Consider the following 72,089-nt stretch of genomic DNA (forward strand, 5'->3'; position numbering starts at 1 on the left):
TTTCAGAGTACACCCCTTTGGTTAGGTTTATTCATAGGTATCTTATTTTGGATACAATTATAAAAGGGATTGTTTTCTTAATTTTATGTCTACTGCTTCATTACTGATGTATAGAAATGCAACAGATTTCTCTATATCAATTTTGTATTCTGAAATTTTACTGAATTTGTTTGTAAGTTCTAGTAGTTTTTTGGTTGAGTCTTTCAAGTTTTTCTACATAGAATATCATGTCATCTTCAAAGAATGAAAGTTGCACTTCTTACTGATTTGAATTCCTTTAACTGCTTTTTGTTGTCTGACTGCTGTGGCTAGGACTTGCAGAAATATGTTGAATAAAAGTGGTGAGAGTGGACATCCTTGCCTTGTTCCTGATCTTAGGGGAAAATCTCTCGGTCCCCCCCCCCCTCCCAGTTAAGGATGATGTTAGCCGTGGGGTTTTCATAGATGGCCTTTATTATGTTGAGGTATGTTCCTTCTAAACTGATTTTGTTGAAGGCTTTTATCATAAACAGATGTTGTACTTTGTCAAATGCTTTTTCTGCGTCTATTGCAATGATCATATGGTCCTTATCCTTTCTCCTATTGATGTGATGTATCACATTGATTGATTTGTGAATATTAAACCACCCTTGCGACCCAGGATTAAAGCCCATTTGATTGTGGTGAATGGTCAAAAGACCATTATTTGGTCAAAAGACCAAATATCTTATTTGATATGGTTTGCTAGTATTTTATTGAGAATCTTTTCACTTCTGTTCATCAGGGCTATTGGCCTGTAGTTCTCTTTTTTAGTGCTATCTTTATCTGGTTTTGTTATCAGCATAATACTAGCCTCCTGAATGAAACTGGGAATTTTCCTTTTCTATTTTTTGGAATAGTTTGAGAAGAATAAATATTAACTCTAAATGTTTGGTAGCTTTGCCTGTGAAGCCATCTGGTCAGAGACTTGTGTTTGTTGGGAGTTTTGGGATTACTGAATTAATTTCTTTGCTGGTTATTGGTCTGTTCAATTTTTTTTATTTCCTCCTATTTCAGTTTTGGGAGTTTACATGTTTCTAAGAATTTATCCATTTCTCTAGATTGTCCAATTTGTTGGCATATAGTTTTTCATAATATTCTTTTGTGACTGTTTCTATTCCTGCTGCATTGGTTGTTATTCCTCCTCTCTCATTTGTGATTTCATTTATTTCAGTCCTTTCTCATTTTTTTCTTGATAAGCCTGGCTAGACGTTTATTAATTTTATAGATTTTTCAGAGTACCAGCTCCTGGTTTTACTGATCTCTTCTGGCTTTGTTTTGTTTTGCTTTGTAGTTTCTGTATCATTTATTTCTGCTCTAATCTTCACTATTTCTTTCCTTCTGCTGTTTTTAGATTTTGTTTGTTGTTCTTTTTCTAGCTCATTTAGGTGCAAAGTTATGTTGTTTATCTGAGATTATTCTTGCTTCCTGAGGTAGACTTGTATTGCTATAAAATTCCCTCTTAGAACTGCTTTTGTTGCATCCCAGAGGTTTTGGACCATGTGTTTTCATTTGCATTTGTTTCCATGCACTTTTTATTTCTTCTATTATTTCCTGGTTGATCCATGCATTATTCAGTAGCATGTTGTTTAACCTCCACGTATTTGTGAGTTTTCCCATTTTTTCTTGATGTTGACCTCCATTTTCATAGTGCTGTGGTTCAGAAAATGTACATGGTATGATTTCAATCTTCTTAAATTTGTTGAGTTTTGCTTTGTGAGCTAATATGTGATCTATTCGGGAGGATGTTCCATGTGCACTTAAGAAGTGTATTATGTTGTTTAAGGATGGAATATTCTGAATAGATCTGTTAAATCCATCTGTCCCAGTTTATCACTAAAAGCCACTGTTTACTTATTGATTTCCTGTTTGGATTATCTGTCCATTGATGTAAGAGGGGGTGTTAAAGTCCCTACAATTATTGTATTATCAATTAGTTATTTTATATTTGTTATTAACTGTTTTATGTATTCAGATGCTCCTATGCTGCATGCATAAATATTTACAGTTGTTATATTTTCTTGTTGGATTTCCCCTTTATTTTTTTTACACAATTTAGTTATATTTAATATATTCACAGAATTGTGCAACTATTTTTAAATTTATTCTTTATTTTCAGCATAACAGTATTCATTATTTTTGCACCACACCCAGTGCTCCATGCAGTCTGTGCCCTCTATAATACCCATCACCTGGTACCCCGACCTCCCACCCCCTGCCCCTTCAAAACCTCAGATTGTTTTTTCAGAGTCCATAGTCTCTCATGGTTCACCTCCCCTTCCAATTTCCCCCAACTCCCTTCTCCTCTCTATCTCCCCATGTCCTCCATGCTATTTGTTATGCTCCACAAATAAGTGAAACCATATGATAATTGACTCTCTCCGCTTGACTTATGTCACTCAGCATAATCTCTTCCAGTCCCGTCCATGTTGCTACAAAAGTTGGTTATTCATCCTTTCTGATGGAGGCATAATACTCCATAGTGTATATGGACCACATCTTCCTTATCTATTTATTCATTGAAGGGCATTTTGGTTCTTTCCACAGTTTGGCGACTGTGGCCATTGCTGCTATAAACATTGGGGTACAGATGGCCCTTCTTTTCACTACATCTGTATCTTTGGGGTAAATACCCAGGAGTGCAATTGCAGGGTCATAGGGAAGTTCTATTTTTAATTTATTGAGGAATCTCCACACTGTTCTTCAAAGAGGCTGCACCAACTTGCATTCCCAACAACAGTGTAAGAGGGTTCCCCTTTCTCCACATTCCCTCCAACACATGTTGTTTCCTGTCTTGCTAATTTTGGCCATTCTAACTGGGGTAAGGTGATATCTCAATGTAGTTTTAATTTGAATCTCTCTGATGGCTAGTGATGATGAACATTTTTTCATGTGTCTGATAGCCATTTGTATGTCTTCATTGGAGAAGTGTCTGTTCATATCTTCTGCCCATTTTTTGATATGATTGTCTGTTTTGTGTGTGTTGAGTTTAAGGAGTTCATTAGAGGTCCTGGATATCAGTCTTTTGTCTGTACTGTCATTTGCAAATATCTTCTCCCATTCCGAGGGTTGCCTCTTTGTTTTCTTGACTGTTTCCTTTGCTGTGCAGAAAGAAGCTTTTGATTTTGATGAAGTCCCAAAAGTTCATTTTCACTTTTGTTTCCTTTGCCTTTGGAGATATAACTTGAAAGAAATTGCTGTGGCTGATATCAAAGAGATTACTGCCTATGTTCTCCTCTAGGATTCTGATGGATTCCTGCCTCACATTGAGGTCTTTTATCCATTTTGAGTTTATCTTTGTGTACGGTGTAAGAGAATGGTCCAGTTTCATTCCTCTACATATAGCTGCCCAGTTTTCCCAGCACCATTTATTGAAGAGACTGTCTTTTTTCCACTGTAGATTTTTTCCTGTTTTGTCGAAGATTATTTGACTATAGAGTTGAGGGTCCATATCTGGGCTCTCTACTCTGTTCCACTGGTCTATGTGTCTGTTTTTATGCCAGTACCATGCTGTCTTGGTGATCACAGCTTTGTGATAAAGTTTGAAATCAGGTAACGTGATGCCCCCGTTTTATTTTTGTTTTTCAACATTTCCTTAGCCATTTGGGCTCTCTTCTGATTCCATACAAATTTTAGGATTATTTGCTCCAGCTCTTTGAAGTATACCGGTCGAATTTTGATCGGAATAGCATTAAAAGTATAGATTGCTCTAGGCAGTATAGACATTTTAACAATGTTTATTCTTCCGATCCAAGAGCAATGGAATGGTCTTCCATCTTTTTGTGTCTTCTTCAATTTCTTTCATGAGTGTTCTGTAGTTCCTCAAGTACAGATCCTTTACCTCTTTGGTTAGGTTTATTCCCAGGTATCTTATGGTTCTTGGTGCTATAGTAAATGGAATTAATTCTCTAATTTCCCTTTCTGTATTTTCATTATTAGTGTATAAGAAAGCCACTGATTTCTGCACATTGACTTTGTATCCTGCCACGTTGCTGAATTGGTGTATGAGTTCTAGTAGTTTGGGAGTGGAGTCTTTTGGGTTTTTTATATAAAGAATCATGTCATCTGCAAAGAGAGAGAGTTTGACTTCTTCATTACCAATTTGGATACATTTTATTTCTCTTTGTTGTCTGATTGTTGTTGCTAGGACTTCTAATACTATGTTGAACAAGAGTGGTGAGAGTGGGCATCCTTGTCGTGTTCCTGATCTCAACGGGAAGGCTGCAAGCTTTTTCCCATTGAGGATGATATTTGCTGTGGGTCTTTCATAGATAGATTTAATGAAGTTCAGGAATGTTCCCTCTATCCCTATACTTTGAAGCGTTTTAATCAGGAACTGATGCTGGATTTTGTCAAATGCTTTTTCTGCATCAATTGAGAGGACCATGTGGTTCTTCTCTCTTCTCATATTAATTTGTTGTATCACATTGATTGATTTGCAAATGTTGAACCATCCTTGTAACCCAGGGATGAATCCCACCTGGTCATGGTGGATAATCTTTTTAATGTACTGTTGGATCCTGTTTGCTAGAATCTTGTTGAGAATCTTAGCATCTATATTCATCAGTGATATTGGTCTGAAATTCTCCTTTTTGGTAGGGTCTTTGCCTGGTTTGGGGATCAGGGTAATGCTGGCTTCATAGAAAGAGTCAGGAAGTTTTCCTTCTGCTTCAATTTTTTGAGACAGCTTTAGGAGAATAGGTGTTATTTCTTCTTTAAAAGTTTGGTAGAATTCCCCAGGGAATCCATCAGGTCCTGGGCTCTTGTTTTTTGGGAGGTTTTTGATCACTGCTTCAATCTTGTTACTAGATATTGGTCTGTTCAGGTTGTCAATCTCTTCCTGGTTCAATTTTGGTACTTTATAGTTTTCCAGTAATGCATCCATTTCATCTAGGTTGCTTAGCTTATTGGCATATAACTGTTGATAATAACTTCTGATGATTGTTTCTTACTTCCTTGGTGTTCATTGTGATCTGTCCCTTTTCATTCATAATTTTATGAATTTGAGCTTTCTCTCTTTTCTTTTGGATTAGTGTGGCCAATGGTTTATCGATCTTATTGATTCTTTCAAAAAACCAGCTTCTAGTTTCATTGATACCCCTTTATTATTTTTGTCTCTTTGTAACAGTTTTTGTTTTAAAGTCTAGCTTGATATAAGTATTGGTATTCTGGCTTTCTTTTGACATCCATTTGCATGATACATGTTTCTACATCCTCTCACTTTTCATCTGCAGGTGTCTTTAGATATAAAAGGTCTCTTATATGCAGCATATAGATAGGTCTTGGTTTTTTTTTTTTTTAAATCCAAACTCTGTCACCCTATATCTTCTCACTGGAACATTTAGTCCATTGACATTCAGAGTAATTATTGATAGATATGTATTTATTGCTATTTCATTACTTGTTCTGTGGTTGTTTCTAAAGATTTCCTCTGATCCTTCCCTTTCTCTTTCATGTTGTGTTGATTTTCTTAATAATATACTTGGATTTCTTTCTCTTTTTTCCTTTTACATTTACTAATGGTTTTAGATAAATGGTTACCATTAGGTTTGGATATAATCTCTTCTGCATATAGCAGTCTATACTTAGTTGATGGTCATTTAACTTTGAACCCATTCTTTTTTCCTCTCCTCCCCACATTTAGGTATATGATATTATATTTTATAACTTCTTCTTGTCAGATACTTGACTGATTTTTATAGAAATATTCATTTTTACCACTTTTATGTTTTTCCTACATTTATGCTGTCACTTTTGGTCTCTCTCTATCATTCAAAAAGTCTACTTTAATATTTCCTGCAGTGCTAGTTTAGTTGTCATAAGCTCCTTTTGTTTTTGTCAGGGAAACACTTTTTTTAAAAAACATTTTATTTATTTGACAGATAGATATCACAAATAGGCAGAGAGGCAGGCAGAGAGAAGAGGGGAAGTAGGCTCCCCACTGAGCAGAGAGCCCAATGTGGGGCTTGATCCCAAGACCCTGGGATCATGACCTGAGGGGAAGGCAGACTCTTAATGACTGAGCCACCAAGGCAACACTTCCCTTCTATTCTTAATGATAGTCTTGCTGGGTAGAGTATTCTTGGCTGGAGATTTTTCCCATTCAGCACTTTGAATCTATCATGCTGCTTTCTTCTGACTTGCCAAGTTTCTGTTGAAAAATTTCCTGCTAGCCTTATGGGCTTCCTCTTGTGAGCTGCTGACTTTTTTGTCTTGTTGCTTTTAAGATTTTTTTCTTTTCTTTTTTTTTTTTAAGATTTTATGTATTTATTTGGCAGAGAGAGAGAGAGAGAGAGAACGCACACAAGCTGAGGGAGCAGCAACAGAGAGAGGGGGGAGAAGCAGGCTCCCCACTGAGCAGGGAGCCTGATGTAGAACTCAGTCCTAGGACCCTAGGATCATGACCTGAGCTGAAGGCAGCTGCTTAACCAACTGAGCCATTCAGGTGTCCCTAAGATTTTTTCTCTATTACTATATTTGCAAATTTAACTATCATATGTCTTGGTGTTTATTTGCTTTTGTTGACTCTGTTGGGGTTTTCTGTGCCTCCTGGATCTGGGTATCTTTTTCCTTCCCAAGATTACAGAAGTTTTTAGATATTATTTCTTCAAATAAATAATCTTCCTCATTTTCTCTCTCTTTTTCTTCTGGAATTCCTATAATACAAATATTTTTACCTTTGATGGAGTCACTGAATTCTCTGTATATTCTCATTTTGCATTTTTCTTTTCTCTCTCTTTTACTTCGGCTTGATTACTTTCCATTACTGTCTACTAGGCCACTGTTCCTTCCTCTGCTTCTTCCAATGTACGGTCCATTCCATCAAGTGTGTGTGTTTTTTTTTTATTTCATTTATTGATCTCTTTATCTCTCCCATGTTATTCCTTTTCTCTGTAGTGGGTCTCTCATGTTTTCCACTGTTTTCTCAAGTAAGGCAAGTATCCTTATGATCATTGCTTTAAATCCTTTATGAGGCATTTTACTTATATTTAGTTCACTTAGACCTCTGGCTCTGGCCTTGTCTGTTCTTTAATTTGGGATAAATTTCTCTATTTTCTTGTTTTGTTGGCCTCATTGTATCTATTTCAGTGTATTAAAGTCACTTGTGTCTTCTATTCTTGAAAGTAGCAACTTTGAAGAAGTAGTTCCGGAATACCCTCTGTTCACCAGAATCTGGCACTTCAGGAAAGTATCCTATGTGTGTTGCTTATGTCCTATTTTTGTGTCTATGTCGCTTTTCCTTTCAGTGCAGTTTTGGCACTTATTCTGTGTCTGCTGTGGACTGTGTTTGCTCTCTGTAGTATTCATGGGATCCAGGCAGGCCAGCTCTGGAGCAGGGAGGGTAAGCCGACCAGGGAACTTGAAAGTAAGATGGCAGTGTTACAAGATGTGTGCTCGGCCATTAGTCCTATGCTAGATCCTTTGAGGTACTACAGTGCCTAGGGATTCATGCTGGGATTGCCAGTTGTGTATGTCTGGGGGCAGTGCACAGCAGTGGCAGGGGCATGCAGCTGGGCATGGTGTGGTGTTTTGGCTCAGTGTGTTGGCTGGGCAAATCACACAAGTGTGGCTGGGGGTAGGTGACTTGGTGCATTGTGCAAGGGCATCTGTGGGTGCCTGGCTGGGCATAGTGCATGATGGCAGCCAGGAGTGTGTAGCTGGGTAAGACACAAGGGTGTCTGGGGGCATACAACTAAGCCAGGTGTGGTGGATGTGTGTGGTGCTCAGTGGCAGCTGTGCACCCAGCAGCTGTGCAGGGCACTTGCTAGGCTTTAACCAAATTTTCCCTGAGCCCAGGGCCAAGGTCAATAGATTTGGTGTGAATGAGTCCTCAGAACTCTTAGGGGGCACACTGTCAGGGGGTTAGGTAGCAAGTTTCTGTGCAGTCCTGCCTTCTGCAGATATCTCTGTGCTTATGCTGGAGGATGGGGGAAGATAATGACACCTACCAGCTCCTTGCTTTTTGGAGAGGTTCCCCAATGTGCTCCGAAATCAGTATGAACAGATTTGTCTCCCATTTATCCTGGAACGGTTATATTAACTGCCATTTTTATGTTGCCTGTCTCTTTAAGGGTGGCAACCCAGGTATCACGTGTTTTCTGAGTGCACCCATTGCTGAGTCAGGTGACCTCCAAAGCTCCAGGTTCCAGGGCCCACTGGTTTTTACAGACTCATGGAATTCAGGCTCTCTGCTAAAGCCAAAGGCTACAGGGATCAGTCTTCCTAGTGTGAGCTCCCTGATGCAAGTGCTCATTTCTCTGTTTTTTCCTCACACACAGCTCCCTTTCTCCTGTAGGCACTCTTACTCCATCTTTCTGACCTTCTTAACCATTCAGATGTAGCTTCTTCTCTGTAGTTAGCTGTGGAGTTTGTTCTGCCAGTCTGGATGATGTTACCTAGTTGCAAATGTGGGACAGGGTGAGCTCATAGTCCTCCTACTCCACTATATCTCAAGCCCCTATTTGTGTTAATAATTTAAAGGTTTGGTACAATTCACTACTGAAGTCATCTGGTCCTGGGTTTTTCCTTTGGGGATGTTTTTGATTAGCACTTAAATCTTTTTTGCTTATTACAGGTCTGTTTAGATTTTCTATTTCTCAAGTCAGTTTTGGTAGTTTCTAGGAATATGTATATTTCACCTAAATTGTCTGGCTGGCATACATTCTTTCATAGGGTTTTCTTTAAAGATTGTATTTATTTGTATGACAGAGAGAGAGAGAGAGAACACAAGCATAGGGAGTATAAGAAGCAGGCTCCCCAGTGAGCAGGGAGCCTGATGTGGGACTGGATTACAGGACCCTGGGATCCTGACCTGAGCCAAAGGCAGATTACTTAATGACTGAGCCACCCAGGAGCCCCTCATGGTGTTTTCTAATAATCATTTTTATTTCTGTAAGGTCAGTAGTGATGCTTTGCTTTCATTTCTGATTTTAGTTATTTGCATCTTTTCTCTCTTTTTAAAATTGCTCATTCTAGCTAAAGGTTTGTCAATTTTTTTGAGCATTTCAAAGAACCAACTTTTTTTCCATTGACCTCCTCTACCATTTTTCTATTATTTTATCTATTTCTGGTCTAATCTTTATTATTTCCTTCCTACTACTAGCTATGGCTTCAATTTGCCTTTTTTAGTTCCTCAAGGTGTAAAATTAGGTTATTGATTGGAGATATTTCTTCTTTTTTAGTGTGGTTGTTTACAGCTATAAATTTCCTGCTGAGAACTGCCTTTGCAGTCTCTGCTAGGTGTTCATATGTTGTCTTTTCTTTTCCATTTATCTCTAAGTATTATCCATCTTCTCTTGTGGTTTCTTCTCTCATCCATTAGTTGTTTAGGTGTGTGTTAATTAATTGCAACATATTTGTCAACTTTCCATTTTCTTTTTGTTATTTCTACTTTCATTCTATTGTAGCTGGAGGAGATGTTTTGTGCAATTTCAGTCTTTTAAAATTTATTGACATTTGTTTTGTGGACTAAAATATGGTCTATTGTGGAGAATATTCCATATGTATTTGAAAAGAATAAGTATTTGGCTGCTTTTGGGTAGAATGCTCTGTATACATTGTTCTGTATACATGTATACAGAACATATAATGTTCTGTATATAAGTGGGTCCACTTATACACAGAATATTTTAAATAAATGAACTATAGTACCGAAAATGTATTCTCCTTATGATTTTGTTAATAACATTTTCTTTTCTCTGTTTATTGTAAGAATACAGTGTACTATACATATTACATACAAAATATGTGTTAATCAACTGTCTATGTTATTGGTAAGGCTTCCAGTCAATAGTAGGCTATTAATAAATAAGTTTGGGGAAAGTCAAAAGTTTTGTTTGGGTTTTCAACTGTGTGGATGATCAGCACCCCAACCCCTGCATCCTTCAAAGGTCAACTGTATCTCTGTTAGGTCTAGTTGATTCATAATGTTGTTCAAATTCTCTATTTCCTTCTTCACCTACTCTCTAGGTGTTCCACCCATAATTAAAAGTGTGGTATTGAAGTATCCAACTACATATTATTCTACAACTATTTTTATTTGTTTATTTGTTTTATTTTTTAACATATAATGTATTATTTGCTTCAGGGGTACAGGTCTGTCAATCATCAATCTTATACAATTCACAGCCCTCACCATAGCATATACCCTCCCCAATGTCCATAATCCAGCCACCCTATCTCTAGAACTATTTTTAAGTGAGCATATAATTTTAGTATCTTTTTGGTGGATTAACCCTTTATTCAATATATAATGTCTTCATCTCTTATAGCAATTTTTGATGTAATCTATTTTATCTGATATTATTATAGCCAGCTCTCTAAACCTTCTCACTTTTAATTTATTTTTTCCTTTGAATTTAAAGTGTATCTTTTGTAGACAATACATAGTAGGATTCATGTTTCTTGTATCCATCCTGCCCATCTCTGCCTTTAATTCAAAAGTGTAATGCATTTTACTTTTAAAGTAATCACTGGCAAGGAAGTGCTTACTTCTACCATTTTGTTATTTATTTTCTGTATATCCTACACTTTTTGTTCATCATTCCCTCAATTACTGCCTTCTTTTGTGTTTTTTTTAATATACAGTTTTATCCCCTTCTCACTTATTTTCCTGCATAATTTAAGGTTATTTTTTTAGTTAGCCTAGAAATTGCAATTAACATCTTAAATTTATAACAATCTAATTTACATTAATATCAGCATAGCTTCATTATTACACAAGAGCCTTGTTCCTATATAACTCTGTTCTTACCCCATTATGTTGTTATTGTTACATATTACATCTTTATATATTGCATCCCCATCAACAGACTTATAGTTATCATTTTATACATTTATCTTTTGAATAATATAGAAAAACTAGGAGTTACAAACCAAAGATACAATAGTACTAGCTTTTATATTTATCTGCTGTATTAGATTCCTAGGGCTTCCATAAACAAATTACCAGAAACTTAAATTTGTGTGACTTAAAACAACAGAAATTTATTCTCTCACAGTACTGGTGGCTGGAAGTTTGAAACCTGGGGCAAAGAGCTATAGTGCTTAATAAGGCTCTTTCTTCATCTGACACTCACCTTCAGCTGGATTCCACAGACAATTTTAGACTACTAGACTTGAAGGACACAGTAAGGGGTACAGAAGTCACACACGGGTTTTCTTCCCAATCATTTACCCATTCCTGGCTTACAAGGGAATATGGAGAATAAGACAGCAGTGTGTGTATACTCTAGGAGGGGAAAATACACTCATCTCATTGGGAGATATAAAATCTGAAAAACAGAGAAATATGGAGTATGATGGAGAGTTCTGCATTCCTGTGGATTGAGGAAATTTGTGAGCTAATGTTAAATGCATAGATCCAGAGAATTTCCATAGAACCACAGCCCTTCTTCCTCTCTGTGCTACCCAGCTACTGACAGATATAACAGACATGTGTATGCATTGGGTGGAGAGGTGGGATAGACAAAAATATCTCTTCCACCTGGTTACACTAAACTATTCAAATTCAGAGCCATCTTCTGTTTATTGCAATGTTGTTTTGATAGGATCCTACTGCAACTAAGACATAATCACGGTGGTCCTGGGGTACAATGGACACAGACTGATAGAGACTAGGGGTTTTATCTTTTACTTATTTCCATATAATTCCTAGGCATACCTAACCTGATACAAAACATATAACATTCAAGTAAATTGTAATAAAATATGCTGTAGTCAAAAAAATCAGTAATTCCAGGAATTATTTAGGTCCATTGGTGCAAAAATTTTAAAAGACACCAAAGGAATTGCTCTGCACAAGTGGCTGTATCTCTTCTCATGCTTTTATGTCTACTTTTTCCATGGTCTCAATACCAAAGTTTTTGACTACACAGTATCCATTCCTAAAAAGACAAAACTGGAGTCATCTGAACCCTGGGAATCCTGGAGTTAGTCACTTTAGCCATGAATAGGCAGAGACTGAAACAAAACTCTTACCTGCAGTATTTGGTTACACATTCCAAGTGCAGGTAATCCCAATAGGTTTGCAATGAAAGCTTCTCTAGGAATCATCCTAATCACCTGGAGATGACTGGCAGACCCATGCTATCTAATGATTTTGCCACAACCTCACTGACAGTTTCAGAAACAACAGTATCTTCAGCTGGGTAGGTAAGGGTCTAAAAAAAGGGGGGGAAAGAAATTAGACTCAATTTAATGTTCATTTCCCATCTCACTTATCCCCCAGGCATTAGCACTGTGAAGTTCTATCTGACTTACCAACTGAGGTGCCAGTAGCAGTAACATCAGCAAAACATAGCATGATTCCACTAAGGTACAATATGTAGGTAGTGCCAGAAAAGAATCCTGGCAGATATCAGCTGAACTGTCATTTTGGTGAAAAGTGGTAGAGGTAATAAGCCTCCTTATACTCTGTAGCCATTTTTGAGATTACTCCTTCTAACAGACATTAAGGATTTGATACATTTCTGGTGTGTGGGAATCCATTTCCCTCTACCTCTCTGACCAAAACCCCCTGTCGTCTCGTTTTCTTTACCATCTTTCTGTCGACACTCCCAGGGTGAGATAAAAGCACTAGGTTCAAGGTCAGTTTTCTGCTTACTGAACATAAAAGCACTCAAATCCACAAAGATGAGAAAGTGATAAAAAGCATTTAATGAGGCAACAACCCATTGTGTAGGGACACCATCTTTTTCCTCCACATTAACTCTAGTTGCCAAAAAAAATCTACTTACAAATGAAATTGCATGTGGAATAGATGGAGGATAGATTGAGATGTATATACATTGAGGGTGGGGTGCATGTGTAAATACACACACACTCATACATACATACATACTCTGGTTCTAGGTCTGTTTAAAACTTTATAGGGTAGTGAGAAATAGTCTATTATCTCTGGAACTCCATTTATATCTGTTGAACAAAAGAATGAGCAGAGAAGGCATGGAGCTATGAATCTCTGGGACAAGTCATAGTAAAATGAAGCTTAATAGAGGAGCATTTCGGCTGAGGGGACGGGGTCTGGCTCAGAAATGGCGGCCTCCATGTTCTACAGCCGATTATTGGCTACCACCGCCCTTAGGAGCCGCGGGTCCCGGCCTGCGCTGCGGTCCACCGCCCAGGTTCTGGGAACTTCTGGATTTTTTAACAACCATGGACTCCAAATACAGCAGCAGCAACAAAGGAATCTCTCACTACATGAATACATGAGTATGGAATTGTTGCAAGAAGGTGGTGTCTCCATTCCCAAAGGACATGTGGCAAAATCACCAGATGAAGCTTATGCAGTTGCCAAAAAATTAGGTTCAAAAGATGTTGTGATAAAGGCACAGGTTTTAGCTGGTGGTAGAGGAAAAGGAACATTTGAGAGTGGCCTCAAAGGAGGAGTGAAGATAGTTTTCTCTTCAGAAGAAGCAAAAGCTGTTTCCTCACAAATTATTGGGAAAAAGTTGTTTACCAAGCAAACAGGAGAAAAAGGCAGAATATGCAATCAAGTATTGGTTTGTGAGAGAAGATGTCCTCGGAGAGAATACTACTTTGCAATAACAATGGAAAGGTCATTTCAAGGTCCTGTATTAATAGGAAGTTCTCAAGGTGGTGTCAACATTGAAGATGTTGCTGCTGAGACTCCTGAGGCCATATTTAAAGAACCTATTGATATTGTAGAAGGCATCAAGAAGGAACAAGCTGTCCGGCTTGCACAGAAGATGGGATTTCCACCTAATATTGTGGATTCTGCGGCAGAAAATATGGTCAAGCTTTACAACCTTTTTCTGAAATACGATGCAACTATGGTAGAAATAAAACCAATGGTAGAGGATTCAGATGGATCTGTGCTGTGCATGGATGCAAAGATCAACTTTGATTCTAATTCAGCTTATCGCCAGAAGAAAATCTTTGACTTACAGGATTGGACCCAGGAAGATGAAAGGGAGGAAGGTGCAGCTAAGGCAGATCTCAACTACATTGGCCTTGATGGAAATATAGGCTGTATAGTAAATGGTGCTGGTTTGGCGATGGCCACAATGGATATAATAAAACTTCACGGAGGGACTCCAGCGAACTTTCTTGATGTTGGTGGTGGTGCCACAGTCCATCAAGTAACAGAAGCATTTAAGCTTATCACTTCAGATAAAAAGGTACTGGCTATTCTGGTCAACATTTTTGGAGTCATAAGGTGTGATGTTATTGCACAGGGTATAGTGATGGCAGTAAAGGATTTGGAAATTAAAATACCTATTGTGGTTCGGTTACAAGGTACAAGAGTTGATGATGCTAAGGCACTGATAGCAGACAGTGGACTTAAAATTCTTGCATGTGATGACTTGGATGAAGCTGCTAAAATGGTTGTAAAGCTCTCTGAAATAGTGACCTTAGCCAAGCAAGCCCAAGTGGATGTGAAATTTCAGTTGCCAATCTGATTGGAGAACCCAGTAGATGGCTGAAGGTGTTAAATGTGCAATAATCGTTAAAAATACTGTGTTCTGTATTATTATTGTTCCTTTTCTCTTTAGTGTATGGAGATTATAATTGCCAGCTAGGCACAAAAACTTTTAAAAGCATTTGGTCTGCATTTAATTCTACTGTTCAGAGTGGGCTGTTTGTATAAAGAATGTATAATGCAGTGATCTAGTTTCTTTTATTGCAGCTTTCTTTTTCACTTCTATAGAATGTCACTCGCAATATGCCAGTTTATTGATAAAGTTTATTTTAAAGATTCAACATTCTTCATTGATGAGAGTCCTATGAATAAAATAAATATGAAGATAAAGCTTTATTCTTTAGTGTTAGAAATATATTATATCTGATAACTAGTCTCATTAGCAGAGCAATGTGTTAAAACAATGTTTTATATTAGAAGTGTTTATCTTCAACATCAAATACCTATCTAAATATATCAATTACTATTTATAAAAAGAGCTTTAAAACACTCCCCAAAATATTCTTTTAAGTAGGTCAGTGAAATAAATTGTTATTTGAACATTGTTCTAAGCATTATAAAACACTGATTACTGTAAGTCTTCATGTTCCTGTGGTATTGATAAGAATGGGTAGGTTTGTATCAAATAAAGGTATATTCAGTAAGGACTTGGCAGACAAAATTAACAATGTCAATTTAAGTTAATAAAAATCTCCCAATGTGACTTGGAAAAAAAAAATAGAGGAGCATTTCCGGAATGGTGGAGCAAGGACCACCAAAAATCAACTCCTCAATAAAATCAGTGAGGACAGCAAAAAAAAAAAAAAAAAAACAAACAAGAAAAAAAAAAAACACTTTTTCAGAACTCAAGAATTAAAAGCTTGCACCAATTCAAGGAGGATTTATTCAAGAAAAATGGCTGAACATCTATGACAAGAGTGAGCTTTGGGACGTTTTAGCTTGCCTTATTCCAATCTCTTCAGATCCACAGTAGCCTTGAAAAATAAGAGCCTGACAACACTGGTAGTTGTGAAAATCAGTAGTCTAACAGCCCCTGGAGGGCAAAGACCAGGTTTGACAGTTTGAGGTTCCCCAAAAGTTCCATTTCTAAAGAATTGTCACTGACTTGTATGGCAATTCTTGGAAACACCCACACTCATGACTCATCTTTATTTGACCTGCCTCAAAGTCACCCCATGCAAAAAGCCCTTTTTGTTTTGACAGACCTTATTATTTTAGAGCAGTTTTGGGTTTAGAGAAATACTGAAGAGTTAAGTACAGACAGTTCCCATATACTGCCATTCTTTCCTCTGCCCACTCCACAGTTTTCCTCTATTATTACATCTTGCATTAGTGTTGTGCATTCTTACGATCAAGGAACAATACTGATATGTTATTATTAAAATCCATAGTTTATAAAGGGTTCTCTCTTTCAATTGAAAGAGAACATTCTGTGGGTTTTGAAAAATACATGTCATGTATCTACCTCTTCAGTATCATACAGAAAAATTTCACTGCTCTAAAATTCCCATGTGCTCTATATATTCATCCCCCATTCTTTTCTTCTGATCTGATGACAATCACTGCTCTTTTTACTATCTGTGTAATTTTGCCTTTACCTGAACGTCATATGAATGGAATCCTACAGTATGTAGCTTTTTTAGATCAGCTTCTTCTCTTAGTGTTTGTTTCCTTCATGTCTTTCATGATTTGATAGATTCTTTTATTGAAGAATAATATTCCATTGTATACATCTAACAAAGTTTATCCATTTAACTATTGAAGGACATCTTGGCTGTTTTCAAGTTTGGGCAACTATGAATAAAGCTGCTATAAACACGAACATGCAGGGTTTTGTGCAGACATTATTTTCCAACTCATTTAAATAAATAAGAAGTGTGATTGCTGGATTGTATGGTGAGACTATATTTAGCTTTGTAAGAAATTGTTAGGTGGTCTTCCAAAGTGGCTGTACTGTTTTGCATTCCCTTTCTGAACCAAGAAACTGTCTATCCCCAGACCCATCTAAGCAGACACATACCCTCTTCCACTAGCAAGTTATCTCCTTCCTTCCAGAAGAATGTGTGAGGTGTGTGTGTGTGTGTGTGTGTGTATAATCTTACTTCAGACTTGAGAAAGAATGCTGAGATGAACATAGTATTTCAAAAGAAAAGAGAACCCATAACATACCATCAGCCACAAATGACTCCATCCTGCCAGTGTTTTCCTTGGGTATTCTGACAACTCAAGGCTTAGTTGTCAGGGGAGGGGGGATAGGATACTTGGATGCGTATAGCCATAAGGCAGGATTCTACCAGTATAAGCTAGGAAGAGGAAGACTGTAGTGGAGAAAATTCAGAATCAAGGGTCACATGACTACAGGGACCAGCTCAGATGCATGCGTGTGTACCTCTAGTCATATATCTTACTTATTTTTTAATTGGGCTGTTTTCTTACTGTTGAATCTTAATAGTTCTTTGAGTGCTTTGGATAAAAGTCCTTTATCTAATATGTATTTGGCAAATATTTCCTTCTACTCTGTGGCTTGTCTTTACATTCTCTTAACAGTGTCTTTTGCAGAGCAGAAGTTTTAATTTTAATAAAATCCAACTTAGCAATTTTTTCTTTCTTAGACCATGCTTGTGATATTATATCAAAGAAGTCATCGCCACAGCATCAGACAGATTTTGATTAGGATCTGAATATCTACTCACTTGCTATGCTTTGTGACCCTAGGTAAGTCCAGAAACCTTTCCACAAATGTAAAATGAGATACTTGTTCAAGCCAAGATGAAATCTTTTTTTTTTTTTATTTCTTTTCAGCGTAACAGTATTCATTGTTTTTGCACCACACACAGTGCTCCATGCAATCCATGCCCTAATACCCACCACCTGGCTCCCCCAACCTCCCACCCCCCACCCCTTCAAAACCCTCAGATTGTTTTTCAGAGTCCATAGTCTCTCATGATTCACCTCCCCTTCCAATTTCCCCCAACTCCCTTCTCCTCTCCTTCTCCCCTTGTCCTTCATGCTATTTGTTATGCTCCACAAATAAGTGAAACCATATGATAACTGACTCTCTCTGCTTGACTTATTTCACTCAGCATAATCTCTTCCAGTCCCATCCATGTTGCTACAGAAGTTGGGTATGCATCCTTTCTGATGGAGGCATAATACTCCATAGTGTATATGGACCACATATTCCTTATCCATTTGTCCACTGAAGGGCATTTTGGTTCTTTCCACAGTTTGGCGACCGCGGCCATTGCACTACTGGGTATTTACCCCCAAGATACAGATGTAGTGAAAAGAAGGGCCATCTGTACCCCAATGTTTATAGCCAAGATGAAATCTTATATGAAAATCCCTAAAATGTAAAACAAAATATATGGGGCAGGGTCATCACTAAGCCAAAAGCTACCTAGATTTTCTATATTATATTCTTAAAATGTTTTAGTTTGCATTTATATGATCCATTTTCAGTTAATTGTTGTGATGGGTATAAGGTCTTTGTCCAGATTTCTTTGCATGTGGTTGTACAGTTATTCCAGCATAATTTGTTGAGCGATTATCCTCTATCAATTGAATTAGCTTTGCATCTTAGTCAAAGATCAGTTGACTATATTTGTGTGGGTCTACTTTGGGGCTATTCTGTTCCAATGATCTGTTCATTTTTTTTTTTTTAACAATACCACACTGTGTTGATTACTGTAGCTTTAGAGTAAGTATTGAAGTTGGGCATCTATGAAAAATCATAGCTACCATCAAACTTGCTGCTAAAAGACTGAATATTTTCCTCCTAATATTGGGAACAAGAATGTCTGTTCTCACTACTTCTATTATCTTTGGAGGTTCTAACCAAAGTAAAGAAAAAAAAGGCACCCAGAAAGAAAGAAAGAAGTAAAACTATATTCAACAGATAACAAACTTGTATATAGAAAATTCTAAGAAATCCACCCAAACTGTTGAAGCTAGTAAAGGAGTTCAACAAAGTTGCAAGGTACAAGTTCAATGTACAAAAATCTATTTTAATTCTATATACTAACAATTAATGGTCTGATAATGAAATTTAGAAAAATTCCTTTTATAATAACATCAAAAAGAATTAAAAACTTAGAAATAAATTTAAAGTGTAAGACATATACTGAAAAATGACAAAATGTTATTGGAAAAAATTAAAGAAGGTCTAAATAAATGAAAAGACATCCTGTGTTTACAGAGTAGAAGACTTAATACTACCCAAATACTACCCAAAATTATCTACATATTCAATGCAATCCCTAATCAAAAAAGAGGTGGTATCTTTTCAGAAATTGAAAAGCTGATCTTAAAAATCACATGGAAATACAAGTGACCCAGAATAGCCTAAACAATCTTGGTGAAGAAGAAACATTTGGAAGAATTACATTTCCCAGTTTCAAACCTTACACAAAGGTACAAGTCAGGTATCAAGACAGTATTATATTCTGTTGTAAGAATAGACATGTGGATCAATGAAACAAAATTTAGAGTCTAGAAATAAACCCTTATATTTATGGTCCATTTTCAACCAGAGTCCCAAGACAATTCAACGGGGGAAGATTAGTTTTTTCAACAAATGATGCTGCAGCAACTGGATATTCAGGAGCAAATGAATGAAGTTAGACTTTCCCCCTCACACTATATTTATAATTAACTAAAATGGATTAAATGCTACAGCTCAAATTATCACAAACTTAGAAAAAGACATCAGTGTTCATCTTCAGGGCCTTGATTATTCAATATTTTTAGATGACACCAAAAGCACAAGCAACAAAAGATGAAAATAGTTGATTTGTTTTCCAAATTAAAAACTTTTGTCTTTCAAAGGGTACCATTTAAAAAGTTAAAATAAAATCTGCAGAATTAGAGAAAATGTTTGCAAGTCATACTTCTGATAAGGGACTAACATCTAGAATATTTAAAAAAAGCCTTTTACAATTCAATAATAAGAGATAACTCAATTAAAAACTGGGCAAATGACTTGAATGCACATTTACTGAAAGAAGATGTGCAAGTCTCAAATAATAAGTACATGAAAAGATTCTCAACATCATTAGTTATCAATGCAATGAAAACCACAATGAAATACCACTTCACTTCCACTAGCACAGCTAAAATTAAAAAAAAAATCAATAAGAAGTATTGGTGAAGATGTAGAGAAATTGAGACCTTCATATATTGCTGGATTATAAAATGGTATGGCCAATTTGGAAAACAGTTTAGCAGTTACTCAAAATGTTAAAAAGAGTTACCATAGGACTCAGCATTACTACTATATATTATATATATATACATATATATATATATGTATATATATGAAGATTGAAAATATAGGTCCACACAAAAACTTGCACAAGAACATTCATGACAGCATTATTCCCTTTTTGTTTTTCTTCCAAGTTTTTAATTCCAGTTAGGTAACATACAGTGTAATATTAGTTTCAGGTATAGAATCTAGTGATTCAACACTACATACAACACCTGGTGCTCATCACAACAATATAGCATCATTATTCATAATAGCCAAGAAGTAGAAACAACTCAAATGCCTATCAACTGTTGAATGGATAAAGAAGATGTAGTATATTCTACAGTAGAATTTTATTTATCAATTACAAGGAGTGAACAACACAAATGAACCTTGAATGCATTATGTGAAATTGAAGTCAGTCACCAAAAGCCAAATATTGTATTATTTGACTTATATAAATATCTACAATCCATAGACAAAGAAAGTAGATTAGTGCTTACCAGGGCCTAGGGTTGGGGTAGAGGGATAGAGATTAATGGCTACTGGGCAAGGGTTTTTTAATGTGGTAAAGTTGATTGTAGTGAATTTTACCCAACTTTGAATATACTAAAACCCACTGAATTAAACACTAAAATGGTAGCTTTAATGGTATGCAAATTATATCTCAATAAAACATTTCTATTGTTTTTTTCCTTTTTAAATGGGGTGAATACCTCCTGTTTCACAGTGCTGGGAGAACTAACTGAAGATATATAACCTTCTTTTACAAAATGAAGTACCCAAGTATTTGGTGGAACTGAAGATAAATTTCATGTGCTTCCAGCTTGGCCCATTGGATACAACATACTACCAAGGTAAATGCAACAGACCTCCAGATCAGAATTGAGCTTAAATGCCTGCTCCTTTTACAACCATACATTGAATGAAGTTCTGATCTATTCATAGGGAAAGCTGGGACAAGGTGGGCTTTACTCCCTGCTTTCCCTCTCTGGCCCAAGTAACCATTTCTCCCCACCCACCTGGGCTGAAATACTCCTACATACCCTCCTCCACTAGTAAGTTATTTCCTTCCTTCTGAGAGAATGTTTGAGACTATATATACATACATATATATATATATGTATGTATATATATATATGTATATATTTTATATATGTATATATTTTACTTCAGACTTGAGAAAAAAATGCTGAGTTGAAAGCAGTGTTTCAAAGGAAAAGAGAATCCATAACACCAGCCACAAATGACTCCATCCTGCCAGTATTTTCCTTGGGTATCCTGACAACTCAAGACTTAATGGATAATGTGGCCAGTTAACCCTGAGCCTTCTGTAAAAATATTAAGTTTCAGATGTATTTAGGACTCATAAAGCTAGCGGACCATGATTTTCTGGAAATTCTGAGCACTGAAATGCTGAATTCAGAATCTGGTCCTGAGAACAAGGTCTGTCTTCAGGCCTGTTAGGTATTTGTGTCTACCCCAAGCAGGCTAGGGAAATATCTAGACTGGAAGCGCACATTTATTCTGTCAACTTGCCACATATTACAATGATTCTGAAACTGCCTCATTCAGGAACATAGCTGTCACATTCTATTGCAACTTGGTTGATGGTTTTGAAATAGTGGGGTACAAAAATAATCTTTATGTACAAGGGATATCATATTACATTTATTCCAATGGAAAATGAATGAAATGTGAGCATTAAAAGGTTTGTTAGGAAGAGTGTATCACAGAAAGAGTCACTGTTTTGTGTTTATATTCCTTGAAGACCTACTATGTGCTGGGATCCAGTAATATGGAAATGGGTAAAACAGTTGAAAATCCCAAAAGCACTTCACCTTTGGCAACAAATACAGTTACACTAGAATGTGTTAAAAGAAAGCAAATAGTACTTATGTGAGTACAGAGGTAGGGCACGTACCCAAGTCTGAAGTGTCATGAGGGACATTCAGGAAATAAAAAACATCTGTACTGATTCCTAAAGATATGATAGATGGATAAAAGGATGTTTAAAAAACAGCTCCTCCAGAAGAATAAAATTTCTATATTTATAGATGTGTAAGATATTTTATCTAGCCAGAACCAATTATTGAGAAGGGAATGGTAAGATGAGTTAATCTGATAGATAAATGAAAAAAATGGTGATGGTGGGGAAGGGGTTTACATTTGGCAAAGATATGCACCTACCCTAAATCAGTCCCATCCCACTGTGAATGGTCATAAGACTAGTCAAGGAAAAGTTGGGCAGGGCAGATGCCTTACTGGGCTTCCTCAAAGAGACCCCTTGGGAAGGGCTGATCACTAGCAGTTTTGCCTTTAAGGAGAACCTCATAGGAGTCTGCAGCCCTACCCTTGGAGATTAGGATCGAGCTCCAGACCATAGTTAAAGGGAACAAAGGAAATAAATTCCTTCCACCCACTCCCAATCCTTCAAACATTCAAGATTCTCTTCAACAACAAAAAAATGATTTATTTGTAACACAGCCCAGTCTCCATCACTTAAGCACAGTACAGGAGTAGAAAAGAGTCACACTGCAAGCATCATTTAGTCTAAAGCAGGACTTCATGCCTCCCCAAACAGCAAGCCCATCTCCCCACAGAGACCCAACCCAGAGTCAGATTGAACTCACAAACAGGCAAGGCTAGAATGAAGTTGGTCTCAGGCTTCAGAACATCTCACCCTTCCCCCAAAGCCCTTCAAGCTTCTGGGATGAAACCTTCTACTCCTCCACCCCGACCAGGCCAACTCCTAGCCTCTGAGCCACCAGGGAGATTTTTTTAAATGATAATTAACAGAGATTTAAGTATTATATAAAACAATGCACTGTGAACTCCATTGTTCCCTAGAAAGCTTAAAATGACTCCCCCATACATAATCCTAAATGACAGCTCTTCCTCTCACCATAGATGCAGGTGGTTTTGAAGTGATTATCCTCAGGTCCTTATTCAAGTTCTCCTATCAGTCTTATCAAAGGCTGTTCTCCTTACCCCAGAAAAGGGATCCCATATACTTTCCCCAGGTTCAGAGGCTGAGAGAAAAATCCCTGATATTTTAGAAACACTGTTTCCTGCCAAATATTTCAATGGAGATTATTACCTAAACATTTTTTAATCCACCTGAGAAAAGTTAGTTTTAGATTCAGAGGGCAATGCAAACACAGATGCAGGCAGTCTTTCTGATGACATACTAGTTTTGAGGATACAGGAGGCAACATAAAGGAGTAAAATCTCAAGTGGCTTTCTTAACCCATGGTCTTTTAGAAAGCCTCAAAAAGATGGCTACTAGGAAGATTTCATCTTTGCAGGCCTTGGTAGGACAATTCCAGAAGTTCTACTATCATGGATTAGTGACTTTTGACAAAGCCAGCATAAAGGAAAAAAAAGAGACAAGAAAGCTGGGGATCTCCAAAAGAACATCTTTAAGGGCTCTGACTAGCGGTCAAACTGTACTAATGTTTGGTATCAGAACTGTTTGTATAAAGTGAGGACCTCATACATGGAGAGAAGAGACTTAAGTAACACTTAGGGCAAGGAATGGAACCCAAAGAATTGGTAGATGACCACAGGTAGAACACTTGCAGCTTTAACACTGATATTTGTTTTGTTATGTTAAACATTCTTCCAATTTCTCAGAACCTGAGCTAGATTTACTTTTGCTATCACCTACATGTACAGGACTGGGCAATCATATCCTCATACTCCTTGTACAAGATACTCCCATTTGCCTCAACCAAAAGGATGCTAATGGGAACATACTTATTAGGAATACAGGAGGGCTGAGGGACACTCTGGTCCACCAGCTCATTGACAAGGTTCTGGATGATGGCATGATTGGGGGAATTGAGACCATAGTGTAGTACTCGAGGGCAAGATCCTTTACAGTAGTTTGGGGTATATAGGTAGGGAGCAATAATCCAGTGATCCCAGCCCAGCTGGTGGAAGCTGACCTGGAAAGGTTGGAGGGAACACTTTTTACTTTGAGGCCTATCATGTTCCCCAGAGAGGCCAGGGACCCCAGATATGATACTGTCTGCTTGGCGGGCCCTCCGCAAGAGAAGAGAAGAGTCCCTTTCCATGAATTTCTCCAGGCCTCTGGGGTGAAGTTTGGCCTTCTGAACACTCTCATGAGTGTCATTGAAATAGAGTAACAAAAAGGCAGTGTCCAAGGATGAAGTGCCACGCCACTGAAGTTCAAGAATCTCACTACCTTTTTGATGCTGGCACATGAAGCGGAGTCGTAGAACCCTGCGTCCTTTGGGATTCCAGAGCCTTTGGTGAACATGTTGTGTGATATCCACTTCAGTCCAAGCTTTGGACAGAAATGAAGGCTTTGAGAAGCCTCTTCCTGAAGAAGGGAAGTGATTGGTTTGGCTTTTCTGGAGCCAGGGTTGCATGTGGCAGAAGAGATGGAAATGAGCTCGGTGGAGTTCATGGCGGTAAACCACAATGGCTCTGACTAGCTGGTATGCTACTCGGTTTGGTCTCAAAGGAAAATCCAGAGTCTTTATATGCCAGGGGCCTGCACAGGAGGGGACAAGAGCAGAGGATTAGCTTCTTACCTGGAGCCTGAATCTCCCTCACGACTCCGCTCAATACAAACTAACAGCTGTAAGCAGCCCTTAAAATAAAGCAAGACCATAATAATCACTATCATTTGTCAAGCATTTACTATTAGATGTTTTAAAGCATTAGCCCTTTAATCTGAAGCCTTATGGGATAGTAATTATCACCATTTTGCAGACAAAGAAATTGAGGCTCAGAGAAGTTATGCCAGAGTACATACAAAGCCAGTATATGGTAGAATCAAGATTTGAGCCCAAGTAGGTTTCCCTTAAAAAGATATTGTGTTCCATTTTTAGATCACTCACAACAGAGGATGAGAGAAAGAAAACCCAAATATGGAATTATTTTGTGTGTATGGAAGAAGATCAGTATTAGTTGACTATTAAAAGTGATCAATTAAGAGAATTGTTGAGACATGCATGAATTAAGAATGAGTTCTCCTGTCATATCATTATACAGATGAAACTTTGAGGTAACAGCCCAATATTGGGGGCTATCTATGGCCTGCCATCACTTCAAATCTGGGACCATGATGCCACAAAATAATTTTGTCTATTTTTCCCTAGTGGGGGCAGCTGTTTTGCCATTTCCACCTTCTACATTAAGAATTGCTTCTTGAGCAGCTGTTCCTTCTTAAACCATTTTCCCCTTAACTCTCAGTTTCTCCTTGTTCATTTCTTACTGGAAATGATTATTCATGTGCATTCATTGTACCCTAAATACCATTTTCAACAAGGCCTTGTTCAGATAAATATTTTGCTTGCTAAGAAGTCTACCAGAAGCTGAAAGCCTCTTGGGGATTAATCCAGACTGTAATGCTGACACCCAGTGGCCAAAAGGTTGGAGAGCTGGGCCCACAGTGCTCTGAATTTCTGCACCCTCTCCTGGAAAAAAGGTCCAGAGCAAAGATAACAAAAAACAGGCATTGCAAGAAAATGGCTGCTTTTATCTTCAAACATCTTACTGATAAACATTTGCATGTTAATTTACATATTATTTACCTAACCTTCCTCCTTCACTGAATACACAAGCTTGAATTTTTCAGTAGGCCTGGACTGGTCAATGTAGAAGTGCTTTAATATCTTGAGTCATCAGGATATTTTTTCATAGCTCAGATTCAACTTATGCTAAATACACCCTCAAGTTTGGGTCACTGGACATCATTCACACAGAGCCCAAGCCAAACTTGTATTTGCTTTCTCAAGTTACTCTACACTCCCATCCTATAATCTTCTTTCCAAGAGGCCCACCCATATACCTACCCCACCCTGCCTGAGAAAGAGCCCAACCCAACCTCTAGCAGACTGTCTGGTGAGGAACTGCCCTTTCCTTTCAGACCTTGACATCACATATTTCCTGAAGCAGGGTGGAGTGGCTAAGGATCAGAGCCAGGAAGGGTCTGCTCAGAATTTTTCAGGGAAATGGCTGACTCACACATCCTGTGTGATTGAACCTGGCATATCTCTCCAGGCAAGTTCAATTCAGCTGGGTCATCTCCTAATGGAGAGATTTGTCCCTGTACTCTTGTCCTCCATTTCTGGATCCTTTCCAGAGTCCTAGATGCCAGTATGTTCAACAGTCAGACCAGGACAGTGACGTAATTCTAGGCATCCTCCTTTCTAGCCCCTTATCATCTCTACAAACTCTGCAAATAATGCACAGCTTTCTACTGCACTCAGAATGAAATCCAGATTCATTACAATGGCCTGTAAGTCTCTGCCTCTCATCAGCCTCATTTCCTGCCACTCTTCACAATGCTCAATACACTTCGGCCATACTGATCTTCCTTCTAATCTTCAAGTCAGACAAGCTTGTTTCCACCCTCTAGGCCATAGTACCCATAGTTCCCTCTGCCTAAATCAGGCTTTTCTCTATTCTTCTCATGCCTAGTTACTTATCTTACAGGTCTCAACTCAAACGTCACCTCTTCAAAGATGCATTCTCTGACAATCCCATGTAAAGGAAGGATCTGTTATTCTCTATCAAAATCAATTTCATTATTTGATAGCACTTACCACAATTCACAATTATCTGCTTTTACTTATCTGTCTCACCCATGAAAACCATGCCTGTCTTGATCATATCTGTATGCCAGCACCTAAAATAGTGCCTACCTTTCAGTAGATGTTAAATATTTGTTGAGTGACTCTCCACTAACCCCAAGCTATTTTCCCTTTCCTCAGTCAGAATGCCTGTCTCTGCCTCTACACATAGTCTCCTTACTCCTTCCTCAGGGTCCAGCTCAAATATTAGCTCTTCAATGAAGTCTTTCATTATCTCCCTGCTTCCCTTCGCTGGCTTTAAACAGTGACCTGTTTCTTCTTTCATGTCCTGGGAGCCCTACTGCTTATCCTTGTCAAATGTCAAAGCATTGGTCATGCTCTAACACCATTACCTATCTGTCCATTATACCTTAATGGGAGCTTCTAGAGGTCAGGGGAACCATTATTTGCCATTTCAGACCTAACCCAAACACTGTGCCTGGTGCGCAATTAAAATCTGTTGAGTCAGCACAGCAGGATGATTAAGAGCACTGGCTCTGGAGCTTGAAAACCTGGGTTTGACACCCAGCTCTACCAATTACTAGCTGTGTTAGATTGAGTAAGTTACTCTGAGCCTCAATTTCTTCACCTACAAAATGATTATGTTAATAGTACCTACCTCCTATGCTAGTGGTGAGGATTAAGGAAGATGTTTGTGAGGTATTTTTCCCAATGCCTGGCACATAGTAAACTCACATAAAGGTTAGCTAGGGGAATATTGGTTGTTTCATTTAAGAGAGTATAAACTAGCAAAGACCCAAAATTAATCTCACCGGGTTCCCAAGATTTCCTTGAAGTTGATGACTTTCTGCATTCCCTAGAAAGCCCTGTACTTCAGAAGCCTACTGGTTTTCTGAATCAGTATCTAATGAGAACTTTTTTAAAATCAAGCACGATGGAAACAAAGAAAATCCTAAAATACCTTTAGTACCAAACTAGCAATATGGACAATACTAGCAATTGCTAGTACCAAACTAGCAATATGGACAATAGAAAAACTGCTTGGTATACAAGGATATCAACATACTATATCTAAACACTTGAGAAGTTATGGAAACTTCAGAATCAGACAGACTTAATCTCTCTAATACTATCTCTGCCACCCACTGTCTATGTGAATGTTGCAAGTTATTTGACTTCTGTGCTTTAGTTTTATCTTTTAAAATTAGGCTAATTGCTCCATGAGAGCTAATGGTAGTCGTCGTCCTTAAGGATTATATACAATAGCAGATGTTCACCGAACCAGGTATACAGAACTTCTGATATTAATTTGTTTCTGTCTATTCTCGCAAATTTCCCCAATTCAGCATCCTGTGCTCTTTGCCTTATAAGAATACAACCACACATAAAGAGGCTCCCCCAACGAGAATGCATGAGTGTTTCTCAATTATAGTTTTCAGTGACATAACAAGCAATAAGACTTTCTTAGAAAGACAGGAGCTGACACATCATTCAGTTTTCCTGAGGCCTGGGAGAGATTCCTCAGGTAGGTCCCAAGGCAATCTGTTCTCAAATTGGGACGATAAAGGGAAATAGCCTTGGAGCCATCTTCTTCCAACTTTTCCATCATTTGAAATCCAAGCCTGAGAAAACAACTCACCCACTAGGTAATGAAGCCTGACAATAAACTCACAGGTTCCCTTTCTCTACACTCTTTTTCCCCCACTTCTCTTCCCGACAGGACAGTATGGTATGATAACTCACCTCTGAGAGGCCTTGCTACATTGGCCAAGGGTCTCACCAGCCTCACCATGGTGGCCCCAATGGTGCGGTTCTCCCTAGGGTGCCCACGTGCATCAGCTGAACGCTGGTACAACTCCAGCATGTACCGCAAAGGGTGCCCGAGGACCTGGGGCTTTCTCTGCTGCTGGCCCGGAGCTTCTTCTAGCAGCTCCCGAATCAGGGGCAAGGAAGGGGCATCAGCCATGAAGGCAATAGAGGGCTGCCCTACCTTTGCCATTTGGACCCTGTGTTCCATAAAAAGCAACAACAGTCCCCAAAGAAGAATTCTAAGGATGCTGAGGAGGACCATCTTGAAACGTGTGGTATTCAGCAAGACGCTCTAGCCCAAACCCAAAGGGTGTCACTCTGAGCCTTTCCTTTCACATAGGTAACTGCATATGGCTCCACAACCACAAAAGACGGGGCAAGAAAAAATGAAAGGCAGACAGGCAAGCCCTATATCAATTCCTCTGGGAGAATCTTCTGGACAAAAGGAGGTCTCTTAACTTGGCCTCTTCACATCAAAACAAACGGAAACAACAGGTGGAGCAACACAGCATATCCTTCTTGCTCTTCAGGGTTAGGAACAAGATAACACTTACTCGGATGCTGAGGTATCCTTAAAGGAGAGGTCCATTCCAGGACCTGCTCCCTTACCTTATCCACTAGGATGAGAAAAAGCAGCCCTTGCTTGCTGTGCTCCATAGCTTTAAAGGTAGTTTCTTAATTAGTCCTTAAAGGGCCAGAGACCTTTTACTTCCATCCCACTTCCATGTAGCCCTTCCCTTAGTGCAGCATTTCCCAGAATGTGATCAGCTATTGACTTGCAGTGAAACTATCTGGGGTGATTGTTAAGAATGCAGACTCTTGGGTCCAAACCAAAACATGGACTTTCTAAAGGTGAGGTCCACAAATCTGAATCGTAACAAATACTCCAAGAAGTTTCAATGAACACTAAAATGTGGAAACCACTGTGAGTATGGCTACTGGAACTTGAAGAAGATGCTTTAACAGTGGTTCTCAATCTTGGCTATACATTATAATCATCTGGGGAGCTTTAGCTATTATGGATGCCTGGGAATTGTCCTCAGAGATTCTAGTGTAACAGGTCTGGGCTTTTACTAGGGCATCAAGGCTTTTTTTAACTTCTGCAGGTGGTTTTAATGTGCAGTCAGGTTTGACAGTTCTGATTAAGAATTTCTGTTTTACCATGGAAGGTGTTGAGATCCTGAGTGGGCTTTCTCAGAGAAGTCTGGAGGCAGTAGAAGATGAATCGGTGGAAGTTGGCTGGGAACTCATCTCATTTGACTGGTTAATGGGAGGCCGTGGGCTGGGCCAGTTAGTTAAGGCTGCCTCAGACCAGGATTCTACAAAAAAAGAAACAAAAAAGGTAGGTGTGGTCCTGGCCATCTCCAAATAGAAGCAGTTCGTTAGGGCTCTAAGAAGAAGGTGAAGCAGGAGGTCAAAACATGGCTCTAGGAAATGAGGCAGACATGATTTGTGGGAGGCCTTCACCTCATACCAAGAATATCTATGGACAGGCACTATTGTAAACCGGCATGGACTTTGGAATCACACAGACCTGTGTTTGAATTGTGATTCTGCCTCTTCTTAGCTATAATTTAACTTCTCCAATGCAAATCTTTCCTTTCCCTGAGCCTCAGTCTCCTTACCTGTAAAATGAGGATAACATGTTTTATCTCACAAGTTTTCATGAAGACACAAAGAAATAAGCCACGTTAATTACACAAAACCTAATTAGACACATGGCATATTGTTATATGCTTGATCTTATTTGTTCCCTTCTTCTGTTTTTACGAGCATGGCTTGGTCCCTGGCATGTATTATAAAACAAAAGCCATAGGCTAACAGGTCCCCTGGGTCTGGACTCAAATGCCAACTCAATAACGCATTAGCTGAGTGACCTTAAGCAAGGTTTCTGCCAGCCTGAGTTTCTTCATCTGTACTGCTGGCTCCTTCAAAGAGTTGCTGTTGTTGTATGTTGTATTGTATACATTTGTATTGCATGCCATAATATACAAGTAAAAAATATAAACAGATGGTTCTTTAAGGGCAAAATCTGAATACTCAAAATATATGAAAATATGTAATAGAAATCAGAAAGATACAATTTAAAACCACATAAGATATGATTTCACACCGTTTGGATTAGCAGCATATTAAAAGCCTGACACTATTAAGTTCAGGTGAGGATATAGAACACAGGTTACTCTCACACTGCTGGTGGAAATCTGATTTGGTAAAATTGTTTTAGAGAGTAATTTAGCGTTATCCTTCAGCCTAGAGACTGAAGATGTATAATTCAGCAATACTATTGCTAGAGCAGTAGGTTTTAGACACTTTTGTCTGTGACTCACAGAAATAAATATATTTTACATTGCAACCCAACACAAATATTAGCGCACACACTCACACACTCAATATATACCCAAAGTAAATATTTCCTAAAATAATGCTTATCCTTACAACATATTGAGAGGGGTAATATATAATGATGGGTAAGAACATGGCTCTGGAGCCAGTATCCTAAGTTTAAATTCCATCACTTATTAACTTGACCTTGGGCAAGGTATTCAACTCTGTGTCTCAGTTTCCTCATGTGATCATAGCCGCTTCTTTGGTTTAATTTTCAAATATGTAAAATGTGATTAATGATAAGATTTGCCTCATAAGTTTTTTTTTTTTTTTAGGAGTAAATGAGTTAATACATGTAAGTCACTTAAAACAGTGCCTGGCACAAAGTATTAGACAGAGGTCAATTATTTTACATTTGATGCAAGTTTTTCTCTCCAGAAAGCAGGGTTCACCCTGATGGGCTAGTTTTGGCTTTATGAGCAATAGAGAGGCAGTCAAAAAGCCTCTCTGTTCTCCATGTCTGTACAACTCCTTCTTTCTCTCTTACCCCCTTCTCCGCCTCCCAAACATTCCCTTTGGCTCTTGACCTCTGTCTGTTACAACTTTAAACTTCCTACCTTTTTTATACAACATAACTAAATAAAACAAATGGTCAGGACAACTGGAAAAGGGTCCATGTAAGGGTTTGGGGTACAATTTTCTTAAGTGCTTCAGTGGTATTGCACTGGGATTACATCTGTCAAGAACATTTTTCTGACATCTTTTAGTAGTGTAATGTAGATACAGGGCCAAAAGAAATAAAAAGAGACAACATATTACACTGAAAAGAACATGATTTGTGTTTGAATTTCTGGTTCTTCCATTTTTTGTCCATTGCTTAACTTCTCTAAACTTCAGCTTTCTTAACTGTAAGTTGGAGATACTCTTTACCTTCTAGGATTGTAGTGAGATTTAAATGAGACAATGTATAGAAAGTATCTAGCACATAGATAATCTTAAATAAATGGTAAATTTTATCATAATATCCTATGATTTTGAAGTATATGTAAAGTGTTCCTGACCAAAGGAAATGTCTGCTCAGCATCCTTCTAAAAAAGTTCAGCTGAATTTTTATTCCGTTTCTCTATCCACCAGAGCTTCAGGAGACTTGCCTGATTGAATAAGTCAGCTTTCCTATTTTCCGAAAAAGATTCAATTTCTTATTTCAGAAAAAGATCCAAAAATCAACTCTATTCTTACCAGCAAATTGAAAGAACTTGACATGATTATTTCTTGGAAATGCCCCCGCCCCCCGCCCCGGTGTGCTCAATGTATGCTACTGCCCCAAATGCCCAGAAGAGGGCACCAACAGTCTTTCTAGCCTTATGTTTGGAGCTAACCTGAGTTTGGTGGTAGAAGAAAGTCTTAAACAACTTGTTTCTGTGCTTTCAACTCTTTTTGAAAAAAAAAAAAAAAATCACGATTACCTATGTTAAGAAGTCCTTGTGACTCTCTCCACCCCTAAAGATGCCAGAATCCCCAGAAAAAGGAAGGACCTGCTTTCCCATGCATGGGTACCAAGAGTCACTGCTCACACCACTTGCAAATGGAATTGCACCACCCTCCCCAGCCTGAAGACCAGGGAAGTTCAAACTCAATTGTAATTCATTCAGACCAAAACTCAAAGGTAGCCAAATCAGCCTTGGGTCGTGGACCATACACTAAAACAAACTCATCAAACCTCAACAGTGTACCAAGCATTGTGTATGAGTGTATGATAGTGGAACCCAGTATATCAAGGAAAACATGTGCAAAGGTCCTGAGGATGCAGAAGAACTGTTAAGCCAGAACACTGGGAGAGAATGAGGGAAATAATTCCAGGTAAGGATGGAATGATAGTACGCGCCAGAACATTCATGGCCTTGTAGGGACTGCTGCTACCTTTTCTGCATCTTTCTGACATTTAAAACAAGAATTCACAAATCAAAAAAAGATAGTTTCTGGATGGACACAGCTCTATGGCTTAGCAAGCAGAGCATGGGCTGGATTTTAGCTCCGTTAACAAGGCACTTTATGTAGAACATTAACTGCACAGCTATTTGAGACTGCCCTATTTGTAAGGGTTTTGGCCTTCTCTGTGCTTTAGCCACACGATGGCTTTCTGGTTATCTTTCAGTGTTTCCAACAGACCATGCTACCTCTGCTTCAAGGCCTTTATATATACTGTCTCCTTTGTTCAGAATGCTTTCTCCCCCTCATTCCCTGGGGTACTCCCACTCAACCTTCATATCGCAGCCCAAATATCACTTCCTTGAGGAAGTTCCCTGAGTCCCTAGATTGTATCTAGAGAGCATTTAATTATTTGCAATGAGAATGATTTCAATTAGGTCCTGAGTTATAAGTAGGATTTTTGTAGGTGGAGAAAAGAAGATATGACATTTCAGGATCAGTTCAGAATTTTTCAAATATTGCCCCCCAAATTTTTAGAAGGATGGATTGAAGGCAACTTGAAAGATTCCTTAAAGCAGGACCCAAGGAACAGTGTCCTCCCTTCCATGGTATATGTAGGAAGAGTTAGGAAGTAGTTACAAGGAACACATTCAGATACAAGCCTTACATAGTGAGTCTCTACTGGATCCTTTCTGCATTTGTTATTTCATTAATTACAACTTTTTGTTTTACAGAAAGAGAAACTGAAGTTCAGAGCAGTTAAATGATTCAACCTGGATCTCACAGCTATAATGAAAGGCAGATTTGCATTCAAACCTCATGACTCCAAGTCCAGGGCTTTTATCTACCTTTGAGGAGTCTACTTACCATCTACCATACCTTAAGGCTTGGCTTCCTACTCTGGGTCTCCAGAACTTGGTTTTTGGTGCAGGGATAGGGAAGCTTCTATCTAAATGATCTCTATAAGAGCTCCCAGTGGTGTTCCTATGATCTTTGGTCTTCAGGGAATGTCTAAGAGAGAATCTCTGTGGACAGTAATCTGAAGTATAACCTTCTAAACCTTAGCATAAGGTGTATAGCACTTTAACTCTTATCATTGGTTATAAACCATATCATCTATAGGCAACCAGAATATTATGTTACCTTTTAACCAGGTTCACAAACAAGAACTAAACAACAGCTAAGCACAATATACTCTGAAAATTTTTTTGGCCTCAGAGATAGCATTAGCTGGTGTAGCCATTGGGAGTTTACAGTCATTTATGGACACAGCACTATGTCACCAGTAAATCAGTGACCATTCTTTGACTGACCTCCCTCTGGTCCTAGTAATCACTTGTACTATCAAAATGTGATGCTAAAGCAATTATTGAAAATGACGTTATAAACAATGAGGTGCATGTATACTTTTGAATTAGTATTTTTGTGTTCTTTGGGTAAATACATAGTAGTACAATTGTTGGATCATAGGGTAGTTCTATTTTTAACTTTTTGAGGAAACCCCATAATACTGTTTTCCAGATGACTACACCAGTTTGCATTCCAACCAACAGTGTAAGAGGGTTCCCCTTTCTCACATCCTTGCCTATACTTGCTGTTTCCTGCGTTGTTAATTTTAGCCATTCTAACCAGTGTGAAGTGATATCTCCTTGTAGTTTTGATTTGCATTTCTCTTATGATGAGTGATGTTGAGCATCTTTTCATGTGTCTATTGGCCATCTATATGACTTCTTTGGAAAAATGTTTATTCATGTCAGCCCATTTAAAAAAAATTTTATTGTGCTATTTTTTTTTTAGTTGCCATAAAATACATCATTAGTTTTTGATGCAGTGTTCCAAGATTCATTGTTTATGTACAACACCCAGTGCTTCATACATGCCTTCCTTAATACCCACCACCAGGCTCACCTATCCTCCCACCCCCCTCCCCACTGAAAGTCTCAGTTTGTTTCTCAGAGTCCACAGTCTCTCATGGTTCATCTCCCCTTCTGATTTCCCCTAATTCAGTTTCCTTTTCCTTCTCCTAAAGTCCTCCATGTTATTCTTCATTTTCCACAAGTAAGTGAAACCATGATAATTGGCTTCCTCTGCTTGACTTATTTCACTAAGCATAATCTCCTCCAGTCCCATCCATGTTGATGGAAAAGTTGGGGATTCATCCTTTCTGATGGCTGAGTAATATTCCATTGTATATATGAGCCACATCTTCTTTATCCATTCATCTGTTGAAGGATATCTCAGCTCTTCCCACAGTTTAGCTATTGTGGACATTCCTGTTATGAACATTGGGATACAGATGGTCCTTCTTTTCACCACATCTGTATCTTTGGGGTAAATAACCAGTAGTGCAATTGCAGGGTCATAGGGAAGCTCTATTTTTAATTTCTTAAGGAATCTCCACACTGTTTTCCAAAGTGCCTGCACCAACTTGCATTCCCACCAACAGTGGAAGAAGGTTCCCTTTCTCCACCTCCTCTCTAACATTTGTTGTTTTCTGCCTTATTAATCTTTACCATTCTAACAGGTGTAAGGTGGTATCTCAATGTGGTTTTGATTTGAATTTCCCTGATGGCTGATGATGATGACATTTTTTCATGTGTTGCTAGCCATTTGTATGTCTTCATTGGAGAAGTGTCTATTCATGTCTTCTGCCCATTTTTTAATGTAATTATCTGGTTTTTGAGTGTTGAGTTTGAGGAGTTCTTTTTTTTTTTTTTTTTTTTTTTTTTTTTTTTAAAGATTTTATTTATTTATTTGAAAGATGGAGATCACAAGTAGGCAGAGAGGCAGGCAGAGAGAGAGAGAGAGGGAAGCAGGCTTCCTGCGGAGCAGGGAGCCCGATGCGGGGCTCGATCCCAGGACCCTGAGATCATGACCCGAGCCAAAGGCAGCAGCCCAAACCACTGAGCCACCCAGGCGCCCCGAGGAGTTCTTTTAAAGATCTTGGATATCAGCCCTTTGTCTATGTATTATTTGTGAATATCTTCTCCTATTCCGTGGGTTGCCTCTTTGTTTTGTTGACTGTTTCCTTTCCTGTGCAGAAGCTTTTTATCTTGATGAAGACCCAAAAATTCATTTTCACTTTTGTTTCAATTGCCTTTGGAGACATGTCTTGAAAGAAGTTGCTGTGGCTGATGTCAAAGAGGTTACTGCCTATGTTCTCCTCTAGGATTTTGATGGATTCCTGTTTCATGTTGAGATCTTTCATCCATTTTGAGTTTATCTTTGTGTATGGTGTAAGAGAATGGTCAAATTCCATTCTTCTATACATTCTATACATTCTTCTATACATAGATATATACATGTCCAATTTTCCCAGTATTTGAAGAGACTGTTTTTTTTTCCCCCCCACTGGATATTTTTTTCCCACTTTGTTGAAGATTATTTGACCATAGAGTTGGGAGTCCATATCTGGGCTCTCTACTCTGTTCCACTGGTCTATATATCTGTTTTTGTGACATGATACCTTATGTGGAAAACCCAAAAGACTCCACCCCCAAATTACTAGAACTCATACAGCAATTCAGTAATGTGGCAGGATACAAAATCAATGCACAGAAATCAGTTGCTTTCTTATACACTAACAATTAAACTGCAAAAAGGGCAATTAGAGAATAGATTACACTTACAATAGTACCAGAAACCATAAGATACTTTGGAATAAACCTAACCAAACTGGTAAAGATCTATACTGAAAGAATTACAGAACACTCACAAAAGAAATTGAAGAAGACACAAAAAAATGGAAAAACATTCCATGCTCATGGATCACAAGAATGAACATTGTTAAAATGTCTATGTTGCCCAGAGTAATCTATATTTTCAATGCCATCCTAGTCAAGATACTAGCAGCATTTTTCAAAGTGCTGGAACAAACAATCCTAAAATTTTTATGGAACCAGAAAAGACCCCAAACCTTCCAGGAAATGTTGAAAAATAAAAACAAAGCTGAGGCATCACGTTGCCCAATTTCAAGCTTTGTTACAAAGCTGTGATTACCAAGACAGCATGGTACTGGCACAAAAACAGACACATGCCTGCTCATTTTTAATTGAATTATTTGGTTTTTGGGTATTGAGTTTGATAAGTTCTTTATAGATTTTTGAATACTAACCCTTTATCAGATATGTTATTTGCAAATATCTCCTCCCATTCTGTAGGTTGCCTTTTAGTTTTGTTGACTGTTTCCTTTGCTTTGCAGAGGCTTTTTTTAAATATACTCCTAATAGTTTCCTTTTGCTTTTGTTTCCCTTGCCTCAGGAGACATACCTAGAAAAACGTTGCCATGACCAATGTCAAAGAAGTTACTGCCTGTGTTCTCTTCTAGGATTTTTATATTTTCCTGTTCCACACTTAAGTTTTCACCCATTTTTAATTTACTTTTGTGTATGGTGTAAGAAAGTGACCCAGTTTCATTCCTTTACAGCTTCTGCCAGTTTCTCCAAAACCATTTGTTAAAGAGACTATCTTTTTTCCATGAGATATTCTTTCTTGCTTTGTCTACAATAGGTAAATTATGTAAACAGCCTGGTGTCCATCAATAATGAATGCATAAAGAAGATGTGTGTGTGTGTATGTGTGAATGTGTGTGTGTGTGTATAATAGAATATTACTCATCCATAAAAAAAGGATGAAATTTTGCTACAACATGGTTAGAGCTAGAGAGTATAATGCTAAGTGAAATAAGTCAGAGAAAGACAGGTACCATATGATTTCACTTATGTGCAATTCAAGAAACAAAACATATGAACAAAGGGGAAAAAAGAGAGAGAGGAAAAGCAAGATAAGGACTCTTAAATATAGATAACAAAATGTTAGTTACCAGAGGTGGGGGGGGGGTGAGTTTAATAGGTGATGGGGTTAAGGAGTGTACTTGTGATAAATACCAGGTGTTGTATGGAAGTATTATACAGCTGAAACTAATATTATATTATTACATTGTATGTTAACTAACTGAAATTGAAATAAAAACTTTAAATAAATTGATACTAAAGCAAATAAGTAGGTAATTGCCTTCTCACATTAGAGATAGGGAGACTGTTTTCCCCTAAAAATCCTACCATTTTCTATTGGACGTCAGCTCCCAGGGGTTGGGCATAGGTGAATCCTGGATCCTGGGCCAGAAGTGGATCCAGTGGATCCTGGGCCAGAACAACTTAGTACAAGGAAGACATCCTGATACTTGGGACAAAAAAGTAGGAGCTTAAGAGTAGCCTCTTCAAAGACTCAGAAGCTATTCTCCCACTGTGCAGATCTATGAGCCGTATCCTTGTCACAAAAACCAGTGTAGAATTTGGTGTCTAAAGGAAAAAAATTTAATTGGCAAAGAAGAAGTCAAACTTTCACTCTTCACAGATGACATGATACTCTATGTAGAAAACCCAAAAGAGTCCACCAAAAAGTTGCTAGAATTTAGCATGAATTTAGAATTCATTGCATGAATTTAGCAAAGTGGCAGGACATAAAATGAATGAACAGAAGTCAGTTGCATTTCTGTACACTAACAGTGAGGCAGAAGGAAGAGAAATCAAGAAATTGATGCTATTTTTCAATTACACCAAAAACTGTGAGATATCTAAGAATAAACATAACCAAAGACATAAAGGATCTGTACTCTCGGAAGGATCTGTACTCTGAACTATAGAATACTTATGAAAAAAATTGAGGAAGACACAAAGAAGTGAAAAAAACATTCCATGCTCATGGATTGGAAGAAAAAATATTATTAAAATGTCTATGCTATCCAGAGCAGTCTACACATCCAATGCAATCCCTATCAAAATACCATCAACATTTTTCACAGAGCTAGAACAAACAATCCTAAAATTTCTATGGAACCAGAAAACATTCCAAATAGAAGAATATTGAAAAAGAAAACAAAATCTGGGGGCATCAGAATTCCAGATTTCAAGATGCTGTACAAAGCAGGAATCATCAAGACACTATGGGACTGGCACAAAAACAGACTCATAGATCAATGGAACAGAACAGAGAACAGAGAAATGGACCCTCAACTCTATAGCCAACTAATCTTCAACAAAGCAGGAAAGAATATCCAATGGAAAAAAGACAGTCTCTTCAACAAATAGTGTTGGGAAAATTGAACAGCCACATGCAGAAGAATGAAACTAGACCACTTTCTTACACAATACACAAAAATATACTGAAAATGGATGAAAGACCTCAATATGAGACAGGAGTCCATCAAAATCCTAGAAGAGAATGCAGGGAGAAACCTCTTTGACCTCAGCTGCAGCAATTTTTTGCTATACATGTATCCAAAGGCAAGAGAAACAAGAGCAAAAATGAACAATTGGGGCTGCATCAAGATAAAAAGTTTTGCACAGCAAAGGAAACAGTCAACAAAACTAAAAGGCAACCTACAGAATGGGGAGAAGATATTTGCAAATGTCTTATCAGATAAAAGGCTGGAATCCAAAATCAACAAGAACTTCTCAAATTTAACACCCAAAACCCAAAAAATCCAGTCAAGAAATGGGCAGAAGACATGAACATACATTTCTCCAAAGAAGACATACAAATGGACAACAGATGCATGAAAAAATGCTCAACATTACTTGGCATCAGATGAATGGATGAAGAAGTTGTGTGTGTGTGTATATATATATATACACACACATACACACACACACACAATGAAATATTACTCAGCCATCAAAAAGAACAAAATCTTGCCATTTTCAATAGAATGGGTGGAACTAGAGGGTATTATGCTAAAAAAATAAGTCAGTCATAGAAGGACAAATATGATTGCACTCATGTGTGGAATTTAAGAAACAAAACAGGGCTCCTGGGTGGCTTAGTCAGTTAGGCATCAGCCTTCAGCTCAGATCATGATCCTGGAGTACCAGGATTGGGCCCTGCATCAGGCTCCCACTCAGTAGGGAGTCTACTTCTCCCTCTGACCCTCTCCACTATACTTCTCTCTCTCTCTCTCACATAAATAAATAAAATCTTTTTTTAATTAATTTATTTTTTTCAGCGTAACAGTATTCATTGTTTTTGCACCATACCCAGTGCTCCATGCAATCCGTGCCCTAATACCCACCACCTAGTTCCCCCAACCTCCCACCCCCCACCCCTTCAAAACCCTCAGATTGTTTTTCAGAGTTCATAGTCTCTCATGGTTCACCTCCCCTTCCAAATTCCCTCAACTCCCTTCTTTAAAAAAGAAACAAAACATGATCATAGGGGAAGAGAAAGAAAAATAAAATAATAAAAACAGAGAAGGAGACAAACCATAAGAGACTCTTAACTATGAGAAACAAACTGAGGATTGCTGGAGGGGAGGTCAGTGGGGGAAAGATAGTTGAGTGATGAACATTAAGGAGGGAACTTAATGTAATAAGCACTTGGTGTTATATGCAACTGATGAATCACTAAATTCCGCCTCTAAAGCTAATGAAAAATTAAAATCTCTATTTTATGAAAAAAAGACAATAAAAAGCAATAGATTTTGTACTTCGACCTAAGCCAAGCCCTTGAGACCAATATGGTGATGTATGAGGTATTATTCTTTAAATGGTCACTTTCTGTCTCCAAACAAATCCTTGACACTGTTCTGCTGTCTAAGGGCTAGAAATGCTTTGGCTTACTTTTCACTTCTGACATCAGGAGGAAAATGCACAGGTTGATGTTTCTCCTCATTGTCCATAACAAGCATTTGCTTCCCCTACTAATCTGGCAAGACTTCTAAGAAAGACCAGTACATAAGCCCCCATGGACCTGGGAGACCAAATCAGGGACACAACCACTGTGGGTCAGAAAGCTTTGAAGTATGGATTTCTTGTCTCAGTTTTTCCACCTTAGGCCCTGAGTTTTACTGCTTCATTTGGACCATGAGGAGAATCCAGTTCCATTTCACACCGAAACTAAAAGTTGAAAAAGTAAGTAGCCTTGTGAGAGACTGAATTAGCCCCAGATACACTGGTTGCATAATCTTGATGGCAATCTAAAACTTTGGCCAAATCTCTAAGCAGACTGCAAATCTTCTGGATTCTCAGGAAAATCTAGTGAAGATTTTTATGGTGTTTTTCTTTTTGTCGTTTCTCAGGTTTAAGAAAAGCTTGTGGAAATCCCAAGGAGAGGACTTGGGGCAAAAAGAGAGTAAAAGTATAATACCTCCAACTTGGGAATAATTGTAAAATTGTTTGGGAAGTTTGTTGAGAAGTTCACTGAGTTTTCAAAGACAATCTTTTTTTTTTTTTTTTTATAAGATTTTATTTATTTATTTGACAGAGGGAGAGAGATCACAAGTAGGCAAAGAGGCAGGCAGAGAGAGGGGAAGCAGGCTCCCCGCAGAGCAGAAAGCCCGATGTGGGGCTTGATCCCAGGACCCTGGGATCATGACCTGAGCTGAAGGCAGAGGTTTAACCCACTGAGCCACCCAGGCGTCCCCAGTTCTCAATCTTTTAAAGTATCCATTTATCAGACCCTGAAGAAGGCCCCCCAAATCAGAAGGTTCTTCCTCTTTAATAGAGAAATGTATGATCTGTAAAAGATTTGTACTCATTTACTTATTCATATATTCACTAAATTAATTAACTACCTTCTATGTGTCAGTTTTCAATGTAGAGTACACCAAAGAGAAGAGTGAGGTAAGTGCTCTTGTCTTTGTGGAATTTACAGTCAAACAGGGGAGACAGTCATTATGTAGAACCTCAAAAATGAAAAAAATATTTAAAATTGTATTGTAATACTATGAAGGAAAATTATGGCCCACACTGGGAGTACAATCCAACAGGAGATAAAGGTAGGTTGGAAGACCAACTTAATCAGATGTGTCCAGGAAGGTACATCTAAGAAAGTGACATTTATGTTGAGACATAAAAACTAAGTAGGGGTTTACCAGGTAAAGATTTGGGAAAAGAACATCCCAGGAAATAATATACTAATATAAAGACTGAGGGGAAAAATCTGGGTATCCCCAAAGTTGAAAGAAAACAAGTTTGGCATAAATAAAGAACATAAGATGAGGCTGGAGAATTCAGCATGGGTCAAACCATTCAATGGCCATTTAGATTATATCAATGATTTTGCATTTGGGAGAAGAAGGTTTCAAGAATAATTGAACTCTGGTATGTTCCACTGGTGGTCCTTGTTACTGAGTTGTAGAGTGCTGGAAGAAGACTGTTTGGAAAGGAGGAGAGATAAGGAGTTTGATTTTGGATAGTACAACTTTAAATGCATGTCAAGTAAGTGATGGATATATTATTTTGAACTTCAGAAGAGAAATCTAGAAATACAGAGCTGTAGTTGTTGGCAAATATACATGGTTAATGAAGATATGGGGGATGGTTGAGTTCATATGGAGGAGAAAGTACAGAGTGAGAAAATGAGAGGGTTTAGGGTATAAGTTAGATGGGTCCAATATTTTAATACTGAGTAGAGGTAAGAGGGCCAAAGAGGCAGGAGGAGAGCCAGGAGAATGCTTATCCCAGGAACTAAAGAAAGATCAGGTTTCAAGAATGTAATAAAAATTAGGGTGGCTGGGTTATGAACATTGGGGAGGATATGTGCTATGGTGAGTGCTGTGAATTGTGTAAGACTGATGATTTACAGACCTGTGACTCTGACACAAATAATACCTTGTATGTTGATTTTAAAATTTAAAATAAATAAATAAATAATGTAATAAATAACTGTATAGTATTATGCATGGAAATAAAGAATATGAGAACCATCGAGTGACACTTGCATTTAGCATCAAGGTCATTGATAACCTTGGTGAGAGTTGTTTAGTGACAAAATGGTAGCACTAATCTGTTTATATTGAGTTTGAGACTGAATAGGAAGTGAGACAATGGAAAAAGTGAGACTAGAGAATCCTTTCAGAAGTGTGGTTGTAAAGGAGAGAAAATAGATTAAGTGGTAGCTAGAGGAATGTGTGGGATCAGGGAAATTTTTAAATGGAAGAAACTTATGACTGCTGATGGGAAAGTATCATGTACCAATTCCATTTTTCAGGATCTAGGGACCAGCAATAGTCAAGGTCAGGCCATAGATAGAGTGTTTGGGCTCACTGCCAACAAAAGCTGATTCCCTTGGGGTATCCTGATCAGACCCAAGTACACTGCTCTCTTTTAAATAAGCTATACTTTAGTTTCTCTGATGGCCCCTTTAAGAAGAGGGTTTTTTGTTTGTTTGTTTGTTTCTATAACATTTACAAGCTAAGGCTCTGTTTTTCACTTGGATGTTATCTTGAAGCTGTGTTTAGTTTTGCTTAACATTGTTCATGCTCTACCCGAGTAACTTTTCTATTTTTTAAAAAGACTTTTAAATTTATTTTATTTATTTGACACAGAGAGAGTGAGCGAGAGTGAAAGATAAAGCAAGCACAAGCAGGGCAAACCGCAGGCGGGGGAGAAACAGGATCCCTGCTGAGCAAGGAGACCAATGTGGGGTTCGATGGGTTTGATCCCAGGATCCTGGGATCATGACCTGAGCCGAAGACAGATGCTTAACTGACTGAGCCATCAAGGCACCCCTGAGTAACTTTTCTAAAACACACTTCTAATCATGTTGCTGTCCTGCTGAACATATTTCAACTATTCCCCATGAACTTTAAGATAATGTCCCAGACCCCTCAGAATGACAAGCAAGGCCTTATTTTTTTTTCATTTGAGTAAAATTGACACAGGATGTTACATTCGTTTCAGGTGTACAGCATAGTGATTCAACAAGTTCATACATTATTTTATGCTCACCACAAGTATAACTACCACCTGTCACCCTACAATGCTATTACAATATCCTTGACTAGATTCCCTATGCTGTGCCTTTCATTCCTATGACTCATTCATTCCATAACTGGAAGAAGCAAGGCCTTTTCTGATTTGACTCTGTATAACTATTTTTCAAGTCTCATCTATATTCACATGCACATTTGTATCCTACACTCCATTTAAACCCAACTACTAATAGTTCTTTGAACAAGCTGAGCTCTCCTTTAACCCCCTCTGCCTTTTCTCATACTGTTTACCTTACCTAGCTAGAATGCTTTCAGATGAGGAGCTCAACAAAACGTTATTAAATAAATGTAAGTGTATGGATGAATGAATGCATGTATGCATTTACTTCAGTTTCGTTGGCCATTTTTGGGCTAAATGGCTGTACATGGTAATGAGTGAGGTATTTATGTGGAGTAGTTGGAGGATACTTATGTGATAAGATTTTGGGAAACCATTGAGATCTTCACTGCATTAAACCATCACTCCTTTTAGCATATCCCTGGACCTTATCCCATCAGAGTTTTATTTCCCTGAACAAGGGCTGGGTGTTACTGGAAGTCCCTGAAGGAGGGAGGAGTGCTAAAAAGGGAAAAGGGGGTCAGACAGAGAAACTGGAAGTGGGAGGTAGCTGTTGGGAAATAGCTAACAGTACCACTTTGCCCAGAAGTGATGTTGTGATGGCACTGAAACAAAAACAAGCCAATCTGAGATATAACCAAGTGAAAGAAATAATTGATTTAGAGCCTAAAACATACTTGAAGCAATTTTATTAATCGTGTTGTTGAACTAAAAAGCATATCAAATTCACTTATACTACCCATTTCAGATGCCCAAGGTAGAGAACTCAGTTGAATGCAGTGGGAATTCAGGTCATTTCCGGAGATAGATCATTTCCAATAGAGCCTTTGGGTTAGAGAAAGAGGGGGTAGGTAGGCTAAGATCCCCTAGCAGAGCCAGATAAATGAGAAAAATTGCCCTCCAAATTCCAGGATTTTCACAGTCCCTGTAGAGGGATAAGAAAGGCCTTGGTTACGGATATCACAAACTTGGTTACAGATATCTCTTCTGGCAACTTCAGACTTACCCATAAGAAGATCAAGCCCACCCAGTCTTCTGGACTTTTCTGGGATGGCTCGGATTGGTGTTTCTGGGAGTTTAATATCTTAGTTCAAAAGATTTCTATTCTTCACGAGGTCCTGGACTACAACAGGAAGTAGGAAGTAAGAAAATCATGCTCCATTGTACTTTCCCTTTATATTATGCTTTCGGTCAGCTATCAAGCATAACTGTCTTCCATAGGTCAATTTTATTAACATTTTGAAGAAACAGAAAATTGGAGAATTGGATAGGAGACAAAGCTAGGGAAAACATAGGATCGATGAGTAATATGGGCTTGCTTAAAGGTGCCATAGAAGTATCAAAGCATAGTAGAAGGAACACAAGACTTAGACTCACTTTGTTCAAATTCCACCTTTGCCAGTTTATTAGGTGTGTGACTTTGGAAAAGTCCCTCATTGAGACTCAATTTCCCCACCTATAAAATAAAGTTAGTATTGCCAATGTCATCTATATGTGGATTGAATGCCTAGAACCTAAGAAGTAGTCAATCAATGCTAATTAATTTCCCCTATTTGTGGGAAACACCCAAATGGTAGATGAATCTTGTTTTAAGAGATAAAGATTTTGAAATCCCAGGGTCTGAGTTGAACAAAAAGAGCCTAGTTAAGTGCTCAGATCCTATAGATGGGGTATTTAGAGGGGAGGGTCATTAGATGGATGAGGTACAACTGTAGCTGGGGATTATCTGAGTACTTTCTTTAATAAGTAAGCTGAGATTGAGGGTAATTGAAGAGGGATGGTGATACCATAAAATCTGGACATCTTACCCGGTCTGGCTCAGCTTTACTTGTGTTGCTTTACAAAAGCCACTCTGTTTCCCCAATTCTAACCACTTCACGTTCTTTCCTACCCTGATTCCTACCATCAAATAAAGATGTAATACAAGGTAATTACTATTTAAAAACTATGAAGCTGTGGATGTTTTGTGGAAAAAATTAAAGGAGGATAAAAATTGAGATATAGTGAGAGAGAGGGCAGGGGCAGGCAGGTGTCATCATCAACAAAAAAACAACTAGAAAGATGTTCTTAAGATGTTTTGCACAAGAAGGCGTAACTTGTGGAATTTAAGACCAAGATTTATAATTATCTCTTTTTCAAGAATAGAATTGGGTTTGAAGAGCCTTGCTTTGCATCACCTAATACCAAGGTTGAGAACATGAACTTATATTGTATAACATGGACATTTTTACAGGATTGATAACGGTTTTGTGGTATGAATAGAGCTGGGGAGCACTAGAAAATAATATTTGCTATGTTATCATTTGGGTGATTTTTATATTAATCACATGTGTAAGGAATTCTATAAGTAGCCATATTAAACATGCTAGTCTCTCAACCTTTCTACTCCCTGGAGATATAGTTCTATTTATTTCCCTCCTTTCACCATTAAATAGCTTCATAATTCATAATTGTACAGTGACTTCTACTCTTGCTATTCAACCTATACTCTTATCTGAGATGTTTCAACAGACTCTGTGTCGTCTAAATATCTGTTCTCCTCTTTTGTGATTTTCTAACATTGTTGATTTCTTCCTCTTTGAAGCTTTTCCCCCCTTGGCTCTCATGTGCCAGCACATGTCAGGTTCTCTTATTACCTTTCTGACAGCTCTTTCTTTGCCTTTTAAGGCTCCATTTTTCCTCTGGCCCACTCAGAGCAGGTTTTCATCATGATTCTCTTTTTTCTCTTTCTGCAAACTCTTTCTTTGCCACCACATTTCCACAATATTAACTATCCTCTCTGAGTGATTTTGTTCTCTTCATCTCAATCTCAGCCTCTAGTTAGTATTTCTAATTGCTATTAGGACATCTCTACCTGGATTTCCTACTGCCACCTGTTACTCTTATCCTAACAACACATACCTGCTTTCCCAAGACAGTTCTCCATCATGTACTCCCTTCTATTATTGCCACTACCTCTTTCTCTGCCAAAAAAAACAAGTCACTTTTGACTTGTCTTTTCCTTTAGCCTTCATATTTGGTCCCCATACCCTATTTATTCTACCTTTCAGAAGTGCCTTAAATATGTTCTGTCTTTGCCATTCCCATTGACATCACACTAAGTCTGGTTCTCATTACCTCTCTGCTGAACAATTACAATAACCTCTTTATACATTTCATTATTGCTACAACAGTTTGTTTCTTCAACAAACATATATGGAGTCAATTAACAGCATGCTGGGCACTGGGTATTCAACAGTGTATCTTATTTCAAGGAACATGCAGTCCAGTAGGAAAAACAGACAACTAAAAAGGAAATGACCTTAACAGAGATAAGTGTCAAAATAGATGTAAATGCAGGAAACTGTGGGACACAGAAGGGTAACCCCTAACTGAGAATGTAGGCTTAAGGAAAGCCTCACAGAGAAAATGGACTGATAAGTATAGGAGTTTATCTAGCACGGGAGAATTAATACAATATCCCAAGCAAAGGGATAAGCATGAGCAAATGCATGGGAAAAAGAGAGAGTACACTTTTGGGAAATGTGAGTTATTAAAAATGAGTAAATAGAGTGCAGCAAGATAGGAGGTGGGGTAGGAGGCTACATTAATTGACAGGGGTTAGATTATGAGAGGTCTGATATCCCAGCTCAGGAGTTTAAAGAGCTTGGCAAACTATGAAAAATATTTTAATCAAGAGAGGAAATGTAACTGATTTGTACTTGAAGAAGTTTGCCTTGGCAGTAGCGTGGAGACAGAACTGGACAAGGCAATTCCAATGAAAATTCTAGTAATAACTTTGAAAGTCCAAAATATACACTTGGAAAAGCAATGGCAAAATAATTAAGACAACTATACAAAAGGCCAATTAATGGGTGTGAAGGAAGGCAGGTACTGGTAAAATAACTACATGGTTAAACCCTTTGTGATGTTTAACTTTGTGTCAATTTGACTGGCCCATGAGGTGCCTAGATATTTGGTCAAACATTTTTCTGGGTGTGTTTGTGGGGATAATCCTAGATAAGACTAAGATTTGAATTGGTAGTCTGAGTAAAGCAAATTGCCATCTCTAATATGAGTGGGCCCTATCCAATTCACCAATTTACTGAAGGCCTGACCCTCCTGTGAAAAAGAAGCTCCTCCTGCCTGACATGGGTCTTTTCCTGCTTTTGGATTTGAACTGAAAAATCAACTCCTTTGGGGTCTTGAGCCTGCTGGCTCTCAGATTGGAATTTATACCATTAGTTACCCTGTTTCTCAAGCCTTCAGACTAGGATTGGGACTACATTGTCAGCTCTCCAGGGTCTCAGCTTGCCTACTACAGATCTTGGGACTTCTTAGCCCTCATAATTAAGTGAGCTAATTCCTTATAATGGGAGATTTTATATATATATATATATATATATATATATATATATATATGTGTGTGTGTGTGTGTGTGTGTTTAAAATATATAATATATAAATATTATATAAAAATATATAATATATAAATATAAAATATATATATATATATATATATATATATATATATATATATATACACCTTCTGTTGGTTCTGTTTCTCTGGAGAACCCCCTCATTAATATTGATTTTTGTACTTAGAAGGAGGGTACTGATGCAACAAATACCTGAAAATGTGGAGGTGGCTTTGGAATTAAGTAATGGATAAAAACTGGAAGAGTTTTGAGGTACATATAGAAATTTGCACATTGAAGGCAAGTCTGGTGAGATCTCAGACAGAAATGAAGAACAGGTAATTATTGGAAACAGGAGGGAAGGTGATCCTTGTTAGAAAGTGGCAGTGAACTTGGCTGAATTGTGTTCTACAGTTTTGTGGAAGGTAGAACCTAAGAGTGATAAAATTGGTTATTAGCAGAGAAGATTTCTAAGCAAAGTATTGGAGATGTAGGTTTGGTAATCCTTACTTTTTAATAGTAAAATGTGAGTGAAGAGAGATGAATTTAAGAAGGAATTATTAGCAAAAAGGAACCAGAACTTGGATATTTGGAGGGTTCTTAAGCTATCTCATTCTCAGTATTCTATATTCTCAGTATATTCTATTTATTCTATTTTTAAAAATCAGGAAGCTTGTCCTGAAGAGAACACTAAGGGTGTGGCTGAACAATCATCTGATAAGGAGTTCATGGGTGTGACTCATAAACTGATTAGCCATCTTAGTTGAAGCTGAAATAGAGATGGCATTACACCAACAGAAATACTGACATCTGGGACTAAAAAGGACAGAAAAAAAAAAAAAACAAGACAAAATGAAGTAAGGCTATCATACTTGTTAAATTCCACAGGACTGGGCTTTAGAGCTCTTTGATTTTGAACATGCACTATTCTTTAAGAAAAGGGAAGAATGACCTCTTGGGGCTTCTGGGTCACTCAGTCGCTTAAGCACCCAACTCTTGATTTAGGCTCAAGTCCGATCTCAGGGTTGTGAGATTGAGTCCTGGTAGGGCTCCGTGCTCAGCGCAGAGTCTGCTTGGGATTCTCTGTCTCCCTCTCCTTTTGCCCTCCCCCCACTCTAAATACCTAAATTAATTAAATCTTTAAAAAAAGAATGTGTAATTCAGAGATGATCAGGTCTGTTTCCTTGTTTTCAAAGACTGGAACTGCCCTTCAGTTATTTGACAAGCCAGATGGCCTTTGACTACAACTGTGGGGGACAGAGCTGCCTAGGGTCTTGGGTGGTGGGACTACCATCCCTGTGTATCTGGAAGATGGGTCGGTTCATTCAACCAAAGAGAATTATAAGCAGAATCAGACCTATAAATACAGAGAATAAACTGATGGTTACCGGGGTGGGGGGGGATGGGGGAATGGGTAAAATGGATAAAGAGGAGTGGAAGGTACAGGCTTCCAGTTATAGAATGAATAAGTCATGTGGATAAAAGGTACAGAATAGAAAATGTGGTCAATGATATTGTTGTAATGGTGTTGTATGGTGACAGATGGTAACTGCACTTATGGGGAGCATAGCACGAGATATAGAGGTATTGAATTACTGTTATATATCTGAAACTAATGTAACATAGTGTATCAACCATATTCACATAAAAAAGAAAAAAATTGGGGTGCCTGGGTGGCTCAGTGGGTTAGGCCTCTGCCTTCAGCTCAGGTCATGGTCTCAGGGTCCTGGAATCGAGCCCCTCATGGGGCTCTCTGCTCAGCAGAGAGCCTGCTTCCCCCTTTCCCTCTGCCTGCCTCTCTGCTACTTGTGAAATATCTCTCTCTGTGTCAAATAAATAAATAAAATCTTTTAAAAAATCACATTTTAACATCTAATGGAAATTACCTTGCTAGGTCTTGGGCTTGTTTGGGACCCTTTGCTTCTTCCTTCATTCATATATATATTTTTTCTTTTCAATTGGGAATGCCTATCTTATGCCTATCCTACATTTAAGAAGCACATAACTTGGTCTGATTTCACAGGTTCTCAACTGGGGAGGAATTTTGCCTCAGGATGAATCATACCTTGAGACTTATCCACACCTGATTTAGATGGTATTTAGATAAGACTTTGGACTTAGACTTTAGAGTAATGCTGAAATGAGGGCTTTTATGATGGAATTAATGTATTTTGCACGCAATAAGGACATGAATTAGGGGGGACAGGAACAAAATGTTATGGGCTGAATTTTGTCCCCCTAAAGTTAAGGCTATACAAGGTCATAAATGTGGAGCCCTGATCCGACAGAACTGGTGTTCTTAGAAAAGAGGAAGAATCACCAGAGATTTCTCTCTTTGTCTACTATATGAGAGCACAGCAAGAAAGCAGTTTTCTGCAAGTTAGGAGAGCTCTCACCAGAAGCTGAACTCTGCCAGAACCTTGACCTTTACACTTCCAGGGTCCAGAACTGTGAGAAAATAAATTTATGTTGCATAAGTCACCCTGTTTGGTATTTTGTCATTGCAGACTGAGAAGACTAACACACCCTAGACTCTGATTGCTGCATTGCTTGAGTTCAATTTCCAGCTTTACCACTTACTGACAGGGTGAACTTGAATAACTGACTTCGCATTCCTGTGCCTCAGTTTCCTCACCTTTAACATATAGTATCATGTTTCTGTACAGTTTTCATAATTATCACTTGAAATTTGCAAAGTCTTTACCATGTTGTTATGTTTTAGGTGTTTCTGTGGTCTTGCTATTATAAAAATATTTTACACGTAGCTTTTCTTTCTCTTGAATTATTCTCTTAGGATTGACTCTCAGGAATGGAATTACTAGGTCAAAGAATAAAACTATTTTGGGAAACGAAATTGGCAGGGAAGAAGTAAAACTGTCACTATTTATGATATTATATATAGAAAACCCTAAAGATTTCACTAAAAACTATTAGAACTGATAAACGAATTCAACAAAATTATAAAATGCAAAATTAATATACAGAAATCTGTTGTATTTCTATAGACCAATAATGAGGTAGCAAAAAAAAGAAATTAGGAAAACAATTTCATTTGTAATTGCACCACAAATTATAACCGAGGTGATGAAAGACCTATATTCCAAAAACTATAAAACACTAACGAAACAAATTGAAGATGATACAAATGGAAATATATTCCATGCTCATGTACTGGAAGAAAAAATACTGTTAAAATTTAAAATGCCCATATAGCCTAAAGCAACCTAAAGATTTAATGCATTCCCTGTCAAAATATCAATAGCATTTTTATAGAACTAGAACAAATAATACTAAAATTTGTATGTAACCCAAATAGGCCCCCAATAGCCAAAGCAATCTTGATAAAGAAGAACAAAGCTGGAGGTATCACAATTACAGATTTCAAAATATACTACCAAGCTGTATTAATCAAAACAAAAAGGTACCCAAACAAAAACAGAGACATAGAACAATAGGACAGAAGAGAGATCTCAGAAATAAACCCATGCTTATATGGTCAATTAATCTACAAAAAAAGGAGGCAAGAATTTACAATGGGGAAAAGATAGTTTCTTCAACAAATGGTGCTGAGAAAACTGGACAGTTACATGCGAAAGAATGATACTGGACCACTTTCTTACATCATACACAAAAATAAACTCAAAATGGATTAAAACCTAAATCTGAGACCTGAAACTATAAAATTAGAAGAGCAATTGCTAGGTCGTAGGTTAGTTCTATTTTTAACTTCTTGAGGAAACTTAATACTGTTTTCCAGAGTGGCTGCACCAGTTTGCATTCACACTAACTCTCTCCTTATCCTCACCTACATCTGTTGTATATTGAGTTGTTAATTTTAGCCAGTCTGACTGTGTGATGTGGTATCTCATTGTAGTTTTCATTTGCATTTACCTGATGCTGAGGGATGCTGAGCCTCTTTCCCTGTCTGTTAGCCATCTGGCTGTCTTCTTTGGAAAAATGTCTTCTGCCTTTTTCTTAACTGGACTATTTGGTTTTTAGGTGTTGAGTTTGATAAGTTCTTTACAGATTTTGGATACTAACATTTTATCAGATATGTTATTTGCAAATATCTTCTCCCATTCTGTACGTTGCCTTTTAGTTTTGTTGATTGTTTTCTTTGCTGTGCAGAAGCTTTTTGTCTTGATAAATTTCCAATAGTTCATTTTTTTCTTTTGTTTCCCTTGCCTCTAGACACGTGTCTAGTGAGAAGTTGCTATGGCTGAGGTCAAAGAAGTTGCTGCCTGTGTTCTTCTCTAGGATTTTAATAGTTTCCTGTCTCACATTTAGGTCTTTAATTCATTTTGAATTTATTTTTGTGTACAGTGTAAGAAAGTGGTCCAGCTTCATTCTTTTGCATGTTGTTCTCCAGTTTTCCAAACATTATTTGTTAAAGAGACTTTTTCCCATTGATATTCTCTTCTGTTTTGTCCAAGGTTAGTTGACCATATAGTTATGGGTCTTTCTATTCTGTTCCATTGATCTCTGTGTCTGTTTTAGTGCCAGTCCCATACTATCTCAGTCTTTCTATTCTGTTCCATTGATCTCTGTGTCTGTTTTAGTGCCAGTCCCATACTATCTCAATGGCTATAGTTTGTAATTTAGCTTGAAGTCCAGAATTCTGATGCCTCCAGCTTTACTTTTATTTTTCAGGATTGCTTTGGCTATTCAGGATCTTTTGTGGTTCCATACAGATTTTAGGAGTGTTTGTTCTAGCTCTTGAAAAATGCTGGTGATAGGGATTGCATTAAATGTGTAGATTGCTTTGGGTAGTATAGACATTTGAGCAATGTTTGTTCTAACCCATAAGCATGGGATGTTTTTCCATTTCTTTGTGTCCTCTTCAATTTCTTTCACAAGTGTTCTATATATTTCAGCATACAGATCTTCTACCTCTTTGGTTAGGTTTATTTCTAGGTATCTTAGGGTTTTTGGTGCAATTGCAAATGGGACTGATTCCTTGATTTCTCTTACTGCTGCTTCATTATTGGTGTGTAGAAATGCAAGAACTTTCTGTACATTGAATTTTTATCCTGCAACTTTACTGAATTCATGTATTAGTGCTAGCAATTATTTGGTAGACTTTCAGGTTTTCTACATAGAGGATCATGTCTTCTGGGAAGACCAAAAGTTAGGCTTCTCCTTTGCTAATTTGGATGCCTTTTATTTCTTTTTGTTGTGTGATTGCTGAGGCTAGGACATCCAGCACTATGTGAAATAATAGTGGTGAGAGTGGAAATCCCTGTCATTTTACTGAAAAACTCAGTTTTCCCCATTGAGGATGGTATTTGCTGTGGGTCTTTCATATATGCCCTTTATGATATTGAGGTATATTCCTTCTATCCCTATGCTACTGAAGGTTTTTATTAAGAAAAGATACTTCTTTGTCAAATGCTTTTCTTGCATCTGTTGAGAATATCATATGATTCTTATCCTGTCATTAATGTGGTGTGTCACATTGATTTGTAGATATTGACACACCCCAGCATCCCAGGAATAAATCCCACTTGATCGTGGTGACTAATTCTTTTAATGTAATGTTGGATTCACTTTGCTAGTATCTTGTTGAGAAGTTTTACATTCATGTTCATCAGGGATATTAGCCTATAATTCTCCTTTTTATTGTGGTCTTTGTCTGGTTTTAAAGTCAAAATAATTGGTCTCATAGAATGAAGCCTTCATAGAATAGAAGGCCTTGTAGAATGGAAGTTTTCTTTCCATTTCTATTTTTTAGAACAATTTGAGAAGGTTAGGTATTAACTTTTCTTTAAATGTCTGGTAGAATTCCCCTGAGAAGCTATATGGACCTGAACTTTTCTTTGTTGGGAGATTTTTGATTACTGCTTCAATTTCCTTGGTGGTTATGGGTCTCTTCAGGTTTTCTATTTCTTTCTGTTTCAGTTTTGGTAGTTTGTATGTTTTTAGGAATTTATTCATTTCTTCCAGATTGTCCAATTTGTGAACAAATTATTTTTCATAACATTTTCATATGGTATATCTTTTTTAAGATTTTATTTTATTTATTTCAGAGAGAGAGCAAGTAAGAGAGGGCAAGCAAGAGAGAGAGCATGAGCATGGAGAGAGGTGAAGGGAGAGAAAGAAGTAGATGCCTGACCAAGCAGAAAGCCCAGTGCAGGGCTCAATCCCAGGACCCCAAGATCATGACCTGAGCTGAAGGCAGACACTTAACCAACTTTGTCACCTAGGCACTCCCTATTGTTTGTATTTCTGTGGTGTTATTTGTGATTTTGTTTATTTGGGTCCTTTCTCTTTTCTTCTTGACAAGTCTGTTAACTGGTTTGTAAATTTTATTAATTCTTCCAAGGAATGAGCGCCTGGTATCATTGATCTGTTCTAATTTCTGTTTATTTGTTTCTATATAATTTATTTCTGCTCTAATCTTTATTAGATCCCTTCTTCTGCTGGATTTAGGCTTCATTTGCTGTTCTTTTTCTGTCTCCTGTAGTTGTAAAGTTAGGTTGTATATTAGAGACTTTCCTTGCTTTTGGAGGTAGGCCTATATTACTATATACTTCCTTCATAGGACTGCCTTTGATGTATCCCAAACGTTCTGGACTATCCTATTTTCATTTTCATTTTATTCCATGTATTTTTTAAATTTCTTCCTTATTTTTCTGGTTAACACATTCATTCTTAAGTAGTATTTTCTTTAACCTCCATTTATTTCTGGTATTTTCAATATTTTTCTTGTGCTTGACTTCAAGTTTTATAGCGTTGTGGTCAGAAAATATTCATCGTATGATCTCCATATTTTTGTACCTATTAAGGGTTGATTTGTGACCCTGTATGTGATCTATTGTAGAGAATGTTCCAGGTGCATTCAAAAAGAACATATCTCCTGCTTTAGGATAAAATGTTCTGAATATACCTGTTAAGTCCATCTGGTCCAATGTGTCATTCAAAGCCACTGTTTCCTTTTTGCTTTTCTGCTTAGATGATCTTTCTATTGCAGTAGGTAGGGTGTTAAAGTCCCCTATTATTATTATTATATTATTATCAATGAGTTTCTTTAAGTTTCTTATTAATTTATTTATACAATTTGGGTGCTCCCAAGTTGGGCGCATATTTATAATTATTAGATCTTCTTGATGGATAGACTCCTTCATTATGATATAGTGCCCTTCTTCATCTCTTGTTTTAGTCTTTGATTTATCAATCTCATTTTTTTTTTGTTATAAGTATGGCTACTCTGGCTTTCTTTGACATCTATTAACATGACAGATGGTTCTCCATCCCCTCTCTTTCAATCTTCAGGTATCTTTAGGTCTGCAGTGAGTCTCCTGTAGGCAACATATAGATGGGCCTTGATTTCGTATCCATTCTGATACCCCATGTCTTTATTTTTTTTTTATTTTTTTAAAGGTTTATTTATTTTACTTATTTTTTAAATTAAATTTATTTATTTATTTTCAGAAAAACAATATTCATTATTTTTTTTACCACACCCAGTGCTCCATGCAATCCATGCCCTCTATAATACCCAACACCTGGCACCCCAACCTCCCACCCCCCGCTCAGATTGTTTTTCAGAGTCCATAGTCTCTCATGATTCACCTCCCCTTCCAATTTACCCCAACTCCCTTCTCTCTAACTCCCCATGTCCTCCATGCTATTTGTTATGCTCCACAAATAAGTGAAACCATATAATTGACTCTCTCTGCTTGATTTATTTCACTCAGCATAATCTCTTCCAGTCCCATCCATGTTGCTACAAAAGTTGGGTATTCATCCTTTCTGATGGAGGCATAATACTCCATAGTGTATATGGACCACATCTTCCTTATCCATTCGTCCATTGAAGGGCATCTTGGTTCTTTCCATAGTTTGGCGACCGTGGCCATTGCTGCTATAAACATTGGGGTACAGATGGCCCTTCTTTTCACGACATCTGTATCTTTGGGGTAAATACCCAGGAGTGCAATTGCAGGGTCATAGGGAAGCTCTATTTTTAATTTCTTGAGGAATCTCCACACTGTTCTCCAAAGAGGCTGCACCAACTTGCATTCCCACCAACAGTGTAAGAGGGTTCCCCTTTCTCCCCATCCTCTCCAACACATGTTGTTTTCTGTTTTATTAATTTTGGCCATTCTAACTGGTGTAAGGTGATATCTCAATGTGGTTTTAATTTGAATCTCCCTGAGGGCTAGTGATGATGAACATTTTTTCATGTGTCTGATAGCCATTTGTATGTCTTGATTGGAGAAGTGTCTGTTCATATCTTCTTCCCATTTTTTGATATGTTTGCCTGTTTCGTGTGTGTTGAGTTTGAGGAGTTCATTATAGATCCTGGATATCAACCTTTTGTCTGTACTGCCATGTGAAAATATCTTCTCCCATTCCGTGGGTTGCCTCTTTGTTTTTTTGATTGTTTCCTTTGCTGTGCAGAAACTTTTGATTTTGATGAAGTCCCAAAAGTTTATTTTCGCTTTTGTTTCCTTTGCCTTTGGAGACATATCTTGAAAGAAGTTGCTGTGGCTGATATCAAAGAGATTACTGCCTATGTTCTCCTCTAGGATTCTGATGGATTCCTGTCTCACATTGAGGTCTTTTATCCATTTTGAGTTTATCTTTGTGTACGGTGTAAGAGAATGGTCGAGTTTTATTCTTCTACTTATAGCTCTCCAGTCTTCCCAGCACCATTTATTAAAGAGACTATCTTTTCTCCACTGTATATTTTTTCCTGTTTTGTCAAAGATTAATTGACCATAGAGTTGAGGGTCCATATCTGGGCTCTCTACTGTTTTTATGCCAGTACCATGCTGTCTTTGTGATCACAGCTTTGTAATAAAGCTTGAAATCAGGTAACGTGATGCCCCTAGTTTTATTTTTGTTTTTCAACATTTCCTTAGCAATTTGGGGTCTCTTCTGATTCCATACAAATTTTTGGATTATTTGCTCCAGCTCTTTGAAGAATATTGGTGGAATTTTGATCGGAATGGCATTGAAAGTGTAGATTCCTCTAGGCAGTATAGACATTTTAACAATGTTTATTCTTCCAATCCAAGAGCACGGAATGGTCTTCTATCTTTTTGTGTCTTCTTCAATTTCTTTCATGAGTGTTCTGTAGTTCCTCAAGTACAGATCCTTTACCCCTTTTGTTAGGTTTATTCCCAGGTATCTTAGGGTTCTTGGTGCTATAGTAAATGGAATCAATTCTCTAATTTCCCTTTTTGTATTTTCATTGTTAGTGTATAAGAAAGCCACTAATTTCTGTACATTGACTTTGTATCCAGCCACGTTGCTGAATTGTTGTATGAGTTCTAGTAGTTTGGGGGTGGAGTCTTTTGGGTTTTCCATATAAAGAATCATGTCATCTGCAAAGAGAGAGAGAGTTTGACTTCTTCATTACCAATTCAGATACCTTTTATTTCTCCTTGTTGTCTGATTGCTGTTGCTAGGACTTCTAATACTATGTTGAACAAGAGTGGTTATGTTGAACAATAGTAGAAGACACAAAAAGATGGAAGACCATTCCATGCTCATTGATTGGAAGAATAAACATCATTAAAATGTCTATACTGCCTAGAGCAATCTATAATTTCAATGACATTCCAATCAAAATTCCACCAGCATTTTTCAAAGGGCTGGAGTAAACAATTCTAAAATTTGTATGGAATCAGAAGAGACCCCGAATTGCTAGGGAAAGGTTGAAAAAGAAAAACAAAACTGGGGCCACCACTTTGCCTGATTTCAAGCTTTACTACAAGGCTGTGATCACCAAGACAGCATGGTGCTGGCATAAAAACAAACACATAGACCAGTGGAACAGAGTAGAGAGCCCAGATATGGACCCTCAATTATATGGTCAAATAATCTTTGACAAAGCAGGAAAAAATATATAGTGAAAAAAGACACATTTGTTGAAGAGATCAATAAATGGTGCTGGGAAAATTGGACAGCTATATGTAGAAGAATGAAACTCAGCCATTTTCTTACACCATACACAAAGATAAACTCGAAATGGATAAAAGACCTCAAAATGAAGCAGGAATCCATCAGAATCCTAGAGGAGAACATAGGCAGTAACCTCTTCGATATCAGCCACAGCAACTTCTTTCAAGATATGTTTCCAGGGGCACCTGGATGGCTCAGTGGGTTAAGCCTTAGGGTCCTGGGATCGAGGAAAGGAAACAAAAGTGAAAATTAATTTATGGGTCTTCAAGATAAAAAGCTTCTGCACAGCAAAGGAAACAGTCAACAAAACAAAGAGTCAACCCATGGAATGGAAGAAGATATTCACAAATAATACATAGACAAAGGGCTGATATCCAAGATCTTTAAAAGAACTCCTCAAACTCAACACTCAAAAAACAGATAATCACATTAAAAGATGGGCAGAAGATATGAACAAACACTTCTCCAATGAAGACATACAAATGGCTATCAGGCATATGAAAAAAATGTTCATCATCACTAGCCATCAGGGAAATTCAAATCAAAACCACACTGATATACCACCCTACACCAGTTAGAATGGCCAAAATTAACAAGGAAACAATTAACAGGAAAAAATTAACAGGAAACAACATGTGTTGGAGAGGATGTGGAGAAAGGGGAACCTTCTTCCACTGTTGGTGGGAATGCAAGTTGGTGCAGCCACTTCGGAAAACAGTGTGGAGATTCCTTAAGAAATTAAAAATAGAGCTTCCCTATGACCCTGCAATTGCACTACTGGGTATTTACCCCAAAGATACAGATGAAGTGAAAAGAATGGCCATCTGTACCCCAATGTTCATAGCAGCAATGGCCACAGTTGCCAAACTGTGGAAAGAACCAAGATGCCCTTCAATGGACGAATGGATAAGGAAGATATGGTCCATATAACCTATGGAATATTATGTCTCATCAGAAAGGATGAATACCCAACTTTTGTAGCAACATGAACGGGACTGGAAGAGATTGTGCTGAGTGAAATAAGTCAAGCAGAGAGGGTCAATTATCATATGGTTTCACTTATTTGTGGAGCATAAGAAATAACACAGAGGACATGGGGAGATGGAGAGGAGAAGGGAGTTGAGGGAAATTGGAGGGGGGGATGAACCATGAGAGACTATGGACTCTGAAAAACAATCTGAGGGTTTTGAAGGTGCAGAGGGTGGGAAGTTGGGTGAGTCTGGTGGTGGGTATTATGGAGGGCATGTATTGCATGGAGCACTGTGTATGGTGCATTAACAATGAATTCTGGTACACTGAAAAGAAATTTTAAAAATTTAAAAATATAAAAAAAAGAATTTAGTGATTTATAAGACCCTCTGATCATTGCATCCACCTTAATGCCCATCACCTAGTTACCCCTTCCCCCCACCTACCTACCCTCCAGCAACTCTCAGGTTTTTTCCTAGAGTTAAGAGTCTTTTATAGTTTGCCTTCCTCTCTTTTTTCATCTTATTTTATTTTTCTTTTTCTTCCCCCATGTTCATCTGTTTTGTTTCTTAAATTCTATATATGAGTATCTGTCTTTCTCTGACCCCATGTCTTTTGATTGGAGAATTTAGTCCATTTACAATCAGAATGATTTTTGATAGATAAGAATTTAGTGCCATTGTGTTACATGTAAACTTGGTGTTTCTGGTGTTGTTCTCTATTCCTTTCAAATCTTTGTTGCTTTTGGTCTTTCTTCCCCACTCAAGAAGTTCCCTTTAATATTTCTTGCAGGGCTGGTTTAGTGGTCACAAACTCCTTTAGCTTTTGTTTGTCTGCGAAACTCTTTACCTTTCCTACTCTGAATGACAGCCTTGCTGGATAAAGTATTTTTGTCTGCATAGATTTCATATTCAGCACGTTGAAGATGTCCTGCCAGTATCTTCTGTCCTGCCAAATTTCTGTGGACAGACCTGCTGTGAATCTGCTTTACCTTTTCTTGTAGGTTAAGGACTTCTTTCCCTTGCTGCTCTCAGGATTCTTTCCTTGTCTGTGTATTTTATAAATTTGACTTTAATATGTCTTGGTATTGGCCAGGTTTTGTTGAATTTGATAGGAGTTCTCTGTGACTCTTGGATTTCAATGTATGTTCTCTTCCTCAGATTAGGGAAGTTCTCAGCTATAACTTGTTCAAATAAACCTTCTCCTCCCGTTTTCCCTCTCTTCCTCTTCTGAGACTCCTATGATACTAATATTTTTGTTTTTGTTTTTAAAGATTTTAATTATTGATTTGGCAGAGAGAGACGCAGTAAGAGAGGGAACACAAGTTGGGGGAGTGAGAGGGTGAAGCAGGCTCCCAAATGAGCAGGGAGCCTGATGTGAGGTTTGATCCCAGGACCCTGGGATCATGACCTGAGCCAAAAAAGGCAGATGCTTAACGACTGAGCCACCCAGGCGACCCTATGATACTGTTATTACACTTTAAGGAGTTGCTGAATTCCTTAAATCCGCATTCATGATCCAATACTTTTCTTTCCCTCTTCCTTTCAGCTTCATTATTTTCCAAAATTTCATCTTCTACATCACTGATTCATTCTTCTGCTTCATCCATCTTTATTATCATTGTATCCAGTCAGTTTTGTATCCTGTTTATAGCATTTCTTATTTTGGTCTGACTCATTTTTAGTCTTTTATCTATGTATTAAGGGATTCTCCAGGGTCTCCTATGCTGTTCTAAAACCCAGCTAGTATCCTTATGATTGCTGTTTTAAATTCTGGTTCAGGCATCTTACTTATATCTGTTTTGATTAAATCCCTGTAATTTCTTTTTGTTTTTTCTTTTGGGGTTAATTCCTCCATCTTTTCATTTTGTCTTGATCACTGTTTCTTAGTCTATGTATTGGGAAAGCCTGTTATATCCTGCTCCTGAGACTGGTGGTTATATTAAGAAGGGGTCCTATTCTGTCTGGGCATGTCCTTCAGGGAATGTTTCAGAATGTGCACTCTTCTGTTGTGTTTTGGCTGTTCCTTTCTTCAGGTCAGTCCTGTGAAGACTTTCTCCTTGCCTGCAGTGAGGAGTGTTCGAATCTTCTCCACCCTATGGGAACTTTTAACTATGTGTGTTTTGGTCTGCTTGTCAAAAGAAGCTGGGTCCTATTTCACCTAGAGCTGAAGCTTTGCAGTATTCTATGATCAATAGACTTGGTGTATTCAAGGGGGTTGTGCTCATCTTCTGGGGGATGGGCCTGTTGTGCTGGTTCTCAATCAGGCTTGCCCTTATAAAGGTGCCACCTGCAGGGTGCAGTGGGGTGGAACTTGGTATAAGTGTCTCTGGCCTCCACTGGGTGGAGAAAGGGGGAATGCTGTGTTGCTCACTGAAGTTTATCAGTGCTGACTGGAAGGAGGACAATGGCCTTTGCCTACTCTCTCATCCATGAGTGGGAGTTCATGCCCACCACTCCTCAGGAAGCCCTCAAAGAAGAGCAAACAGGGGCACCTGGGTGGCTCAGTGTGTTGGGCCACTGCCTTCGGCTCAGGTCATGATCTCGGGGTCCTGGGATCGAGTCCTGCATCGGGCTCTCTGCTCAGCAGGGAGGCTGCTTCCTCCTCTCTCTCTGCCTGCCTCTCTGCCTACTTGTGATCTCTCTCTGTCAAATAAATAAAAATAAAATCTAAAAAAAAAAGCTTAAAAAAAAAAAAAAACAGAGCAAACAATCTCCCCTCTTGTGTCTCTGTCTTCCATCAAATCCCTGCCTTCACTCTGTGTCTAAGCTGTCTGCCTCCCGGGAGGCATAATACTCCTGTATTTCATCTCAGGTGCATGGCTAGGTTTCAAAACTCCAAATTTTAGGGACCTGGTGCAGTGCAGACCTACACTTACCCTCTGGGGGAGGGTCTTGCCACTGTGTCTGGTGCAAGTTTGTCTGAGAAAAGCAGTTGTAAGACTGAACAGTGGTTCAGAGTTTAAGGTAAAGTGCAGCAAAAAGCCAGCACTAAGGTTTGCTCTCCTCAGCAAGTGTCTCTGTTCCTATGCTAATGAACAAGGCAGCACACTGGTGCCCCACTCTTTTGTCCCCAAGAGGCTGTGTCACCTCTCCCAAATGCACTTCAAAAAGGGGAACTGTTTCTTTCCCTTTGACCCAGGGAATCCTCAGACCACACTGCCCACTCCCTGGCCTCTAGCTCCTTCCACACCAGAGAATGACTAAGCCTGCCAGGTACGATCCTGGAAATAGTAGGGACTTCAAGAACTTCAGACTTTGAGCCACTCTCCTTTTAGCAGTCAATGGTTTGGGGGAAGAGTTTTTCTTATGTAACCCCTTTCATGCTGCTTTCACTCCTTTTCTAACTTTCTCTCTCATTCCTCTCTCCATGATCAGGGCTCCCCTCCACAGCACCTGCAGTTCTTTTCTCCCCCAAATCAACTCTGCATCTCCTACCTTCCACAGTGTGGTCATTTTTCTCCGTCTAGGTATACACGTTGTTCTCTCAGTCCTCAGATCAATTTCTTGGTTGTTCAGAATGATTTGATATTTTTCTCTCTGTGTTCAAGGGATGAGGCAAGCATAGAGTCTCCCTACTACTCTGCCATCTTAACTGCTTCCCATTGTATTTCTATTACTATTACTTTGTAAAGGTTATTCTTATTGAAATATAATTAATGTACAATGTTGTATTAGTTTCAAGTATATAATATAAGGATGTGATAATTCTATACACTATTCAGTGCTCATCAGTTTAAGTACACTTAATCCCTTTCACTATTTTACACATCCCCCCACCTCCTCCCAGATAACCACCAGTTTGCTCTTTGTGTTAAGAGTCCTTTTTGGTCTCTTTTTTGTTTGTTTGTTTTGTTTCTTAAATTCCACATATGAGTGAAATCATATGGTCTTTTTCTTCTCTGAGTGATTTATTTCACTTAGCATTATATTGTAGCAAATGGCAAGCTTTCATTCTTTTTATGGTTGAGTAATATTCCATTTATCCATTTATCCATTTATCCATTTATCCATTGATGGTGTTCTTTATAAAATCTTTAGTATCTTCTAGGGAGTCTACCTCTCCCTGTTATTGCCCAGCCTTTTCAGAATTTTCTTTGATGTTATTGCCTGTTTATTTTCTCAGTGATACTTTAGAATTCATTCAGAAGAATAAAGACTGGAACATGGGCCCAGGGCTTTTTTTCTATATTATTCTTCCCTTAGGTGCTCAATAAGCATTTGTTAATTGAATAAAAGATAAAAGAAAATCACAGCATGGTGTTTGCTGAAAGTTGTCAAAGTATAAACAAGTTTATATCTGCTTTTGTACACCACTGACACTTCCAAAAGAGACTTGGAATTTAAGGTATGTATTTGAGAAATGCTGCTCTGCTGTTGGAGGAATATTGTTTGCTCCTGAACTCAAGAAATATTTTTTGAGCCCCTACTATGTCCCAAACATTGTTCTAGACACTGAGGGTAAAGCAAATGAACAAAAGAGACAAATAAAATAAAAAATGAATATATTATATGCACCAAATAAATAAATACATATATAGAAATAAATAACAAAGTTGGGGCACCTTGGTGGCTCAGTCTCTTAAGCACCTGACTCTTGATTTCAGCTCAGGTCATGACCTCAGGGTGATAAGATTGAGTGAGTCCCACATTGGGCTCCATGCTGAGCATGAAGCCTGTTTAGGATTCCTTCTCTCCCTCTCCCTCTGCCCTTCCTCCTGCTTGTACTCTCTCTCTCAAAAAAAAAATAGTAACAAAGCATAAAATAAATAGTAGAAAGAAGTAAACAAGTCACTATATAAAATAAATAATACAAAATCAAACTGATAATACATGCTTTAAGTAAAATTAATTAGAGTAAGGACATAGGGAACTATTGGGGTGGAGATAACACTAAAAGGGACAAAGAAGTCTTCTTTGAGGAATTGCCTTTGAACTGAAATCTGAATGGTGAGGGGAGGCAGGCATGAGAAGACCTGTGGGAAGAGCATTTTAATCAGAGGGAAGAGGAAGCATAAGTTCTTAGCCAATTCAAAGAAGAAAAATGTAGCTATTGTTATTAGAATCTCATGGACAAGGGAGAGCCTAGTAGTAGATATTGTTAAGTCTGGGTTCCACTTTGGCCCACAAACTCCCTTAGTGCTCAGCTTCTCCACAGTAAAATTGTTGGGCTCAAGAGAAGAAAGTCCTGGGGGAAGGGCTGACTTTTTCTCATGTTCATAAATGATTCAAGCCACGCTATATGACAAGTGTCATGACAAACCCTTTCAGGCTACTGTTTGCAAGTCATCATTCAGTGGAGTTACTGATTTGGAACTATCGGGCCTACAATCCAAGAGCCTTTCCTCTGCTCTAATAAAGGTAGAATCCAGAGTTGCTCTTTGGAAGGAATGGGGTTTCTCCCCCACCCCAATTGTTTCTTTGAGCCTAGATAAAAAGAAAATGGAACTAGTAGTAACTGTTGTGCTCAGAGTGACTGGTTATCAGCTACTCATATTCTTTGAGAAGCCTTCAGATCTCAGAGTTTTTTCCCTCCCTATCAAAAGAGAAACTTCTCACATAAAAACATTATACAAACTAGCAAATATCTTCCCACAGTGTAAAATAAATGCAATGTAAATATCTACAAAAATCTATCTGTGAAAATCTATTAGAACACAATAGGAACTGCATTCAGATATACCACTTGGCACTAATAATACATAGTATGAGCACACAGCTTCAGAGTTTATAAAATACTTCCACATCCATTATTTCATTGTTCTTCACAATAAATACACCAGATAGAGAACATTTACTTCTGTATTGCTCAGAATATAATAGGTTGTGCTGACGTAACAAACAATCCCAGAATTTCGGTGGCTTTATACCAATGACAGTATATACTTTTACTCATTTTATGTATTTATTTGGTGGTTATTAGAAGACTCTGGTCCATGTCATCTTCACACAGAAACCCAAGACAATGAAAGCACTACTGTTTGAAATGTTGTCTAGTATCAGGGGCAAAAGAGGACAGAGAATCACATGATCTCTTAAATGCTTCCACCCTAAAGAGACACACATCACTTCTACTCATATTGCATTGGTGATTGGAAGTCAGAAAGCCACATTTAATTCTAAGATGACAAGAAGTATAATATTCCTGTATTACTGAAAACAGAAAGGAACTGAATAGTAATAAACAGTAATAGTTTCTATCACAGCCTCATTTTATAACTAAGAAAGCCAAGACTCAGAGGAATGACGTGTTGAAGGAAGCAGTTTGGAATTGTGGACCAAACTGGCAATAAATGGTTTTTAGCTATTGTTACTAAGAGACAGAATTGCTTTTGGTTAAAAGAAGATTCTCAGAGGTTGAGAATATGGGAGCACAGGCTTTGAAGCTACATAGTCTCGGTTTCAAACCCCAAATTGTGCCACTTACTAGCAGAGTACTTTGAACAGGTGGCATCACTTCTCTAAACCTCCATTTCCTCATCTATAAAATGGTAATGAGGGGTTAAAAAGAAAAGCTTGCAAGGTTTATTGATGATTTGAGTTTATTGGAGTTAATCAGAGTAAGGTGCCTGAGCCCAATCTCAGTTATTCTAACCTCAGATTTATTCCCCTTACCTCTCCTACGTATGTCAAAATGTGGAAATCCTATGGAGCAACTCCTACTTCAATTTTTTTCTGGCTTTTTTATTTCCCACTGTGACATGTGAATAGGTGAGAGGATAGAAAGGAAAAAGAAAACTTCAGATAAGAAGAAAGGTCATTTTTACTGTGAGTTCAGAAATGCTTTTGTATACCCTGTTCATCATCTTTACAATGCCCTCTCCTCTCTCCTTTGTCCAGTCAACTCCTACTTATCTATCAAGACTTAGGTCAATCGAACCATTTTTCTGAGAAGTGCTCTCAGATTTACTCATGCTGAAATTAATGCCCCTTCTCTGAACCCATCATCCCCAAACACTTCATGCTTAGGTCTATCTTTGTACTTAGCACAATGCCTTATGTTTGGAAAACAAATGCTTAATAAATGTGTATCCAAGGAATGAATATGATCATTGCACAACATACAAGTACTTATTTTTTTCCTGTCTAGCTGAATGTCTCTCTATCCATCTCGTTATCCTGCTCTACATATCCTGAAACCACCACCCCAAAACACACATTTGCTATTCCAGAAATGCTACACTGCTTATAGACTCTGGAATCCCTCAAACTCTCTAGGCCTCCATCTTTGTACATGCAGTTTCCTCTGCATGACATGTTTTCTTCAGACCTTGTAAACCTTAAAATTCCTTAATCATCTTTTAGCAAAAGATGAAGATACAGATAGATAGATAGATAGATAGATGATAGATAGATGTGTGTATGTGTGTATATGTATATAGATATAGATATAGATATAGATATAGATATAGATATAGATATAGATAGATTGTTTGGAACATGGGCTCTGAAGCCAAGCTGCCTGATTTTAAATTCTAGCTCTGGTTATTAGCTATGTGACATTAGGCAAATTATCTAACTTCTCTGGGTTATAAAATATAAAATAGGGCTATTAAAAGTACCTACTTACGTTTGTATCTTTAGGGTAAATACCCAGTAGTGCAATTACTGGGTCATAGGGCAGTTCTATTTTCAACATTTTGAGGAACCTCCATGCTGTTTTCCAGAGTGGCTGCACCAGCTTGCATTCCCACCAACAGTGGAGGAGGGTTCCCCTTTCTCCGCATCCTCGCCAGCATCTGTCATTTCCTGACTTGTTGATTTTAGCCATTCTGACTGGTGTGAGGTGATATCGCATTGTGGTTTTGATTTGTATTTCCCTGATGCCAAGTGATGTAGAGCACTTTTTCATGTGTCTGTTGGCCATCTGGATGTCTTCTTTGCAGAAATGTCTGTTCATGTCCTCTGCCCATTTCTTGATTGGATTATTTGTTCTTTGGGTGTTGAGTTTGCTAAGTTCTTTATAGATTCTGGACACTAGTCCTTTATCTGATATGTCGTTTGCAAATATCTTCTCCCATTCTGTCAGTTGTCTTTTGATTTTGTTAACTGTTTCCTTTGCTGTGCAGAAGCTTTTGATCTTGATGAAATCCCAATAGTTCATTTTTGCCCTTGCTTCCCTTGCCTTTGGCGTTGTTCCTAGGAAGATGTTGCTGCGGCTGAGGTCGAAGGGGCACGTGCACCCGAATGTTTATAGCAGCAATGTCCACAATAGCCAAACTATGGAAAGAACTTAGATGTCCATCAACAGATGAATGGATCAAGAAGATGTGGTATATATACACAATGGAATACTATGCAGCCATCAAAAGAAATGAAATCTTGCCATTTGCGACAACATGGATGGAACTAGAGCATATCATGCTTAGCCAAATAAGTCAAGCAGAGAAAGACAACTATCGTATGATCTCCCTGATATGAGGAAGTGGTGATGCAACATGGGGGCTTAAGTGGGTAGGAGAAGAATCAATGAAACAAGATGGGATTGGGAGGGAGACAAACCATAAGTGACTCTTAATCTCACAAAACAAACTGAGGGTTGCTGGGGGGAGGGGGGTTGGGAGAAGGGGGTGGGATTATGGACATTGGGGAGGGTATGTGCTTTGGTGAGTGCTGTGAAGTGTGTAAACCTGGTGATTCACAGACCTGTACCCCTGGGGATAAAAATATATGTTTATTAAAAATATAAATAAATAAATAAATAAATAAATAAATAAATAAAATAAAATAAAAATTTTTTTAAAAAGTACCTACTTAATAGGATATTATGGAAATTAAATGAATTAATACATTTAAATTGTTTTTAAGTATAGCTGATACACAGTAACCTCTATATAAGTGTTTGCTCTTATCTTTTAAATCATAGCACAAACACTACCTCCTTTGTCTAAACTGGGGTCACAAATGGGCAGCTTGTAGGCTATGTTTTATTAGGACCACATGGCATTTACATTTTTTTAATTACAGTTCCCTCCAGTTTAGTATAAACTCCACTACTCCCTATATCGACCTGTTTGATTCATTTGCTTAGTCCTGAAAGCTTTGGGCTTGCAGTCTTAAGAACTTCTCTTTTCTCACTCCCCCAGACAGAGTTCTACTGGCTCAGTGTATACCTCCATTAAGGCAGTTCTACTGCTTTCTGGTCATTTTCTTTTTTTAAAAAATATTTCATTCATTTATTTGACAAAGAGCAAGAGCACACAAGCAGGGGAGCAGAAGAGGGAGAAGCAGGCTCCCCAACAAACAGGTAGCCTGACTCGGGGCTTGATCCCAAGACCCTGGGGTCATAACCTGAGCTGAAGACAGATGCTTAACCAACCGACTGAGTCACACAGGTGACGCTGTTTTCTTATTTGAGTCTTTACTGTGGGCTTTTTGAATATAAGGACTGTGATCTCAGTATTGCTAGTACCTAGAATGGGTACAAAGAAGTGCTCAATAAATACTTTTTGAATGACTGAATGAAATGAAATGAAATGAAATGAAATGAAATGAAATAATGAATAGTTGAGATACCCCTACTGTCAATTAGGAACAGGCCTCTGGAGAGAGCTACAGAGCATTTTTGCAGGCAAGCCTAAACATTAAAAGCCATCCACCCAGGGCTTTCTGGTCCTGGCTGGCAGATTTAAAGAGTACGCTTTAACCCTTTTCCTCCAAGACCACATCTTCTCTGACAGTCTTTAATGGGATCAGACTAATAGAGCTGAGCTACAAAGGCAAAAGAAGGAAAATACAGCATGACTCCCTTTGCTTTTATATGTAATTTGGAAGTTGTCAGGATAAGAGCTGAAGTCTCCTAAAATAAAAAGGCATGCATCCTTTTCTTTTGAAGATAACAAGCTCAGAGTTTGCACAAAACTGTCCCAAAACAATATTCCATCTTTAGAAGTGACAAATTGTTTTTTCTAAGAAAATGGGAGTGTGTTCATGTATCAGTTGGTTAGTGGCAGAGCAGGCTTCTTAGATTTCCTCTACTCTGTACCTGGCAAATGTACATTTGAATAGGTGGAATTAGTAGGAATGAATATCATGCATCCCTAGCAGCAACAATGTGACCCAGGACCACCGGATTTGCAGTTAGACAAAGCTGGGGTGGAGTCTATGACAAACAGACTTTAAGATGGCAGCAGTAATAGCCACTTTGTGGTACCCATGTCCCTGTGTAATCCCTTCCCCTTGAGTAGGGATGATTTGCTCCTATGATTTACTCCTAACCAATAGAATATGGCAAATGTAATGGGATGTCACTGTCATGATTATATTATGTTATATATGACACAATCTTGCTAACAGATTCATTCCTTGTCCCCTTGCTGGCTTTGAAGAAAAAGCTGCCATGAATCCTACAACTGCAAGGAACTGAATGCTACCAACAACCACATGAATGTAGAAGCAGATTGTTCCTTAGTTGAGCCTCAAGATGAGAACCCAAGCCTGACCAATACCTTAGTTGCAGTCTTGCAAGACCTGAAGCAGAGGACTCATTTAAGCAAGACCCAGACTTCTGATGAAAGAAATGGGGGAAATAAAAAATATGTGGTGTCTTGAGTAGCTAAACTTATGGTAATTTGTTGTGCAGCATAGAAAACTAATACATGGTCCTAGCTCCTCCACTCACTAGCTGTGTAACTTTGGGCATGAGCCTTTTCTTCTCTTTGCCTGAATTTACTCATTTACAAAATAGGAAATGATGTCCATGCAAATGCTTACCCTGCCTCCCTTCAAGGGATACTTTAGTACCCGATGCGTGTGGAAGCTCTTTGCAAATCATGAAGCATTGTGCAAATGTGAAAATGACTGTTATTTTTCTTTCCATACTCCTCAGGGCCTAGCAGCTCAAGCAGGTGACCTTGGAAAAAGAGAAGATGGGAAACAACTGAAAAACTTCAGGGGCGTTAAAACTGACACTGGCTTGTTGGGCCCATGTTGGAATGTATAGTTTTAGGAAGAACAATCCCTGTAAGCAGATTGAAACATCTCAAGCTGTTTAGAAGACATTCTGACTATATTCTTAAGGTGTCTGACTCCTTTGGCCTCAAACTACCCAGCAGCCCAGTACAATGTCACATCCCTTTTCTTTCTACCCACCCTGCTTCCAAATCCTCACTTTACCGAAGTCAGCCCCAAAAGTCATTGTCCAATCCTCATTACTCCTAGGTTACTCACTGCCCGAGGCCATGGGCAATATATGATAACCTACAGCTCTTACCAGGTGGAGAAGAAGGTGGCTGACAGCTGAAGAAGGGTTGAGTTTCTTCAAAACAGACCAGCAGTTCATATGGCCACTCCCAACTATTCACTCTTGTGGCCATGAGCTATTGGGGGGAAAGTTTGTTGCATGCTAGGAGCACTAGGCCACATGTATAGGTTGATCACCCAGCCTGTTCTTCCTTGAAATAGCAGAAATATAGATATTGGTCAGCCATCTCTTTGGAGAATCTTCTCCAATCCCATTCTGCTACACAGCTTAGCATCGTGCATGGCATTAAAAGCTCTATATGATCTGACTCCTACCTACCTCTTCTCAGTTCTCCTTCCATACATCCTTGGGCTCTTCCTTAAACACTGGTTTAGGGCCTTCCCTTAGTCATTGGCACTAAGACATAGAAGATGATGATGATGATGATGATGATAACAACAACATCTAATACTCATATGCTGAGCAACTTTCTAAGTTTATTGCATATATTAAGACACTCAGTCATCAGGAGTGAGTGTCCTATTAGGAGTCCTGATATTATCATTTCCATTTTATGGATGAAGATATCAAGGTTCAGATCCTACCACTAATATGAGTGGTATTATGATTTGAAGCCATATACATTGAGTATGAAAACTATGCTTTTAATCATCAAGCTATGCTTTGTTTTTGGCAGCAGTTTTATGTCCAGGACCTAGAACAGTGCTTGGCTCATAAAAGTGCTTAGTAAATGTTTATTGGGTGAGTTAATAAATACTCAGGAAAAAAGCACAGAATTTGGAATCAGAAAGCCTAGTGTCCAGCCTAGTATCTACCATCTGACAATTTTTGTGGCTTTAAGTGAGTGAGTCAACATTTCAAACTTTCTAAGGCCAAATAGCATACATAGTATTTATATGTGTGGGCTCTGGAGCCAGGCTGCCTATGTTCCAAATAAGGCACAACTACTGTTTTTTACAAGGGTCAATAAATAGTACATTTAATGATTTTCCCTTTAAAATCTATACTTAAAGTGTATATCATTCAACTCTTTGGGTAATCATGAAGTTTTCCTCAAATATAAAAACAAAAGAATCAGAGCATTTCTTCAATATCATCATATAGGCACAGTATGGAAGACTACCTTCCTCAACACAGACATCCTCAGGAGCTTGGGGTTCATTTCAGCAGGTACAGGGCATCACCATACTTGGGCTCACAGGTCAGTCAGTCTGTCAGTCCTCAGGTCAAGTTTCAGTAGACTCCTGCACATTGGGCACCTGGGTTGGCCTGGAGCACTAGGGGACTGCTGGTGGGAAGGGTTGACCATGCCATGTGACTGGGCACATTGGTACAGAGAAGGACACAAAGCATTAGAACATGTCTGGTGGGTCTGAGGACTTACCACTCCCATGGGAGCCGATACCAGAGCACTGCAAAGTCAGTGGGATCTGCATGACCTTGAGCAAGTCCTTTATCCTTTCTGGGCCTCAATTTCCTAATCTAAAATTAGGATAATTGTAATAAAGTTACAGGGTTGTTATGACAGAAATATGAGTTAATACAGGCATACCTCATTTTATTGAACTTTGCAAATACTGTGTTTTTTAAGGTTTGTTGAAGGTTTGTTGGCAATTCTGCATCAAGGAAGCCTATTGGCATCATTTTTCCAACAACATTTGCTCACTTTAAGTCTCTGTATAATATTTTGGTAATTCTCACAATATTTTAAACTTCTGCATCATTATTATATTTCTATGGTGATCTATAATCAGTTATCTTTGATGTTACTATTGTAATCATTTTGGGGTGCCATGAACCACACCCATATAAAATGGCAAATTTAATCCAAAAATGTGTGTTTTCTGACTGCTCTGCCAACTGGCTTCCCACACCCCCAATCTCAGCCCCATCACTCTCCCTTTACTCAGGCCTCCCTACTCCCTGAGACACAACACTGAAATTTGGCCAAGTAATAACCCTACCATGGCCTCCAATTGTTCAAGTGAGAGGAAGAGTCACATATCTCACTTTATATCAAAACCTACAGTCATTAAGCTTAGTGAGGAAGACATGTTGAAAGCCAAGATAGGCTGAAAGCTAGACTGCTTGTGCCAAACAGCCAAGTTATAAATGCAAAGGAAAATTTCTTAAAGGGAATTAAAAGTGCTCCTCCAGTGAATACACAAATGATAAGAAAGTGAAACAGCTTGATTGCTAATATGGAGAACATTTTAGGAGTCTGGATAGATCAAATAAGCCACAAACATCCCTTAAGCCAAAGCCTCATCCAGAGCAAGGCCATAATTTTCTTCAATTCTGTGAAGGCCCAAAGAGGTGAGGAAGCTGCAGAAAAAAAAGTCTGAAGCTAGTACAGGTTGGTTCATGAGGTTTAGGGGAAGAAGCCATCTCATAACATAAAAGAGTAAGGTGAAGCAGTAAGTACTGGTGTAGAAGC

The 72,089-nt window shown here is 38.2% G+C and overlaps 1 protein-coding gene and 1 pseudogene across 2 annotated transcripts; one reads left to right on the forward strand and one right to left on the reverse strand.

Annotated features, from left to right (window-relative positions):
* The first annotated feature begins 13,031 nt into the window (after positions 1-13,031).
* Positions 13,032-15,164, forward strand: LOC309856089 (succinate--CoA ligase [ADP-forming] subunit beta, mitochondrial pseudogene; annotated as a pseudogene). The gene has a single exon. The product of its transcript is annotated as a succinate--CoA ligase [ADP-forming] subunit beta, mitochondrial pseudogene (transcript).
* Positions 15,165-23,371: 8,207 nt separating this feature from the next.
* On the reverse strand, positions 23,372-28,349 carry BMP15 (bone morphogenetic protein 15; the record flags this gene model as incomplete). Its single annotated transcript, XM_082716971.1, has 2 exons — positions 23,372-24,231; positions 28,022-28,349. The coding sequence occupies 2 exons, from the start codon at positions 28,347-28,349 to the stop codon at positions 23,372-23,374; spliced, it is 1,188 nt and encodes a 395-aa protein (XP_082573097.1).
* Positions 28,350-72,089: the final 43,740 nt, after the last annotated feature.

Source organism: Mustela nivalis (assembly GCF_964662115.1).
Source record: "Mustela nivalis genome assembly, chromosome: X".
Classification (NCBI taxonomy): domain Eukaryota; kingdom Metazoa; phylum Chordata; class Mammalia; order Carnivora; family Mustelidae; genus Mustela; species Mustela nivalis.